Source organism: Nicotiana tomentosiformis, chromosome 12 (assembly GCF_000390325.3).
Source record: "Nicotiana tomentosiformis chromosome 12, ASM39032v3, whole genome shotgun sequence".
Taxonomy (NCBI): Eukaryota; Viridiplantae; Streptophyta; class Magnoliopsida; order Solanales; family Solanaceae; genus Nicotiana; species Nicotiana tomentosiformis.
The window spans coordinates 54,529,777-54,601,865 of record NC_090823.1 but is presented as its reverse complement, the minus strand read 5'-3'; the positions used below and the strand labels follow the sequence as shown (position 1 = coordinate 54,601,865).

Sequence of the window (72,089 nt, the reverse complement as noted above, 5' to 3'; positions counted from 1 at the left end):
CCGTAGCTGCTTTTTATTTTGGTACGATATGCTTGTAAACACATATGGGTATGACGGGGCCTAGTCTCATCCTTGTACAGTTGTATATTCTATTAGAGATCTGTAGACAGTATGTATAGTTCGATAGTATGTGGCCTTGCCGGCTTCCAATTTTGGATATGTAGTTGTCTATAGCAACCTTGTCGGCTCGCTCTACGTATTCCGCACGTATATGTACATATGTCTTTTGGACAGGTTTTTCTTACGTATGTTATTCTCGTAATTCAGCAGATGTTATTCATGTTCATATATTAGTCGCATGCTTAAGGGTGTTCGACAGGTAGGAATCGGGCACCTGTCGCGGCCCATCGGTTTGGGTCGTGACAAAAGTGGTATCAGAGCAGTTCTGTCCTAGGGTTGTCTATAGACCATGTCTAATAGAGTCTTGTTTATGGGTGTGTTGTGCACCACACTTATAGACAGGAGGCTACAGGACATATAGGATGCTATCATCTCTTCTTATCTTAGATCGTGCGATATAAGATTCATTTTCCTAATGATATTTTACGTTTTCAGCAATGCCTCCGAAGACCACAGCCGCCCAGAAGGGCAAGTTCTTGGCTGGTGAGATTACTAGTCGAGCGCCACGAGTTACCAGGGCTTAGGGAGAGTCTCATAGTGAGATTCTATCTCAGATTTCACATACCCCGCCCTCTCCAGAAGAGCTCCGAGGGGCACCAGCTCCAGCGCCCGCCCCTGTACGTCCAGCTCTTCAGCCAGATGCACCAGGTCAGGAGATAAGAGATGTTATTCAGCTATTAACTCGATTAGTAGACGCGTAGGCTCGGCGTTAGGAAGTAGGTATTGGTCATGCAGATAGGTCCATCAGTGCAAGGGTTCATGATTTCATTAATTTGGACCCTCCGGTATTCACTGGGGCAGATCCGAACAACACCCTCAGGTATTTATCGATAGAATGCAGAGGACTTTGAGGGTAATAAAGGCCACTGCGACTAAGTCAGTTGAGCTAGCTTCCTATAAACTTCAGGATATTGCAGTTAATTGGTACGAGTCTTGGGAGTTGTCCAGAGGTGAGGATGCCCCTCCAGCAGTATGGGAGGAGTTTACAGAGGCTTTTCTTCGTCATTATCTGCCACTAGAGCTTAGACAGGCCAGAGTTGATAGGTTCTTGACCCTTTGACAGGGTAATATGAGTGTTCGGGAGTACAGTCTTCAGTTTGATTCATTGTCTAGGTATGCTCCCACTATTGTATCTAATATGGAGGATCGGGTTCACCGGTTCGTGATGGGATTAGAGTCGTACTTGCTTAACGATTGTATATCGGTCTCACTTCTGTCAAACATGGATATTTCTCGTATTCAGGCATATGCTCAGGGTGTAGAGGAGTGTAAGCAGAAACAGAGAGCCGATCGTGATCATGATAGGGCCTAAAATACGAGAGCGAGGTCTTTGGGTCCTTCTGGTGAGTTTCGAGGTGGTCAGAGACAACAATACCCAAGGTATCCAGCCCAACCATCAATTAGAGCACCCCCTCAGTTTGCCGGTAAGAGATTTGATCGTTCCACATATTCAAGGCCTGGTCAGAATTCCAGGGCCTTAAGTTCTCAGTATAGGGGCGAGTCAAGTCAGATAAGGCCAACCTTGTTGCGATATGCTCAGTGTGGTAAGAAACATGCTGGGCAATGCCGTATGGGGTTGGGTGTTTGTTATGCTTGTGGTTATTCGGGCCACGTTATAAGGGATTGTCCGATGATAGGTGATGCAAGCATAGCTCAGCCAACGGGATCTGTAGCTGGTTCGTCATCATCAGTACGCCCCCCTGGGCAAGGTTCACAAGCACCAATGGGTCGTGGTAGAGGCAGGGGCAGAGTATCTAGCTCGAGCGGTCCTCAGAACCGCATTTATGCGTTAGCAGGATGGCAGGATCAAGAATTATCACCCGATGTTGTTACAGGTATACTATCAGTCTCCTCATACGATGATATATGTACTGATTGACCCAGGTTCCACCTTATCATATGTTACTCCGTTAGTTGCTAGTAAGTTTAGAATAAAACCTGAGTTGGTTAAACCTTTTGAGGTATCCACACTTGTTGGGGACCTAGTGATAGCTAGGTGGGTATATAGAGAATGTATAATAGTATTTCATATTTGATCTACAGTAGCGGACCTAATCGAGTTAGATATGGTAGAATTTGATGTTATAATGGGTATAGATTGGTTGGCTTCTTGTCATGCCAACGTTGATTGTTGATCAAAGATGGTCCGATTCCAATTTCCAGGGGAGCCTATTTTGGAGTGGAAAGGTAATACGGCGTCGCCGAGAGGTAGATTTATTTCCTATCTCAAGTCAAGGAAGATGATCAGAAAGGGCTATATTTATCACTTAGTTCGGGTTTAGAATGTGAAAGTAAAGTCACCAACCATTCAGTCCATCCCTGTGGTTAATGAGTTTCCCAATGTTTTTCCCGATGAGCCTCCGGGTCTTCCGCCAGAGCGAGAAATTGAGTTTGCTATTGACCTACTACCAGATACTCAACTAATATCTATTCCTCCCTATAGAATGGCACCCGCAGAGCTGAGAGAGTTGAAGAAACAACTAAAGGACTTGCTTGAAAAAGGCTTTATCAGACCTAGTACGTCACCGTAGGGAGAACCTGTGTTATTTGTGAGGAAGAAAGATGGTTCCTTGCGGATGTGTATAGATTATAGACAGTTGAATAAGGTAACGATCAAGAATAAGTACCCCCTCCCGAGGATTGATGATTTATTTGATCAGTTGCAAGGTGCTAAGTATTTCTCGAAGATATACTTGAGGTCCGGGTACCATCAGGTAAGGGTTAAGGAGAAAGATATTCCGAAGATAGCATTCAGTACTAGATACGGGCACTTTGAGTTTCGTGTTATGTCATTCGATTTGACTAATGCCCCAGCAATATTCATGGATTTGATGAACCGTGTGTTCAGACCCTTTTTAGATATGTTCATAATTGTATTTATTGATGATATATTGGTTTACTCCCGTTCAGAGACTGAGCATGCATATCAGTTGCGTACGGTTCTCAGAGTTCTACAAAAAGAGAAGTTGTACGCCAAACTCTCTAAATGTGAATTCTAGTTAAACTCTGTAGATTTTCTTGGGCATATCATTTCTGGTGAAGGTATCCGGGTTGATACACAAAAGATTGAGGCAGTAAAGACTTGGCCTAGACCCACGACACCAATAGAGGTTCGTATCTTTCTCGGTTTGGTAGGTTATTACAGGAGATTTGTAGAGGGATTCTCTTCTATTTCAGCACCTTTGACAAAGTTGACTCAGAAGAGAGCAAAGTTTCAATGGACTGATGCTTGCGAATGAAGTTTCCAGGCATTGAAGGACAGATTAACTTCAGCACCGGTTCTAACGTTCCTAGAAGGGACCGATGGTTATGTTATCTATTGTGATGCTTCAGGCATTGGATTGGGTTATGTACTGATGCAGCATGGTAAGGTTGTAGCTTATGCTTCTATACAGCTAAGAAAGCACGAGAAGAATTACCCGACCCACGATTTAGAGTTAGTCGCGGTGATTCATGCGCTAAAGATATGGAGGCACTACTTGTATGGCATTCATGTTGATATTTATACGGATCATAAGAGCCTCCAGTATATCTTCAAGCAAAAGGAATTGAATTTAAGTCAAAGGAGATGGTTGGAGCTACTTAAAGACTATGGTGTTGATATTTTATACCATCCGGGGAAGGCAAACATAGTAGCTGATGCTCTCAGCCGTAGATCTATGGGTAGCCTGTCATATTTACAATAGAGAAGAGGGAAATAGCCCATGAGAATTATCAGCTAGCCAGTCTTGGAGTTCTATTATTGGATTCAGGTGATATCGGAATTACTATTCAGGACACGACAACATCCTCTTTAGTAACTGAAGTGAAGGAACGCCAATACGAGGATCCTGTGTTAGCTCATTATAAGGATACAACACCTCAGAAGGAGAAGACACCGTTTGAGATTACAGAAAATAAGGTCCTCAGATATCGGGGACGATTATGTGTCCCTAATGTTGCAGGGTTGTGTCGGCAGGTCATGGGAGAAACTCACTATTCTCATTACTCTATTCATCCAGGAGCAACAAAGATGTATCATGATATCAAGGAAATATATTGGTGGGACGGAATGAGAAAGGATATAGCAGAGTTTGTTGCTCAGTGCCCTAACTGTCAGCATGTCAAGATTGAGCATCAAAAACCCGGTGGATATTATTGCAGGCTATGGAGATTCCGACTTGGAAGTGGGAAGTAATCAATATGGATTTAGTTATAGGCTTACCTTGTACCCAACGTAAGTTCGATTCTATATAGGTGATTGTTGATAGACGTACAAAAGTAGCCTATTTTCTACCCATTAGAACTATATATTCCACAGAGGATTATGCAAGGCTTTACATTAAGGAGATAGTACGACTCATGGTGTCCCCATATCTATTATCTCGGATAGAGGAGCTCAGTTTATAGCTAATTTCTGGAGGTCCTTCCAAAAAGGATTGGGGACTCAGGTAAGTCTTAGTACAGCATTTCATCCCCAGACAGACGGACAGGTTGAGCATACTATTCAGACACTTGAGGATACGTTATGGGCTTGTGTGATAGACATCAAAGGTAGCTGGGATGATCATTTGCCGCTTATTGAGTTCGCGTATAATAATAGCTATCATTCCAGTATTCAGATGGCTCCATACGAAGCTCTTTATGGACGGAAGTGTAGGTCACCTATAGGGTGGTTCGATGTTGGGGAAACTATGTTAGTAGGACCAGAATTAGTACAACAGGAAATCGAGAAAATTAAGCTCATACAAGAAAGTCTATTAGTAGCTCAAAGCCGTCAGAAGTCTTATGCGAATAATCGACGGCGAGACTTGGAATTTCAGGTTGACGATTGGGTATTCCTAAAGGTATCACCGATGAAAGGCGTTATGAGGTTCGGAAAGAAAGGAAAACTCAGCCCTCGGTACATTGGACCATATAAGATCATACGGAAGGTAGGTCAGGTACCATATGAGTTAGACTTGCCTTCTGACTTGGAGTCTGTACATCCAGTCTTTCATGTGTCTATGCTTTGTAAATGTATCGGAGATCCTTCTAGCGTCGTGCCAGTTGACGCTGTTTAGGTCACAGAGCAGCTATCATATAAGGAAACTCCTATTGCTATACTAGACAGACAGGTTCGGAGATTGACAACTAAAGACGTAGCTTCGGTGAAAGTACTTTGGAGAAATAATAATGTGAAAAAAATGACTTGGGAAGCCGAAGAAGACATGAAGTCTAGATATCCTCACTTATCTCCTCTTCCAGAGAAGGATCCGACTGAGACATCACAGCCTTAAGGTAAGTGTATGGATTCTTGTGTTAGTTATTACCATTGGTTGTGTGAAGCCATCGTCGTTATTGATGCTTGTGGTCTTATGTGACATTGAATTATTGGGTTTTCTACAGAAAGTTTTGATAGTAGTACTGTTACAAAGGCGACCCTACCAAATTTATATAGATCCCGGGGAGTTAAACATTCGAGGACGAATGTTTCTAGGGGGGGAAGGATGTTGCGTTTCGCGTTTTCGTACGTTAAGGTTTCGTCGTCAGTTAATCGATGTAGACTAAGGGATGAGATTATCTTGAGGTTATAAGCATTCATGCTATTTATAACATGTAAAGATTAAAGGGTAAGCGAATCAAGGAGAATGAGTTTCATTGAAGGTTGTTGATTTGAGATAAAATACGGTGCGAGCTATAATACCCGGCATTTATGGACTAATGACATACAAAGTACTCCATAACCACGATAGTAGGGTACATAAAGTGTATTAAAAGTGAGTAATATTTTAAGTAATTTGAGATAATTCTTAATTATATTGATTAGTAGTTAATGGGAGAATTAGCAAGTTAATTAAAATTAATGGGTAATTAATTAACAATCTTTGGATAATTAAAGAACCCCAACGTGGCAGCACCCCCATCCTATGTAATGACTCTTACAAGAGAGTGAAAGGTGGCACATTTAAGGGTGTTATGTGACACCAAGCTTGAAATATGGGACCCATACCCATTAAAGCATAAGACCCATCTAAATTCAAGAGAGGTGCATATAATAATAGTAATGAAGCTTCCATTGCTTGAACGAGATTAGCTTCTGAAGTGTTATTTTCTTGAAAGCAAAATCTTGATATCTCCAAATAGCAATATCTAAGTGAAGCCTTGAAATTGTTCACTAGATTTACATGTTTATTGTTTACATTACAAAGGCCTCTAATGTATCTCAAGTAATCATGTACCTAGGTATGAAATATAAGAACGACCAATGAAAATCTAGTTGATCACACATAGGTAACGTGAGATTTCATAGCATCTGCAACAATTCAACAAGAATATCATATGAAGTTTTTCCTACTCTGATCTTGTCGTCACATATTTTATCGCAATTAATGTGTGTTAGAGGGATTATCAAGAGAATCGACTCAGGTATATTAAGGCTATCCTTTCTTTCTTTTTGGCATGGTCCATATGATACAAGCGAAACGAGCAAATGCACAGCTTTCATAAGTAACTCTATTCATAGAAGTATTAGAGGTGCCTATGTTCTTGATTTCCCCATGTGACATATTATTATATCTTTTGTTCATGGGTCACAGAAAAATACGTAGTTGATAAAGTTTATCCGAAAGGTATATTGATCTTATTTACATATTTCTTATGCTTTTTATTCATTTACACATGTACATTGACCCATGATCATATGGCGTTATATACGCGTATATTATATGTATATGGAATATGGAAAAAGGTTACGGCGTTATATACGCACCACCACCTGATCAGCTGGTACGTGTTGATGATTTTGCCCACAGTGGACGAGATGATATGATGGGATGCCCTCAGAGGCTTGATGATGTTATGTACACCTATACATATGCATGACATGACATTTATAAGCACGTGCATGACATTATAAATATTTTAGGATTTACAAAGTGATTTAGACTTATAAGCGGAATTCTTTATTTCATGTTTCATCTATGTCTGTTATGTACTTATTTTTATGCCTTCCATACTGAGTACATTATTCGTACTGATGCCCTATTTCCCAGGGCCTGCGTTTCATGCCCGCATGTGTAGGTAGACAAGTTGACGGTCCCCCTTCTTAGGATCCTTGATCAGCGAGAGTTAGCGTACTCCACTTGATCCGGAGCTGCTTTTGATTTTGGTACGATATGCTTGTATGCACATATGGGTATGACGGGGCCCAGTCCCGTCCTTGTACAGTTGTATATTCTATTAGAGGTCTATAGACCGTATGTATAGTTGGATAGTATGTGGCATTGCCGGCTTCCAATTTTGGATATGTAGTTGTCTATAGCAGCCTTGTCGGCTCGCTCTACGTATTTTTCAAGAATATGTACATGTGTCTTTTGGACAGGTTTTTCTCACGCATGTTATTCTCGTAATTCAGTAGATGTTATTCATCTTCATATATTAGTCGCATTCTTAAGGGTGTTCGACAGGTAGGACTCGGTCACCTGTCGCGGCCCATCGGTTTGGGTCGCGACAATCGCGTAAGGTCCTTGTTGGCAAATAGGAATTTGCTCTTTGCAATCGCATAAATGAGAACGCGTTCCTGGAAGGTTGGGATGTTGTGCACTGCGAACGCGGTTAAGGAATCGCGATCACGTAGATGGAAGGAAAGGCTTTGGGAAGGCACGCGTTCGTGTGACCTTGAGCACGATCGCATAGACTGAAGATCACTGGTCATCGCATTCGCGATCGGATTCTCGCGATCGCGTATGAGGATTTTGTGAGCTGTAGTAATTTGTTCTCCCCGATCGCATTTGTTTTTCTGCGATCGCGTAAGGTAATAAATGGGCAGCAGGTATTTAATTTTCAAATCGAGGGTTTTGTTACATTTTTCATCTTTTGAGTTAGAGACCTCGGTTTTGGGTGATTTTGGAAGAGATTTTCAAGGAATTCATCAGGGTAAGTGATTTTGCCTCGGATTTGATTAGTATACATTAATCCATCATTGTTTTTACCATTTAATTAGTGTTTTTAGTTGAAAAAATTAGGGAAATTTGTGAAAACTTCACAAGCAATATTTTGAGGATTTGAAGGTTGATTTGAGGTCGGAATTGAATAATTTTAGTTTGGTTAGACTCGTTATTGAATGGGTATTCGGGTATTTTACGTTTTGTCGGGTTCCAAGATGCGGGCTCGGGGTTGACTTTTTTATTTTCTTTAAATATTGTAACTTTATTATCCTGAATAGTTTTCTATGGTTTGTATATATGGTATAAAGTTATTTTTGGCTAGATTCGAGCCTTTCGGAGTCGGATATTCGCGGAAAAGGCTTACTAGTGGATTGAGTTAGCGTGTTTGAGGTAAGTATCTTGCCTAACTTTATGTGGGAGAATTACCCTTTAGGATTTGGGTTTATTGTGCTATTTGTGATAAGTGAAAGACGTGTACGCAAGGTGACAAGTGGGTACACGTGCTATATGTAGTATTTGACCGGTTTAGGCTAGTTGGACTCTTTCATGACTTTAATTGAAATGTTATAGCATGTTATAATTTCATTGTTAGTCTACCCTTACATTTATTAATCTACCCTCACATGCCTTATTTGACAATGTTAACACTTGTTCCACCTTTTACTTGTTAATTGCTCTTATATGCCTTAGTTGAAGTTATTGTTTTCTTCATAGTCCATTACTTCTTTAATTGTGGAATTAGTTACTTGAAGTTGTTGTTTTTACGGAATAGCTTCTTGTTGAGTTATTGGTGTTGAAGTTGTAAAAGTAGTGATCACATTGAGGCAAAGTTGTTAATTATTGAAATACCGTTCTTGTTGAGCTATTCCATTTCAGTTTCCTATTATTGAGACTCTTGTACACATTGTGGTTGAGACATGGGCTGTTTGTTGTGGAAACATTGATATTGTTGATTCTTTTAGCAAGTTGTGGTAATTGGGCACTTGAGGTGCGAGTTGTGATATGTTGTGATATTGATACGCATGCGGTGGTATAAGGATAGGGGTTGATACGCATGCGGTGAGATAAGGTGGGCTTGATACGTGTGTTGCTTGTAGGGGAACTACTTAAATCCACGCGGTGTAATAAGGTGGGCTAAAATGCGGGTAGCTATTTTGGGTAAAATAATTTTTAAAACTAAATGTAAGGCTTCCGCGGTGATATAAGGAAAGATTGTGATTGTGATTGTGAAATGAGATTACGAGGCGGTACGTCGATTGTGATTCTTGTTATTATCTCTTATTTACCTCACTTGTATTTGTCTGTACTGTTTCCTTGATGTTCTTATTATGTGTTCCTTCCTTGTTGAATTTATTTTTTTAAATTCAGTTGCAGCCTATCTTGTTGTATTTCCTTATTGCCTCATTTTTCCTCGTTCACATTCTTAGACTGTATTATACTTGTTCAATTTCTTATTCTTATCCTAGTAGGTTTCTTGACTGGGCTCATCACTGCCCTACCTAGGTTAGGCTTGATACTTACTGGGTACCATTGTGGAGTACTCATACTATGCTTCTGCACATCTTTTTGTGTAGATCCAGTTACCTCATACTAGGCTAGGCACCAGTGAGTAGAGCTTCCAGATCGGAGACTTCAAGGTACACCTGCAGGCGTTCGCAGGCCTCGGAGTCACCCTTTGTCCTTGTTTTTCTATTGCATACTCTTTATTAGATTGTGATGTATTAGGGATGTTTCAATATACTCGTGTAGAGCTTATGACACAGTCTCACCAGATTTTGGGAGTTATTGTCAGCTATATTGTGGAGTTCTTTTATGATAGCTGGTTGGTTTAAACTTGAAGTTCTATTATTATTTCCATTATTTTTTCATGTATGTTAGGCTTACCTAGTCTTAGACTAGGTTCACGACATCCTACGGTGGGGGATTGGGGGGGTCATGACAAGTTGGTATCAGAGCTCTACGTTCATAGGTATTACGAGTCATAAGCAGGTTTAGTTGAGTCTTGTGGATCGGTACGGAGATGTCTGTACTTATCTTTGAGAGGCTATGGAACTGTTAGGAAACATAACTTCTTTGGTTCTTTATCGTGCGAATTTGTTGGCTTTATTTTGAATTTTTGTCTTTTTATTCTCTCATAGATGGTGAGGACATGCACCGCTGGATCCAACGATCAGACACCCACCCCCTGCTGGAGCTGCGAGAGGCCGAGGCCTGGGTAGAGGTCGAGGAGGAGCACGTGGTGCAGCTAGAGGACCTGCCCGAGCTGCGACAAAGAAGCCACCAGTAGCTCCAGTTGGGGGGCAGGCACTCGAGGCGCTTGTCGCCACCCCTGCACTTCAAGAGACCCTCGCATAGTTCTTGAGCATGTTTGGTACTCTAGCTTAGGCAGGGTTGACTCCACTTACACCAGCCACATCTCAGGCTGGGGGGAGCTCAGACTCCCACGGCCCGTACCGCAGAGCAACGGGTCCATGTTGACCAACGCCCCAGCAGCATTTATGCACCCGATGAATAGTGTAGTACAGCCATATCTTGATTCATTCATCATGGGTTTATTGACAGCGTCGGGGTGATCATGAGCAGCACCTGAGGATCGTGCTCTAGACCTTGACAGAGAAGAAGTTGTATGCAAAATTCTCAAAGTGTGAATTCTGGCTCGATTCGGCGGTGTTTTTGGGTCATGTGGTGTCGAGTGAGGGGATCAAGGTAGATCCAAAGAAGATTGAAGTTGTTCAGAGTTGGCCCAGACCGTCTTCAGCTACTGAGATTCAGAGTTTCCTTGGTTTGATCGGGTATTATCATCACTTCGTAGAGGGTTTCTCATATATTGCAGCACCTATGACCAGATTGACCCATAGGGTGCTCCTTTCAGACGGTCCAAGGAGTGTAAGGAGAGCTTTCAAAAGCTCAAAACTGCTTTGACTATAGCCCCAGTGTTAGTATTGCCTACGGGTTTTGGGTTGTACAATATGTACTGTGATGCGTCACGTTGGCCCTGGCGCGTTGTTGATACAAAATGGTAGGGTGATTGCTTACGCGTTTCGGTAGTTGAAGACCCATGAGAAGAATTATCCGGTCCACGACTTGGAATTGGCAGCTATTGTTAATGCCTTGAAGATTTGGCGGCACTATTTGTATGGTGTCCCTTGTGAGGTCTATACTGACCACCGGAGTCTACAGCATCTGTTCAAACAGAAAGATCTTAACTTACGGCAGCGGAGATGGTTAGAGTTGCTTGAAGACTATATACCACCATTCTATATCATCCCGGGAAGGCCAATATGGTGGTTGATGCCTTGAGTCGAAAGGCAGAGAGCTTGGGCAGCATAGCATAACTACCAGCAGTGAAGAGGCCATTAACATTGGATGTTCAGGCCTTGGCCAACCAGTTTGTTAGATTGGATGTTTCGTAGCCCAGTAGATATTTTGCTTGCATGGTTTCTCTATCTTCTTTATATGATCGCATCAGAGAGTGTCAGTATGATGACCACCATTTGTTTGTCCTTAAGGACACGGTACAGTGCGGCGATGCCAAATACGTTTCTATCGGAGATGACAGTGTGTTGCGGATGCAGGGCTAGTTATTTGTGCCCAGCATGGATGGGTTACGTGAGTTGATTCTTCAGAAGGCCCACAGTTCATGATTATTCATCCGGGTGCCGCTAAGATGTAGCAGGATTTGAGGCAGCACTATTGGTGGAGGAGAATGAAGATAGACATAGTGGAGTATGTAGCTCGGTGCCTAAATTGTCAGCAGCTGAAGTATGAGCACCAGAGGCCAGGAGGGTTTCTTTAGAGACTTGGGATTCCTGAGTGGAAATGGGAACATGTTACCATGGACTTCGTTATTTCTCCGACGGACTGAGAAGAAATTTGACACTGTATGGGTGATTATGGATAGGTTGACCAAGTCGGCTCACTTCATTCCGGTGGTAACTACTTTATAACAACACGATAGGGGGATTCAAGAATTACTGAAGAAAAATAAGAAAATCAAGAAACGTGCGGAAGCTAAAAGAAAATAGGATAACGAAAAAAGAAGACAAAAATTAAAGATAGATTGAATTCAAGAAAGAGTTTCTTAAATTCAAGAAGTCTATTCATGAAGTTGAATCCTAACAACAATAATTAGCTAACGAAGAACTAATCGCTTTTGATAGAGAATTAAAAACAAGAGATAGATTGTGAAACCCGACCCTTTAGAATAACAAGAACAACAATAAGACTAAACTCATCACCTTTCTTGAATACTTAAGAGTTATCTACGATTTCGAAAAATGTTTAATCTTACCACCTTAAGTTGAGTCTTGAAGGTTGAAGAATAAATCCAAGAATAGCCACACACAAGAGTGCAAGAAAAATCTCATATTTTTTATTGATAATAGTCTATCATAATAATCTAAGTCTAAAAACAAAGAATACATCTCTTATAGGAGGGGTCACGAAATTAAGGCTAAAAATAAGGAAATAAAGTCCTAAACTACTTTGGACAACAAGTCCAACTACCTTAGGAAAAGCAAAATACTAGGAAGCAAAAACCAAGTCAGTCTTGGAAAGTAATTCCAAAACTCATAGGAAAAGAAAAACATAACCTTAACTAACTAGGAAAGCAATAAATATAGTCCCAAAATATATGAAAATAAGTCCCAAACCAATCTTGGATAGAATCTTGGAATGCTTGGAAATCTTGAAAATCTTGAAGGAAATTTGCAAGCAATTTTGCACCAACTTGCACTCAACGTCTAGCACGCCTATTTTACCCTTCTTGGACATCAAGTAAGTCTTTTTTATGTTATAACAATGTGGCTTTATTTAGGACTGCATGGGCTGCAAGTTTGGATACATTTTAGGTGCCAAATTGGTCCAAAAGTGGACTGACTAGGACTTTCTTCAAAGGATGTCTCTTGGGATCCAATCCTCCTCTTCTTGGACATAAATTTGGGCCATAAGAAATTGTAATACCTAGCCAATTCATATCCTTTATCCTTGAGCTCTTCCTCCCAATTAACAACTTTTATATTTGCACTTTTGATGGCCTTGTTTTGCAACTCTTTAGCTTGACATCTTGTTAAAGCCATCTTTGAGATTCCAAAGCTTCATCCTTATCCTTGAATAGAATTGATCTTCCTAGGATTCTATCATTCCCCTCTTCTTGAAGAAAATTCGTCCTCGAATTTCAACCTTGCAGGAAAAAGAAAACAGGCACTAGTAAATGGCATCCACTAATCTGAAAAAATGGTAAGAATAAAACAAGATAGTGACCATGTATCCACTTAACCCAATTAAGCCTAAGAGGTGTAAATACTCCATTAAAAAGCATATGGACATCTTCATCCCAATAAAATTTATACCTACGTAGATTAATACAATAAAAACCTCTTTTAGATGCACTATGCAATGAAACTTGCAATTTGATCTTGTCAATAAGTTAGTCCAATCATGTGCATGCCAAAGAAATTAAAAAAGATTGACCATGCGTCCATTTAACACAAGTATCTCTACCAAATGTATCAAATAAGACACTTTTATGATATAGCCAAGTATCAATTACAAATCCCATGGATTCTTCTACATGTAATTTATTCAAAGAAGCACATAAATTCTCAGAAAGGTCAAAAGAACCCATAAATTCCAAAATAAAAATTTCTATACATTCAAGCTCATGATTATAACTTTCTCCAATAATATTCGCAATATCAATGGATTCTAAATAATTGCTCAAACTGTCACAGAAAGAGTCATAGATATGTTCATGAAAGTGTACTTGATCACAAGCGTCACAATAATCATGTATATCCTCTTTACTAGTAGCAAACACTTTTACAAGCTCACAATCAACATGACTTAAAGAATGACTCCCCATCACACAAAAAAAATTATGTTCTAGCAATTTATCACATGAAAGCTCACTAGACACTTGAATAAGAGAAGAAGAAATATTTAAATCATTCGCAAACCTCTTTTCATAAATTTCATGCCCCTTTCTACCAAGTTGAAATTCATAATTATCTATGTCATACTCAATTTCAAAAGGAAGCAAATTACTCTTGCACTTGAACTTAGATATTACAGTTAATGACTTGATATGCATCAAAATATCATCATCCACAAAAATTATAAAGTCATCAACATAAGACTTAAGAGTATAGTTCATTACCTCCAAAAATACCTTATGTGTTCTAGAAAGGCCAAGAATGTGAATAAACCAGTTATACATACCACACTTGGACTTATTTACTAATGGAACAACATCACCGTGTATACATTTATACAATGAATCCAACTTAGCAATGGCTTTAGGAAACTCCATGTCATAAACATGTAAATAAGAATTATAATAGTCAAAAAGTTCAATAACAAAAAATTTAACCAATCTTTTATCTTCCACCATCCAACAAGAATTGATTTCGCCAAATTTATGTTGGAATCCAATTGGATCCTTTGCCACCATCTCTTGCGCCACACTTCCCCTTTCGAAAGGTATTTCAACATGTGGCTGCACAAAATTACAAGAACTAAAACAAGAAAGAGTTAATGGGTTAGAAAGTAAAGAAACTTTTTTCTTGCTTACACTTTCTTTGGCTTTTATCACAAGACGAACTTTTTCCTCACCCTTAGCCTCTTTTCTCTCACTAAAGTTATTTCTTCATGTATGTTAGGCTTACCTAGTCTTAGACTAGGTGCCATCACGACATCCTACGGTGGGGGATTGGGGGGTCGTGACAAGTTGGTATCAGAGCTCTATGTTCATAGGTATTACGAGTCATAAGTAGGTTTAGTTGAGTCTTGTGGATCGGTACGGAGATGTCTGTACTTATCTTTGAGAGGCTATGGAACTGTTAGGAAACTTAACTTCTTTGGTTCTTTATCGTGCGAATTTGTTGGCTTTATTCTGAATTTTTGTCTTTCTATTCTCTCACAGATGGTGAGGACATGCACCGCTGGATCCAACGATCAGACACCCACTCCCCTGCTGGAGCTGCGAGAGGCTGAGGCCTGGGTAGAGGCCGAGGAGGGGGCACGTGGTGTATCTAGAGAACCTGCCCGAGCTGTGATAGAGGAGCCACCAGTAGCTCCAGTTGGGGGGCAGGCACTCGAGATGCTTGTCACCACCCCTGCACTTCAAGAGACCCTCGCATAGTTCTTGAGCATGTTTGGTACTCTAGCTCAGGCGGGGTTGACTCCACTTACACCAGCCATATCTCAGGCTGGGGGGAAGCTCAGACTCCCACGGCCCGTACCCCAGAGCAACGGGACCATGTTGACCAGGTCCCAGAGGTTATACCAGTGCAGTCGGTTGTTCCAGTTCAGCCTGAGATTAGGGTAGTAGCATCTGAGGAGAAGGATCTTAGACTTGACAGGTACAAGAAGTACCATCCTCCTACTTTTAGCGGCCTATCTACAGAGGATGCACAAGGTTTTCTAGACAAATGCCATTGTATTCTCCACACCATGGGTATTGTGGAGACGAGCGAGGTTGCTTTTACTACATTCCAACTGTTGGGAGTAGCGTATCAGTGGTCGCTAGCTTACGAGGAGGGTATCCCAACTGATGCAGCTTCACTAACAGGGGCTCAGTTTTTAGAGATGTTCTTGAGAGAGTTTATTCCCCAGAGCCTTCGGAATGCATGGCATGCAGAGTTTGAGCAGCTACGCCAGAGTACCATGACAGTGTCAGAGTATGCTGTCAGATTCAGTGAGTTATCTAGACATGCACCTGCCTTGGTTTCTACAATCAGAGAGCGGGTCCGTCGATTTATCGAGGGGCTCAACTATGGTATTAGATTCAGCATGGCTCGAGAGTTGGAGACAGATACCCTATATCAACAGGTGGTAGAGATCGCACGAAGGTTATAGGGTATGCGGGGCCGTGAGAGAGAGGACAGTGAGGCCAAGAGGCCTCGAGAATAGTGGTGCCCGTGCCCCAGTTGCAGCCCATCATGGCACGGGCTATATGAGCTGTCTAGTTCATTCAGCACTTCTAGATTCTAGTGGTACTATGGCTACTTCCAGGTCTCAGGTTGCCCATTATGCACCTGCACGAGGTGCTTTCAGCGGTCAGTCCAGCCGACCAGGCCCGAGCCAATTTCAGTAGGCACGCCCACCGAGAGCTTGTTTTGAGTGTGGTAATACCCATCATATGGTATGGGACTTCCCCGGACTCAGAAGGGGTGCACCTCCACCAACTACTCAGGCTCCACGTATTCCACGGGGTCCCCAGACTTTTCAGGTCGTGGTTACTACTCCAGTTGCCGCCCCACCTGCACAGCCAGCTTCGAGGTGGAGGCCAGGCGGGTAGGAGTCGCCCTAGAGGGGGAGGCCAAGCCAGATGTTATGCTTTTCCGGGTAGGACGGAGGTGGTTGCATCAAACGCAGTTATCACAGATATTGTTCTAGTTTGTCATAGAGATGCATCAGTCTTATTTGATCCAGACTCAACTTACTCATATGTATCATCTTACTTTGCTCTGTATTTGGGTATATCTAATAATTCTTTGAGTTCTCCTATTTATGTGTCCATGCTTGTGGGAGATTCTATTATTGTTGACCGTGTGTATCAGTCGTGTTTAGTTGTTATTGGTGGTTTTGAGACCAGAGTTGATCTATTGTTGCTCAGTATAGTAGAACTTGATGTTATCTTGGGCATGGATTGGTTGTCGCCCTATCATGCTATTCTTGATTGCCACACCAACACGGTAACATTGGCTATTCCAGGTTTATCATAGTTATAGTTAAGGGGTACTTTGGATTACATTCCTAGCAAGGTTGTGTCCTTCCTTAAGGCACAACGGATAGTTGAGAAGGAGTGTGATGCATACCCAGCATTTGTGAGAGATGTCAGTTTGATACTCCTACCGTTGAGTCAATTTCGGTAATGAGAGACTATCCCGATGGATTTCTGGCAGATCTTCCGGGCATGCTGCCTGATAGAGATATCGATTTTGGTATTGACTTGTTGTCGGGCACTCAGCCCATTTCTATTCCACCATATTGTATGGCCCTAGCGGATTTAAAGGAGTTAAAGGAGAAGCTACAAGAGTTGCTTGATAAGGGTTTCATTCGGCCTAGTGTGTCACCTTAAGGTGCTTCGGTTCTGTTTGTGAAGACGAAAGATGGTTCTATGCGTATGTGTATTGATTATCGGCAGTTAAACAAGGTTACAGTGAAGAACAGGTACCCATTACCAAGCATTGATGACTTATTTGATCAGCTACAGGGTGCTAGAGTGTTCCCAAAGATTGATTTGCGGTTAGGGCATCATCAGCTGAAGATTCGGGATCCTGATATTCTAAAGACTGACTTTAGAACTCGGTATGGTGAGAACGAGTTCCTTGTGATATTATTTGGGCTGACCAACACCCCAGCAGCATTTATGCACCCGATGAACAATGTAGTCCAGCCATATCTTGATTCATTCATCATGGGTTGATTGACCGCGTCGGGATGGTCATGAGCAGCACCTGAGGATCGTGCTCTAGACCTTGACAAAGAATAAGTTGTATGCAAAATTCTCAACTTGATTCGGTGGTGTTTTTGGGTCATGTGGTGTCGAGTGAGGGGATCAAGGTAGATCCAAAGAAGATTGAATTTGTTCAGAGTTGGCCCAGACCGTCTTCAGCTACTGAGATTCAGAGTTTCCTTGGTTTGATCGGGTATTATCATCACTTCGTAGAGGGTTTCTCATATATTGCTGCACCTATGACCAGATTGACACATAGGGTGCTCCTTTCAGACGGTCCAAGGAGTGTAAGGAGAGCTTTCAAAAGCTCAAAACTGCTTTGACTATAGCCCCAGTGTTAGTATTGCCTACGGGTTTTGGGTTGTACAATATGTACTGTGATGCGTCACGTTGGCCCTGGCGCGTTGTTGATACAAAACGGTAGGGTGATTGCTTACGCGTTTCGATAGTTGAAGACCCATGAGAAGAATTATCCGGTCCACGACTTGGAATTGGCAGCTATTGTTAATGCCTTGAAGATTTGGCGGCACTATTTGTATGGTGTCCCTTGTGAGGTCTATACTGACCACCGGAGTCTACAGCATCTGTTCAAACAGAAAGATCTTAACTTACGGCAGCGGAGATGGTTAGAGTTGCTTGAAGACTATATACCACCATTCTATATCATCCCGGGAAGGCCAATATGGTGGTTGATGCCTTGAGTCGAAAGGCGGAGAGCTTGGGCAGCTTAGCATAACTACCGGCAGTGAAGAGGCCATTAGCATTGGATGTTCAGGCCTTGGCCAACCAGTTTGTTAGATTGGATGTTTCGTAGCCCAGTAGATTTTTTGCTTGCATGGTTTCTCTATCTTCTTTATATGATCGCATCAGAGAGTGTCAGTATGACGACCACCATTTGTTTGTCCTTAAGGACACGGTACAGTGCGGCGATGCCAAATACATTTCGAGCGGAGATGACGGTGTGTTGCGGATATAGGGCTAATTATTTGTGCCCAGAATGGATGGGTTACGTGAGTTGATTCTTCAGAAGGCCCACAGTTCGTGATAATCTATTCATCCGGGTGCCGCTAAAATGTATCATGATTTGAGGCAGCACTATTGGTGGAGGAGAATGAAGAAAAACATAATGGAGTATGTAGCCCGGTGCCTAAATTGTCAGCAGCTGAAGTATGAGCACCAGAGGCCAGGAGGGTTTCTTTAGAGACTTGGGATTCCTGAGTGGAAATGGGAGCGTGTTACCATGGACTTCGTTGTTGCTCCAACGGACTGAGAAGAAATTTGACACTGTATGGGTGATTATGGATAGGTTGACCAAGTCGGCTCACTTCATTCCGGTGGTAACTACTTTATAACAACACGATAGGGGGATTCAAGAATTACTGAAGAAAAATAAGAAAATCAAGAAACGTGCGGAAGCTAAAAGAAAATAGGATAACGAAAAAAGAAAACAAAAATTAAAGATAGATTGAATTCAAGAAAGAGTTTCTTAAATTCAAGAAGTCTATTCATGAAGTTGAATCCTAACAACAACAATTAGCTAACGAAGAACTAATCGCTTTTGATAGAGAATTAAAAATAAGAGATAGATTGTGAAACCCGACCCTTTAGAATAATAAGAACAACAATAAGCCTAAACTCATCACCTTTCTTGAATACTTAAAAGTTGTCTACGATTTCGAAAAATGTTTAATCTTACCACCTTAAGTTGAGTCTTGAAGGTTGAAGAATAAATCCAAGAATAGCCACACACAAGAGTGCAAGAAAAATCTCACAATTTTTATTGATAATAGTCTGTCATAATAATCTAAGTCTAAAAACAAAGAATACATCCCTTATATAGGTAGGAGGGGTCACGAAATTAAGGCTAAAAATAAGGAAATAAAGTCCTAAACTACTTTGGACAACAAGTCCAACTACCTTAGGTAAAGCAAAATACTAGGAAGCAAAAATCAAGTCATTCTTGGAAAGTAATTCCAAAACTCATAAGAAAAGAAAAACATAACCTTAACTAACAAGGAAAGCAATAAATATAGTCCTGAAATATATGAAAATAAGTCCCAAACCAATCTTGGATAGAATCTTGGAATGCATGGAAATTTTGAAAATCTTGAAGGAAATTTGCAAGCAATTTTGCACCAACTTGCACTCAACGTCTAGCACGCCTATTTTACCCTTCTTGGACATCAAGTAAGTCCTTTTTATTTTATAACAATGTGGCTTTATTTAGGACTGCATGGGCTGCAAGTTTGGACATATTTTAGGTGCCAAATTGGTCCAAAAGTGGACTGACTAGGACTTTCTTCAAAGGATGTCTCTTGGGATCCAATCCTCCTCTTCTTGGACATAAATTTGGGCCATAAGAAATTGTAATACCTAGCCAATTCATATCCTTTATCCTTGAGCTCTTCCTCCCAATTAACAACTTTTATATTTGCACTTTTGATGGCCTTATTTTGCAACTCTTTAGCTTGACATCTTGTTAAAGCCATCTTTGAGATTCCAAAGCTTCATCCTTATCCTTGAATAGAATTGATCTTCCTAGAATTCTATCATTCCCCTCTTCTTGAAGAAAATTCGTCCTCGAATTTCAACCTTGCAAGAAAAAGAAAACAGGCACTAGTAAATGGCATCCACTAATCTAAAAAAATGGTAAGAATAAAATAAGATAGTGACCATGTATCCACTTAACCCAATTAAGCCTAAGAGGTGTAAATACTCCCTTAAAAAGTATATGGACATCTTCATCCCAATAAAATTTATACCTACGTAGATTAGTACAATAAAAACCTCTTTTAGATGCACTATGCAATGAAACTTGCAATTCGATCTTGTCAATAAGTTAGTCCAAACATGTGCATGCCAAAAAAATTAAAAAAGATTGACCATGCGTCCATTTAACACAAGTATCTCTACCAAATGTATCAAATAAGACACTTTTATGATATAGCCAAGTATCAATTACAAATCCCATGGATTCTTCTACATGTAATTTATTCAAAGAAGCACATAAATTCTCAGAAAGGTCAAAAGAACCCATAAATTCCAAAATAAAAATTTCTATACATTCAAGCTCATGATTATAACTTTCTCCAATAATATTCGCAATATCAATGGATTCTAAATAATTGCTCAAACTGTCACAGAAAGAGTCATAGATATGTTCATGAAAGTGTACTTGATCACAAGCGTCACAATAATCATGTATATCCTCTTTACTAGTAGCAAACACTTTTACAAGCTCACAATCAACATGACTTAAAGAATGACTCCCCATCACACAACAAAAATTATGTTCTAGCAATTTATCACATGAAAGCTCACTAGACACTTGAATAAGAGAAGAAGAAATATTTAAATCATTCGCAAACCTCTTTTCATAAATTTCATGCCCCTTTCTACCAAGTTGAAATTCATAATCATCTATGTCATACTCAATTTCAAAAGGAAGCAAATTACTCTTGCACTTGAACTTAGATATTACAGTTAATGACTTGATATGCATCAAAATATCATCATCCACAAAAATTATAAAGTCATCAACATAAGACTTAAGAGTATAGTTCATTACCTCCAAAAATACCTTATGTGTTCTAGAAAGGCCAAGAATGTGAATAAACCAGTTATACATACCACACTTGGACTTATTTACTAATGGAACAACATCACCGTGTATACATTTATACAATGAATCCAACTTAGCAATGGCTTTAGGAAACTCCATGTCATAAACATGTAAATAAGAATTATAATAGTCAAAAAGTTCAATAACAAAGAATTTAACCAAGCTTTTATCTTCCACCATCCAACAAGAATTGATTTCGCCAAATTTATGTTGGAATCCAATTGGATCCTTTGCCACCATCTCTTGCGCCTCACTTCCCCTTTCAAAAGGTATTTCAACATGTGGCTGCACAAAATTACAAGAACTAAAACAAGAAAGAGTTAATGGGTTAGAAAGTAAAGAAATTTTTTTCTTGCTTACACTCTCTTTAGATTTTATCACAAGTCTAACTTTTTCCTCACTCTTAACCTCTTTTCTCTCACTAAAGTTTTTTCTTTTTCTTCACTCAAACCCTCTTATTTTTCTCTCTCTACCTCACAAACTTTTTTTATCTCATTGCCTTCTCCCTTTTCTTTTTTTTCAAGATCACTCTTTACATCACTTGATATCCCACTCTTTTCACTCAACACAACCTCTCCTTTTTTGCTCTCTTGGAATGTCAACATGCACTCCCTTACTCCTCTCATTCTTTTCTCTCATATTTTTCCATATTCTCTTTAACAATCTTTTCATCTTCACAAATTTGTGAGGGAGTCAAAGGCCCAAGAATGAGTTTCTTCCCGTTAACCTCAAAAGAGTATCTATTTTTTTCCATACTACATGTAGCTCTTCTGTAGCCATACCATAGCTTTCCCAACAAGATATAATAATTATTCATGGAAATCACATCACACCAGGTCGCATCCTCATATCTTCCAATAGAGAATAGTAATAACACTCTTCTATCTACCTTTACTCCTTTCAAAATGTAAGGTTCAATATTCTCAACACAAGGCAAGTTCAATTTCTCAATCATATAAGTGTTAATTAAGTTATAGCCAAACTCCTTGTCAATTCTAAGGGCACAAATCGAAGATATCACTTTAGCTCTTCTTTAAAAAATAACTTTACCATCGTCTTCCTTCCATTCAGTGTACTGGAAGTTCTACTTTTTAATTTATTGAGTCACAACTCGCCACCTTTCTTCATAACTACATGTTTGAGACATCTTGAGAAAAAGATTAAAGGCAATATGTATCTCTCAAATTTGAATTTTTTCCTCTAATGCTCTCACCTCTCTTGCCTTTTTCCACTCAAAGCAACTCTTGGTTGTTAATCTTTAGATTTATTGATAAACCTAACAAGTCACAACCCGCAGTGATAAGAATAAGGAGTTAGAAAAAGAAAAGGAACGTGGGAGACCAAACCTAGAAAGAATAGGAATTGGTTAGTGTTAAAAGAAAAAGAAAAAAATTTAAGAAACCCAAAATCCACAAGAATAAGAAAAGAAGTTACTTTAATCTTCAAGAACTAGGATCCCCTCTTCTTGTTTCCTTTCTTAACTTGAAAACTAAATAATACTTTAATTCTAAAAATACTAATGAGCAATAACACATTTTTTGGGCTGATTTTCGTTTTTAAGTTTTTTGGTTTTTTTTCCTCAAGAACCTCCCAAGATTATCAAGATCGACATCTTGATTAGTTTATGCTCTGATACCACTCGATAACAACACGATGGGGGATTCAAGAATTACTAAAAAAAATAAGAAAATCAAGAAACGTGCGGAAGCTAAAAGAAAATAGGGAAACGAAAAAAGAAGATATAAATTAAAGATAGATTGAATTCAACAAAGAGTTTCTTGAATTCAAGAATTCTATTCTTTAAGTTGAATCCTAACAACACCAATTAGCTAACGAAGAACTAATCGCCTTTGATAGAGAATTAAAACCGAGAGATAGATTGTGAAACCCGTCCCTTTAGAATAACAATAACAACAATAAGCCTAAACTTATCCCCTTTCTTGAATACCTAGAAGTGATCTAATATTTTGAAAAGGGTTTAATCTTACCACCTTAAGTTGAGTCTTGAAGGTTGAAGAATAAATTCAAGAGTAGCTACACAAGAGTGCAAGAAAAATCTCACAATTTTTATTGATAATAGTCTGTCATAATAATCTAAGTCTAAAAACATAGAAGACACCCCTTATATAGGTTTGAGGGGTCACGAAATTAAGGCAAAAAAATAAGGAAATAAAGTCCTAAACTACTTTGGACAACAAGTTCAACTACCTTAGGAAAAGAAAACTAATAGAAAGCAAAAACCAAGTCATTCTTGGAAAGTAATTCCAAATATCTTAGGAAAAGGAAAATATAACCTTAACTAACTAGGAAAGCAATTAATATAGTCCCAAAATATATGAAAATAAATCGCTACCCAATCTTGGATAGAATCTTGGAAATCTTGAAGGAGATTTGCGAACAACTTGGCACCAACTTGCACTCAACATCTAGCACGCCTATTGTACCCTTCTCGGACATCAATTAAGTCATTTTTATATTATAAAATCGTGGTTTTATGTTGGACTTCATGGACTACAAGTTTGGATACATTTTAGGTGCTAAATTGGTCCAAAAGTGGACTGAATAGGACCTTCTTCAAAGGATGTCTCTTGGGATCCAATCCTCCTCTTCTTGGACATAAATTTGGGCCATAAAACAATTGCAATACCTAGCCAATTCATATCCTTTATCCTTGAGCTCCTCCTCCCAATTAACAATTTCTTTATTTGCACTTCTAATGGCCTTGTTTTGCAACTATTTAGCTTGACATCTTGTTAAAGCCCTCTTTGAGATTCCAAAGCTTCATCTTTATCCTTGAATAGAGTTGAGCTTCCTAGAATGCTATCAGACAACTCACGTGCTAATAATAATAACTCACACGGACAACTCACGTGCTCAATATCGTAATTCGCCTGACGTGGTCACAGGCTCAATATCACAATTTGTCAGGCGTGGTTACAAGCTCAATATCACAATCCGCCTGGTGTGGTCACAAGCTTAATATCACAATTCGCCCAGCATGGTCACAGGCTCAATATCATAATCCGCACGGTGTGGTCACATGATACTAGTCCAATCTGTATCACACAGAAAGCAAATATATAAGAATACATGTACATGATCAAAAAACATCAAATTTCATACTCCTAGACTGGTGCCTTAGCCGCATTTCTTCCTTGTCTTTGTCAACACTTGTTTCATCTGTGCCATTGCTTGTCTTTTGTCTCACATAGATTTGCCTTAGCTATTGAAACCCTTTGCCATCATTCCGTGCCTCCGCAATTTAACTTAGCTTGTACTTGCCGCTCCCACAACTTGAACTGCCTGTACCTTTGTCTTTGGCACACATGCCGTGCCATGCCGCCCAAACTTGCCCGCACTGCCTCATCAAGCCTTTGCCAAGCTTGTCTTGCCTATCCCAAGACCTTGGCCAATACTTGTTCTCATGAAAATGTTTCTCGTCCATTGTCCCGCATGATCGTTTTGCTCCCGCATAGGCCAATGGCAAGGCCATCACGCCCCAATCCTTGCCACAGCCGCGCCACGTCCGATGTCAAAGATTTGGGTCCTAACAAACCACCCGCATCCTTTGAAATCGACATCCTCATCGAGTCGTCTTAATGGATCTGCACCAAGGAGTTGTTGACAGACAACGCCCCTGTTGCTCCATTCCACAAGAGAGTTTCCCAGGCTTTGACACTTCTTTCTCTCACGAATTGTTCCATCCTTGGCGCAGTTCAGCATTTTTGCCACAAACCATGTTCTCAAACAGCAACATTCAATCTGCTACTGATCGTCTTACCACCGCCACGAATCTTGCTCTGCTCCGATACTCATCTATCCGAGAAGTTCTGCTAAGCTCTCAGCTTCGCTCTGATACCATCTATCACAGGGTCAATTTGAGCCAATTTTTCGCGCCTGATTGACACTGCGCGACAGCAACCTGACACTCAAGTTACTCAGCCTTTCCCAACACTTAGCCAACTTTTGATCAAGTTTAGCTTCCAACAAGATTCGGCAGCAACATAAAGAGAACACCATCAATTACGTGAAAAACCCAACCTTTGTATTAATCACAAAATATACAAAGGACCCCTCTTTGCTATGAACACAATCCGTTCACAGCCCACTTCAACCCGCCAAGATCACAAATAGATCTTGTCACACTAAGACCTGCCAACGCTCCAGCCTTAGCCCACTTTCGAAAACACTTAGAAACCCTCACGTTTCTCTCTTGGTTCCCACTTTGATATGAACACAAGTCGTTCATAGCTACTAAGACCTGTATACGCCCAGCCTTAGCCCACTTTTGAAACACTCAAAAACCCTCATGTTTCTTTCTTGTTTCCCACTTTGCAAAGATCACAAGTCGATCTTTGCTCACTAAGACCTGCCCATGCCTAGCCTTAGCCCTCATTTTGAAACACTTAGAAAGAATCACCTTCCTAACTTGTTTCCGTTTCTTTGCTATGAACACAAGTCTTTCATAGCCCACTTAGTCAAGATCACAAGCCGATCTTGACACACTAAGACCTGCCTATGCCCAGCCTTAGTACCACTTCGTCTTGGAGACCCTCTTCTTCATTCGAAGACTCTCTCCTTCTGCTCGGAGACCCTCTTCTTCTTGAAGACCCTCTCCTTCTGTTCGGAGACCCTCTTCTTCTTTGAAGACCCTCTCCTTCTGTTCGGAGACCCTCTTCTTCTTTGAATACCCTCTCCTTCTTTGGAAGCCCTCACAGGTGATCTTCCTTTTTTTCCTGGAAGGATCACATTTTGAACTCCCTATCAGATCTTGAAGACCATCTTCTCTGTGGAAGACCCTCTTTTTCTATCTGAACTCTCATGCAAGAGTACTCTTAGCCTTGATCTAAGACTTAGCATTCATGCCTCTTCTTCACGAAATGCCCCCATATATATAGATATAGGGGCTGCCACTGGCAGATTTGAAGGGACAACTTACAATAGGGCAATTCCGTCATTGTGCTTTGCCCAGTCAAAGCGCTAAATAAGCACTTAACCATTTAATGGGGCACTCACCCACAAAATGGCCCTCTTCAGCACTTACTCTGTTTTGTGGAGCACTCAGCCTTCTAGGTGGAGCACTTAGCTCTCTGGTGGAGCACTTAGCCCTCTGGTGGAGCACTGGTCCCATCTCCCACTGAACCAAGCCTTTTACACAGCTTTGCTAAATCTGATCTTATCTAGTAGTTGACATCCCCCAACTAAATAGGCCATTATCTTACACAAAATGACATCACATACAAGCATTAAACAGACATGGATACAAGTCATTACAAAAATACAACGGCCCACTGCTTTGGCATGTGCACTACATGTGCCCTTTTACTTGGTCAGCTATTACACGCCCCAAGTCTGGCATTGTGCCCAGCCTTGGCTGATTTTGACATTGCTCCGCGCCAATGTCTTGTCCGCAACCTGCTGTCCATGATTTTACCGCACACACCCGACGCATGTCGCCCGCATATTGCCTTAGCCGCATTTCTGCCTTGTCTTTGTCAACACTTGTTTCATCCGTGCCATTGCTTGTCTTTTGTCTCACATAGCTTTGCCTTAGCTATTGAAACCCTTTGCCATTATTCTGTGCCTCCGCAATTTAGCTTAGCTTGTACTTGGCGCTCCCACAACTTGAACTGCCCGTACCTTTGTCTTTGGCGCGCATGTCGTGCCATGCCGCCCAAACTTGCCTGCACTGCCTCATCAAGCCTTTGCCAAACTTATCTTGCCTATCCCAAGACCTTGGCCAATACTTGTTCTCATGACAATGTTTCTCGTCCATTGTCCCGCATGATCGTTTTACTCCCGCATAGGCCAATGGCAAGGCCATCACGCCCCAATCCTTGCCACATCCGATGTCAAAGATTTGGGTCCTAACAAACCACCGGCACCCTTTGAAATCGACATGCTAAGGTGTATGCATGTGCAAAGTGTGCTATCATAGCTCAAATCAGGCTAAGACATCGCAAAAGTAGCAATTATAAGGTTCAATTAGGAGATTAACCTCTATATAACCTCAAATATGAAGCTTAGCAATCAATCCAACGCATATTATAGCCTAAACACTACCCCAAGCATGAAAAATACTCTGGTGCAGGCCCATAGGCTCAACCCCACACAGGTGCGCCACCCATAGCACGTAGCTATTACAAATAACTCAAGCAACAAGTGCATCAACCGAGTTTAGGTAAGATGTTTACCTCAAGCAAGCAAAATCAATACTCCAGAAGCATCATCCCGCACGAACCGACCTCTGAATAGCTCGAAACTAGGCAAAAACAACTCAAAAACATCAAATAATGCCAAAGGAATCAAACCCAAACGATAAAGGTCAAATTTTTAATCAAATACTCAAAGTCAACCAAAATGTCAACCCGAGTCCGCACCTCAGAACCCGACAAAACTCAAAAATCCCGATAACTCATTCAAATACGAGTCTAAACATATAAGTTTCATCCAAATCCGATCTCAATTTTGTGTTCAAAATCTAAAAATTCATTCTCTTAAGATCAAGTCAAAAAAACTCCCAATCTCTTCTTTTAAAATCCTTGATTTAGGTGTAATAATCCATGGAAAAATAAAATATATAATCAAAACAAAGATAAAATTACTTACCCTCAAGATTTGGGTGTTTATCTCCTCCAAAATCGCCTTACTTATGCTCCAAGAACTCAAAAAGTGAAGACAATGAACTCAAAATCCCAAAATTAAATGTTTTAATGTACTGCCAGTCGTCATTCTTTGTGATCGCGGTCACAAACCTCGCGATCGGGTTTCCAAAAATGTCCAGCACAGTTTTACCCTCTGCGATCGCGGCCATGAATCCCCGCGATCACGATGAACAATCTCTATTAAACCTTCCTAAACTCTTTCCAGATAGCCTGTAGTATAACGGCCATAACTTTTTGTACAAACCTCCAAATGACAAACGTTTGATTTTCTTAAAAATAGACATAAAGGGCTACAACTTTTATTTTTGGATCACCTCAAAATTCCTTATAGATTGAGAGATATAAGCTCCCAAAGTGAGCTCAGTGACAGCAGAAATTTCTTCTTCGCGAACGCGAACTTTACCTCCACGAACGCGATTCATAGCTCCAATATTGCATTTTCCTCTTTGCGATTGCGGCCCAGAGCTCCGCGATCACGATGTACACCCCTGTAGCCAAAAACCAGTAGTTAAAAAGGGCCTAAAAATGTTTGAAACCACCCAGTTCACTTGAGCCTCTCAGGACCCCCTCCAATTATACCAACAAGTCCATATACCTAATCCAAACTTATCCAAAAGCTCGAAACATCACAAATAACATCAAAACCAAGAATCGAAGATCAAGATCATTATCTTATCAAACCTTTAAAGTTCGCCGAAAGTGTCTGAATCCTACAAAATCAACTCGGAATGAAACCAAACTTGAACAAATTTCCAAATGACAAAACGAACCTATTCCAGCTCCCGGAATGACAATCTGAACCTGATAACATAAAAGTCAACTCCTGCTCAAATCTATGAACTTTCCAAACCTTCCAATTTTTAACTTTTGCCAATTTGAGCCAAAACCCTAGAGAAATATCTAAATGCAAATCTGGGCATACGCTCATATCCAAAATCAACATCCGGAACTAACGGAGCAATCAAAACTCCGATCTGAGTTCAAATGCACAAAAGTCAAACTTGATCAACTCTTCTAACTTAAAGTTGAAGTTAAGAATCATTATTCCAAATCAATCTCAAACCACTCGAAAACTAAAATCGATGATATATAAAAGTTATAATACACCATATGAAGCTACTCATGATCTACAACCACCAAACCGAATGCAAATGCTCAAAACGACCGGTCGAGTCATTACATTCTCCCCCACTTAAACATATATTCGTCCGCGAACGTGCCAAGAGTCGTTCCAAAGCCATGGAGTTGGAACGTGCTAGCTATCGTTCCAACCACAATAGCTGCTTAATAACAAATGTGGCACCAGTAGCAATCCTCATATTAAATAAAACCTTGTTCTAACCCTTCATACACTACCAATGATGAAAGAAATACACAGAAACTCATAACCACTCATCAGATCAACAAGTCGTGGAGTTCTCTCGCCCAACAAGAACCATAGCCAAATTCTAAGCTAACTAGTGGTGTTATTCTTACAAACATATCTTAATCAAATCTGATAGCACTTATTCCAGGTCCAATAACCTTATCTCATCTAGTGCAAGATGCTCGACCGACATGCCACACCAGCACCACCTCGAGCAACATATCATGCAATGCGTGCAACAAACAAGCAACAACTCGAATGTACCCAATAATGGAAAGAGAATCAAATGAGAGAACGGCCTGCAAGCTCAACAGATGCCATCACAAAGCACAATGCTATGAACCCATCGCATGAAGGAGAAACAAAACACACAAAATAAGCACGAAGGATCATATCCCAACATAACTTTGGTGCAATGCGTGACCCAATCCATACACCGGTCCACATGGAATACCTCGAGCCATGATTATCATAATCAGCAACCATGTGCATATCAACAACAACCATGCGAAGTGCATGACCATAACCATGGAGAAGCGGATAGTATAATATACCACAAACAGGAAGACCATAACCAAGGCGCAATCAACCATTCAACACCCCAAGAGCCATCTCGCTCGAATTCCGCCACAAGGCCCAAACAAAACTGCATCATGTGTGTAAATAGTCAGCATCTCACAACCCATCATATCATAGGAGAGTAACGCATGAAACATATCATAAACGAATAAGATCAACTCTAACTGATGACACACCCTTCAACAATAGTTGTGCTGAGTAACAAATTCGACCTGATGTAGAATACACATTTTTATTAGGCCTACCAGTGTCCTCTAAATCAATTCTGATCCTCCCGAAATAGGTAAATAACCTTCCAAAAATCGACAGTAACTTATCCATGACACGTACAACCAGCCGTCAAACTCTTAGCACACCTTCACAGTCTGCAACCAAGGAATAGTCTGCCTCGGAGAACGTCCGGTCCCTAAACCTCAAGAATACAGGAATCTCCATATCCGATCCCTACTCCACCACTCAAAAGACTGACAATCCTTCATACACAATCATCTCACGAGAAATACCTCCATAATTCTTCTGTGCCACATAGCAAAATCTGAACATCAGCAGTCAATCAACCAGGCGATTACGGTAATACCAGTCAAGCATCCGCAAGTCAAAACATAGTGCGCCTTCTGAAATGCGCATTCTTCTCAGGTAATAACAGATAGTGCCAACATCCTTCTAAACATCTGAAACCGTCCATTCTGTCTAGAACTCGTGACCCTCCCTTCAAAACTGAACCACAAAATTGTACATACAATTCTCAATCCCACACGTCGCGCCACATCTATCATGCCATCATATAAAAGCATGAGAATCTCATTATTAACCCTGAAGCACAAGCAGAATACACATTCCGTCAACCAGAAACCTTCCACCCCATCCAAGAGAAAATCGCAACATACCCCTAATGCATGTCGAAATTATCTGTCCCAAGACGTGGTCTACCCCATCGAGAACTCTTCGAAACCCATTTACACATAACCAAGACATCGGAACTAAATCGCTCTAACTCAACTGAGTCACGTAGATTGTCAAGCCCAATAGCATTGCCACAACACACCTACGAAGCCTCGCCACAACAAAAGAACCCAAAGAACCGATCACTTCTATTACCATGTAGATCCAAACCACTACCAAGCTGACCTATTTCTTCGATTCCCTCTCGACTTGCCTTCAAGATATCACTTCTCTCTGCCAGTACACTATGATCCTTAACCCCAAGCTCACCACAAGAGATCCTAGAATGAAACCGCGTCGTCTTAAGACCCATAAGAAATTTTATTTCCTATTAAGCACCCAATAGTACCTCAACCGAAATGCCCACTCTAAAGAGACCTTCTGTGAGTTTGAATTTGTTTCTTTAACCTCTCTGATACTGAAATATAGCATCACTAATGATACAAAATAATGCAAGTCTCGGCACTAAGCAAATGCAAATCTCAGATCTTAGCCATATACAAACCCGGAGAATCCTCATATACCACATATGAATCATGAACTCATTAGAACCTTCTCGAGAATCATCCACTCTGCTCAAATCTCCAATGCACCGCCCAAACGAGCCTTACGACTTGTATTCCATTAGCACACAAACACCTCAAGAAGTAACCCCCACCTTGAACAACCCACTTAATCCCTACTCCATGTATACTACATCCACCACGAATAATAAACCTGAATCGTTCTAAGTTTTCCATATGCCCCTAAAGTGTAATACATCATGCATCTAGAAGTTTTCTTACTCGAGTCATCCTTGAAATCCACCTCTTCAAGTCATAACTGATCCACAAGTATGCCTCAGACCAAGACTAACTTAACACATGACCATGCAATCTGATCGCCGCTAACACACTCCCCCACTTGGCTCGAAGCCATAGAATATTACATCCGATAACCCAAAATACCCTTACTCTATAACGGCCATAATCCCGCATTGTAATTCACTAAGTCCTTCATCCGCTCATGCTTCTCTAATCATAAAATATCTCAAATCACCTGTTAAGTGCATACCCATCCTCGTGACAGTCGTGCAAACTTCTTTAAGCGATCCGAACTCAAATTGCGGCACACACGCATCCCATTGGTAGAAAGAAAGCTCTTCTCATAAACATCATAGGGATCACACGGCCTCAGAACCTTCCGCAGAAGATAACCCACCTACTTAGCCTCAAACTGGCATCTCTCTATGACCCCATCATGGTCGCAACCACTATGCAATCGATAAATCCTCCTGATTCTGAACTCGTCATCAAGACATAAGAATCTACTTCATTCCACAAATGAGCAATAGAAAGATCCCTCAACACACTCATAACTCGAGATTTTGCAACACATCAAGACAGAAATCAAGCACCCATAGTCCTTTTCACATCCAAAACAAACTCTTCTCATCACATACAAATCATCTAAGCCTAGTTCTCAATCACATAGTACTCATCATATAGATATCCAACCACTCACTGACCCATCAATCCCACTCCTAGGGACACTACCGGACATATAAGTCCAAAAGCACATACTCGTGCAACTGAAACTACCGAGCCAAAGCTGCGGTCAAAACCTGGCCTCAAGTCCTCTAGACTGGCTCCACAATACAGAAAACACATCTCGCACTTCATCCATGACATCACAAGTCATCGATGCACAATTGATACCGAGTGCTCAACATAACGTACGAGTGTATAGAAGGAATTCAAAGAGACATGCTTCAAGCTGAATCAATGTCGCATGGTAAAAAAGGAAAGATTGGAAGTTTCCTAGATGCCCAGTAGCCTCTCGAAGATAGGTATGGACGTCATCATAATGATCCTCAAGACTCTACTAGACACTTGCTCATGACTCGTAAAACCTATGAACCTAGGACTCTGATACCAACTTGTCACGACCCGAAATCTACCTAGTCGTGATGGCACCTAACTCGACCCGCTAGGTAAGACAAATAAAAGTCAACACACTCAAATGAGAATAATAAGAATCAATAAGTGAAATAACTGAATTTCTATACAATATCTCAAGGATTGGTAGTACAAGTCATGAGCCACTAAGACTTGGATTTACAAAGCTAGTATGAAAATAAATACAACTTCTATTTGAAATATACATAAATAGAATTCGAATCATAAACTACCAAGGATAAGGAGTAGCTATAACCGAAAAGCAAGTACATCTTCAGTGCCAGCTCCCATCATCCACATCATCTCAGCTCCAAGATGTGCATGTAAGGTGCAGAAGTGTAGTATGAGTATAGCGACATCATGTACTCAGCAAGTATCATAACTAACCTCGGTGAGGTAATAGAAGCAAGAATTATAAATAATACCTGCTAATCACCTGTACAGTTCATAAAATCAACAAGTACAGAACAAAAATATGATCAAGTCATGAATCACAGAAGGAACCACCTTGGTGCACACAACTTTCTTAACGTACTCTGCTCAGTCAACAATGCAGCATATACGGGAAATATGCAAATAATCAGGTAAATAGCCAAGGAAATTGCAAGTAAGGATGAAATGCAATAACTAAATATCAATATATTGCAGCGTGCAACCCGATCCAAATAGAAATCACAATACAGCTCTAAGGCCCGCAGCAGAATCTCAATAAGCGAATCAAGCCACTGATCAGCCTTCCTAAGGCCCACATCAATCAGAAACCTGTCAGTTTCTCACAATCCGCATGTACACCATCAAGAAGGAACATGAGAGGGTGACCCTAGGGGGATAGATCCATATCCACACTCTACACAGATAACTCACGTGCTGCACGAACAACTCACGAGTTAATAATATTAACCGCACGGACAACTCACGTGCTAATAATAACAACCTGCACGGAAAAGTCACGTGCTCAATATCACAATCCTCCCGGCGTGGTCACAAGATCAATATCACAATCCACTCGGCGTGGTCATAGGATCAATATCACAATCCGCACGGCATGGTCAGATGCTACCAGTCCAATCCGTATCACACAGAAAGCAGATATACAAGAATACTTGTACATGATCAAAGAACATCAAATTTCATAGAATACTTGTACATGATCAAAGAACATCAAATTTCATACTCCTGGACTGGTATAAGAGACATGCTAAGGTGTATGCATGTGCAAAATGTGATATCATAGCTCAAATCAGGCAAATACATCACAAAAGTAGCAACTATCAGGTTCAATTAGGAGATTAACCTCTGTGTAACCTCAAATATGAAGCTTAGCAATCAATCCAAGGCATATTATAGCCTAACGACTACCCTGAGCATGAACAATACCTCGGCGCACGCACATGGGCTCAACCCCACACAAGTGCGCCACCCATAGCACGTAGCTATCATAAATAACTCAGGCAATTAGTACCTCAACCAAGTTTAGATAAGATACTTACCTCAAGCAAGCAAAATCAATACTCTAGAAGCGCCATCCCGTACGAACTGATCTCCAAACGGCTCCAAACTAGTCAGAAGCAACTCAAAATTATCAAATAATGCCATAGGAATCAAACCCAAACGATAAAGGTCAAATCTTAAATCAAATACTCAAAGTCAACCAAAAAGTAAACCTAGGCCCGCATCTCGGAACCCGACAAAACTCAAAAATTTTGATAACCCATTCGAATACGAGTCTAACCATATAAGTTTCATCCAAATTCGGCCTCAAATTTGTGTTCAAAACCCCAAAATTCATTCTCTTAAGCTCAAGTCAAAAACCCCTAATTTCTTCTCTTCAAATCCTTGATTTAGGTGTATTAATCCATGAAAAAATAAAATATATAAGAAAAACGAAGATAAAACTACTTACCCTCAAGATTTGAGTGTTTATCTCCTCTAAAATTGCCTTACTTGTGCTCCAAAAACTCAAAAAGTAAAGAATATTAACTCAAAATTGGATATTTTAATGCACTATCAGTCGTCCTTTTTCGCGATCGCGGTCACAAACCTCGCGATCGTGATTCCAAAAATGTCCAGCACAGCATTACCCTCCATGATCGCGACCACGAATGATAACAACACGATACGGGATTCAAGAATTACTAAAGAAAAAAAAAGTCAAGAAACGTGCGGAAGCTAAAGGAAAATAGGAAAACGAAAAAGAAGATAGAAATTAAAGATAGATAGAATTCAATAAAGAGTTTCTTGAATTCAAGAAGTCTATTCATGAAGTTGAATCCTAACAACAAACGAAGAACTAATCGACTTTGATAGAGAATTAAAAATAAGAGATAGATTGTGAAACCCGACCCTTTAAAATAACAAGAACAACAATAAGCCTAAAATTATCACCTTTCTTGAATACCTAGAAGTGATCTAAGATTTCGAATAGGGTTTAATCTTACCACTTTAAGTTGAGTCTTGAAGGTTGAAGAATAAATCCAAGAGTAGCCACACACAAGAGTGAAAGAAAAATCTCACAATTTTTATTGATAATAGTCTATAATAATCTATATCTAAAAACAAAGAAGTCACCCCTTTATATAGGCAAGGGGTCACGAAATTGAGCCTAAAAAATAAGGAAATAAAGCCCTAAACTACTTTGGACAACAAGTTCAACTACCTTAGGAAAAAGAAAATACTAGAAAACAAAAACCAAGTCATTCTTGGAAAGTAATTTCAAAAAATCTTAGAAAAAGGAAAATATAACCTTAACTAATTAGGAAAGCAATAAATATAGTCCCAAAATATATGGAAATAAGTCTCAAACCAATCTTGGATAGAATCTTGGAAATCTTGAAAATCTTAAAAGAAATTTGCAAGCAACTTGGCACCAACTTGCACTGAACATCTAGCACGCCTATTGTACCCTTCTTGGACATCAAGTAAGTTCTTTTTATGTTATAAAAATGTGACTTTATGTAGGACTTCATGGGCTGCAAGTTTGGACACATTTTAGGTGTCAAATTGGTCCAAAAATGGACTGACTAGGACCTTCTTCAAAGGATGTCTCTTGGGATCCAATCCTTCTCTTCTTGAACATAAATTTGGGCCATAAAACAATTATAATACCTAGCCAATTCATATCCTTTATCCTTGAGCTCTTCCTCCCAATTAACAACTTCTTTATTTGCACTTCTAATGGCCTTGTTTTGCAACTCTTTAGCTTGACATCTTGTTAAAGCCCTCTTTGAGATTTCAACGTTTCATCCTTATCCTTGAATAGAGTTGAGTTTCCTAGGATGCTATCAACGAATCCCCGCGATCGCGATGAACAATCTCCATTAAACCTTCATAAATCCTTTCTAGACAGCCTGAAGTATAACAGCCATAACCTTTTGTACAAAATTCCAAAACGGTTTAATTTTCTGAAAATTAGACACAAAGGGCTACAATTTTCATTTTTGAATCACCTCTAAATTCCTTATCGATTGCAAGATATAAACTCCCAAAATCAGCTAAGTGACAGCAGAAATTTCTTCTTCGGGAACGTGAACCTTACCTCTGCGAACGCGATTCACAGGTCCAATATTGCATTTTCCTCTTGGCGGTCGCGCCCAGAGCTTCGTGATCGCAATGTACACCCCAGTAGCCAAAAATCAGCAGTTAAAAAGGCCTAAAATGGTCTGAAACTCACCCGAGCCCCTCGGGACCCTGTCCAATCATACCAACAAGTCCATATACCTAACTTAAACTTATCCAAAATCTCAAAACATCACAAATAACATCACAAAACCAAGCATCGAAGATCAAAATCATACTCTTAACTTTCAAACCTTCAAACTTCGTCGAACGCGTCTGAATCCTACCAAATCAACTCGGAATGAAACCAAACTTTGCATACAAGTTTCAAATGACAAAACTTACATATTCCAACTCCCGAAACGACAATCTAAACCTGATAACATCAAATTCAACTCCCGGTCAAACCTATGAATATTCCAAACTTTCAAATTGTCAACTTTCGCCAATTTGAGCCAAAACCTTCTAGAAATATCCAAATGCAAATCCAGACATACGCCCAAGTCTAAAATCACCATCCGGACTTAATGGAACAATCAAAACTTCGAGCCGAGGTCAAATGCACAAAAGTCAAACTTGATCAACTCCTCCAACTTAAAACTTCATGGTTAAGAATCATTCTTCCAAATCAATCTCGAACCACTCGAAAACCAAAACTGACGATACACTCAAGTTATAATACACTATATGAAGCTACTGATGACCTCAAACCACTGAATGTAAATGCAAATGCTCAAAACGACCGGTCGAGTCGTTACAACATTACAATGTGTTCCCATGGTTTGAAGATCAAGAATTGAGGCAAGAGGATGGACTTGGAGTAGATTCTACCCAAAGTGGCTAATTTACATTTTAAGTCACTCTTTGGGGCTATTTTGGGAATTCCTTGTACCTAAATTAGCACTGTTATAAATATCTAAGCATTAGTGCCTTTAGATTTAAACTTTGATGAATGATAAACTTGAAGACATGAAAGTCTCTCACTCTTTACTTATTTCTTAATTAATGCATTAATGTGTTTATGCCTTTAATTCCTTTATTGCTTTGTTTATGCTTTCGTCAGTGTTAAATTAGTCTTAGCTGGTGAGCAATTAGTAGTAAATTTTTAATTGCTTAATTACTTTATTCGAATTTTTAAGAGTTGCTAATCTCTCAATGGTTCTCTTAGCTTAGGGTTACAATTGATTGAATTCATATAGGTAATTAGGCTTCATAGTGGTTCTTATTTTTCCAATCAATTGTAGGTCTAACTCTATTTTTGATTCGGCGTATTTGCTATATTCGTGTTTTCGTTCATAGTTCGTATCACTTGTTAAAGCTAACTCTATGTTCTTTCTGGATGTTAAAACACAATAACATAGGAGATAAAGAAATCATAAACAAAATTGTGGATATTAATTATACTAAGAAGTCACTATAGTAGCGACAGTATCTAAATCCCGAGACTTGGAACTAAGCAAATCAATCCAGAACAACAAGCATAGCCAAATCCTCCCTTCTAAATACAGTTCACTTCAGAATTTATGTACGGTCATCCTCAAGATACTCATGTTTGTACTAAACAAAAACCTGTGTAACCTTAACTGGACCTGGACCCCTTCCCTTCCTGTTGGGTCTAAAAAGAAAAGATTGGGACTTCGTATTACATGACTCTTGAGAAGAATACTGTTGTAAGTGGAAAAGGAGAGTAAGAGACTCTTCTATGCAGTGGGTAAAATAGAGAGCGAGCAGTAATATTAGACTGCAGGGAAGATTTCTCTCCAGTAACAGGAGAATCTCAACCAATGCCCAATTTATCTCCGAGATGATTCCCATAGTTTTTGTTCAATGCCCAATTTCCTTAGCTCCATCAGACCTTGCTCAACTAAAATATAAAGTGTGAACTATTAGAAAATGAATCAGTATTTATATGTATAAGAGTTTAGAAGCACAAGGAAGGGATCATAACTTCTAAGACAATTCAAACTAAAATATTTCAAACTCCAAAACAATGTATATACTACATATTTTGCAATTTATATTTTGAGTGTATCATCTACATGCACAGACAACCTTATTTGTGGGAGGCATATATGTACCACTTAATAGTAAAATCTTACAGACAAAGGCAATATTTGCCCCTTTACTATCGAAAATAAGCTACATCTACCCCGCTTCAGTTTCTTAGTATAACTACCTCATATGTTGCTCGGACTCTCCGAAAATATCGTTGGATGCGTGTCGGATCCTCCAAAAGTTGTGCATTTTTTAAGGATCCAATACGGGTGCAGCAACATTTTGGAGATACACGTTGGCAAGCCTACAATGACTTGAAGAGACTTGCCTTTAAATTAAAACCCACATATAATATCCCATATCATTAAAAAGGGGTAAGTAATTAACTAAACAAAATAAAAAAGAGAAAAAGGTCAGAAAGGTGCCGAAGCCCAAAGGCTTAGGCAGAAATGCATCAAATTAAGTTTGAAAAAGGGTGAAAATATGAGATTCTTTGCAAAATCTCAAAGAAGCAAGATCTGGGAGGGGAGGCGGCGCATTACAGCTGCTGCACGTAACAACAGGAGCTATCACCAAGCCTTAATGAAATAAAGAGGAGGAAACTTTAGAGTCCATTAATTTAAGTTGAAGCCCCAGTACCGTGATTCTTGATTCTAAGGGATTTTCTGTCTATCTTGGGTTTCTTTTTGTGGAGAAGAACAAGGTAAATTGAATTTACTCAATACCTAATTTATTATTAGCTATTGTTCCGCTAACTAAAGGTATAAACTGGAACTTAAGGTATTTTGGTACATGAACTTTCTACTAAATAATAAAGATTTCTATAAGTTTAAAGCAAGCACTCTACTGTAGAGAGTATAGGTGCTTATTAAGCACTACGTGTGGACAAGAGTACGGTTAATTTGTATGTGAAACAAATCAGATTCTTTTTGAGTATATTAGTTGGTTAGCAGAAGATAAAGTCATATCCCCGAGGAATGAAAACAGGGGAATGAATTAAGTTTAACAGAATTTAACCAGACTATAGTGGTACTCATGGAGTATACATAAATTGGTTTTGTAACGATATAGGTAGTTGAAGTCAAACGAAGTACTCGCAGCGACAAGTTCAATATTTCGATACGAGTACGGTGAGTAGTAACTTTACCGCAATTTGTGTTTTCATAACTTGTCTAGTGATAAGCACCCTCCACTTCCAATCAAGGTTGTGAGTTCGAGTCACCCCAAGAGCAAGGTGGGGAGTTCTTGGAAGGAGGGAGCCGAGTAAGGCCTGCGTACACCTACCCTCCCCAGACCCCACTAGTGAGATTATACTGGATTGTTGTTGTTGTTGTTGTTGCATGCAGTGTTTAAAAAAGCGCTCGCTTCCTCGCTTTAAGCGAGAAGCGAAGCGAAGCGAGAAGGGGCACGCTTCAGCAGGGTGAAGCGACTCAGGTGTAGAAAAGCGACCGCTTCCCACTAAAAAGCGAGAAGCGGGAAAGCGAAGCGAAGCGAGAGAAGCGCCCGCTTCTGTGTTTTAAAACAGACCTAGCCTTATTTTATTAAAAACGAGATTTTGTGATTAAACACTGGTCTTTCATTAATCGAACAGCAACGACTAGGGTTTTAAAGCAGAGACACTGGTCGACTTCTTCTTCTTCATCGACATCTGATTTCTGAAAGCATCATCTAGGGTTCTTCTTCTTCAACTTCAAGTTAAGTCTTCAACAGCAACAGGTATGTTCTATTTTACCTTCTTCTTTCACTGTTTAAACGTCCAAAAAGCAGCGAAATGCTGGCGAATTTTTTTTTTAACCTTCGGTTCTTTCTCAGAAAATTATTGCCATTAACAGAGAATTCCTCTAATTTTTATATCCTTTATTCTTAGTTCTTATTGCCTTTCTTATGTGTTATGTAGTTGTTCTTTTAATGGCACCAAAAGAAGATAGGAAAGACCCGGCTTGGGCTTACTCTGCAAGAGTTAGCGAGACCAACAAAATGGCAATTAGATGTCTTATTTGTGATAAGATTTCAAATGGGGGAATCTATCGTCAAAAAGCGCATCTAATCGGTAGTGATCCAAATGTCGCATCTTGTCCTAAAGTTCCGTCGCATGTGAAGGAAGAATTGAAAGCATTCCTTCAACAAAAAAAAAAAAGCCTCAAATGATTCATGAACAAGAAATGTACAATCTTGATGATGACGATGATGAAATAGAAGAAGGTGTTGATGTTTCCTCGCTTCCATCAAAATCACAAAAGCGAGGAAGGATGCAAACAGTGTCTCTAGTTGTGGATCTACTGGCAAGATCAAAGGTCCTATGGATTGTTACTTCCCGCAAAAATCCGGAGATAAGGGAGAAAAAAGTGGTAATCCTCAAATTGATGCCAAAGCGATTTTGAGGGATCGTGCAGTTACAATGTTTGCGCGGTGGATGTATGATGCAGGTCTTCCTTTTAATTGTGTTAATTATACTGACACTTTTTCTGCTTTTATTGAGGTCGTAGGCCAATATGGTCCAGGAATGAAGCCTCCAACTTATCATGAAGTTAGAGGTCCATATCTAAAAAAAGAGGTGGAAGAGGTGAACAAAATCGTGGAGGAGCACAAAGTAGAATGGAACAAGTTTGGTTGTTCCATTATGATGGATAAGTGGACGGCAAGAAATGGAAAAATGATCATCAATATCTTGGTGAATTCTCCTAAGGGAAGCCTGTTTCTAGAGTCCGTTGATGCAAGCGACTCTTCGACTGATTCAACCAAAATGTACTCCTTGTTCAAGAGTACAATAGACTCTATTGGAGCAGAAAATGTTGTTCAAGTTGTCACGGACAACGCCAGTGAAAATGTTAAAGCTGGTGATTTGTTTGATGTCTGTTGGGTACCCGCATATTTATTGGACTCCGTGTGCAGCACATTGCATTAATTTGATCTTCGGTGGCATTTTCAAGGAAAGACCCTTCAGTTCAATCTTTAATCAGGCAATTAGAGTGTATTCCTACATTGTTCAAAGGCCTTTGTTATTGAATATGATGAAGAGATTCACTAAACAAAGAAGCATGGTGAAACCTGCAAAGACAAGATCTGCTACCGCTTTCTTGACTTGGCATAGTATGTGTGAGCAAAAAAGCAATTTGAAGAAGTTGTTTGTTTCAGATGAGTACACTAACAGTGCCTATGGAAGGGAAGCTCGAGGGAGAGAATCTGCAAATATTATACTTTCTCCTTCATTCTGGAACAATGTGGTTCATGCATGGAAGATTGGTGGTCCTTCAGTTAAAGTGCTTCGTTTGGTGGATGGGGAGCAAAGGCCACCAATGGGCTACCTGTACGAAGCAATGGATAGGGCAAAGGAAGCTATTCAAGCCTCTTTTAGTGATCACAGAAAATACAAAAGAATCTTTGAGATCATAGATAAAAGGTGGGATGGTCAGCTTCATCGCCCTTTGCATGCAACTGGACTTGTTTTGAACTCGGAATTGTTTTATGACAATGAAGAGAGGATTCTAGGAGATGAACCTTTGTGGAATGGATACATTGAATGTATTGAGAAGTTGATACCTGATTTATCCGTGCAAGATAAAATAACAGAGCAATTTAGTGTACTTCTAGAAATGCTGAGTAACTTTTTGGAAAAAACATGGCGATTAGACAAAGAAAGATGAAGTCACCAGGTGAGCGAGTGCTTATATGTTGCTTTATAGTTAATAAGTTATTTCTTTATCAATATTATGCTTTGAAAATGTGTTCTACTTCTACAGTTGAATGGTGGAAGTAATATGGCCATTCCACTCCAGATTTACAAAAGTTTGCCATCAAGGTTCTAAGTCTTAACATGTAGCTCATCCGGGTGTGAAAGGAATTTGAGCGTGTTTGAACATGTAAGAACTAAGAAGAAAGATTTAGTATATTGAGATAATTAAATTATATCTCAATTGTCCTAATCTTACTAATTACTTATTATTTGCAGATTCATACCAGAAAGAGGAACAAACTAACCTTGAAGCGTCTCAATGATCTAGTCTTCATTAAGTACAATAGAACATTGAGGCGTCGTTACAACGTTCACAATATAATTGATCCAATTAGTTTGGACAACATCGATGATGCTAATGAATGGCTAACTGGAGTCCCGGAAGATCATGCAGATGAAGAAGTATTTGAGGATACTTCTTATTTCACTTGGGGTGATGTTGCGGAGGCGCGTGGAATTGGGGAGAGGATTTATGGTTTGAGGGGGAGTACCTCAACTTCAAGTTCACAGAGGAAGGGAAAAGAGGCAGCTACTTTGTCCCTAGTTGATGAAGAAGAAGTTGAAGAAGATGATGAGCAATATAATAATGATAGTGGAATATAAGAATTTGACAATCTTGTAGAAGAATAGGATGCTCGTTTTGTGCTTTAATTGATGCTCCTCTTTAGTTTTTTAATTGAAATATTGAACATTTGCTTACAATTACATGTGTTGTCTATGCAGTATTTATTTTAATTTTTCTTTTTTTAAATTCCGCTTCACTTCAAAAAAGCGAGCGCTTCGCTTCTCGCTTTAAGCGAAATGGGGGTTGTCGCTTTTCCTCGCTTCACGCTCTTCACAACACTGCTTGCATGATTACACATGATTGTAAATATGAATATGTTACCGACTGGTTTGAATTTGCACGTGGGACAAGTCCTTTACTTGATATATTAGAGAAATGTTTATTTAAGATGATTACTGGTATCTTAAATGTTCTCACTCTACTAGACATATTTTAGCGTTACTTGAGATATGATTATTGTTACCGATTGAAATTACATGATTTAAATAAGAATTGAAATGTCATGTACTGCTTAAGAAAGAAATTCACACGAGTATCGACTGATTACAAAGACAAGCGTAAGTGGGAGGAGACTTTGAAGGATCCCGTAGCTAACGGCATGTTCCTTAGACCGGGTGCACCTTGTGTAAATTATGGATTACCAATTACTGTTATAGCCCTCGCTAGATAGTTAATAATCCTCAAAAGTCATAACATATTAAGCAAATGCAAAACCAAATCACAAAAGGAGCAACATCCTATTCTTCAACAACCAAAAAAAAAAAGAACTGTTAAAACAGGGCAGAACAGTGAACAGCAGAAAAACAGAGCAGAAGCATAGTGAACAGCTGAAATTAAAAAAAAAACAGAGCACTCGCTTTTAATAGAAAACATGGCAGAACAAAGAACTGAAAAAATTAGAAAAGAAGAAGAGAAAGAGAAGAAGAAGAAAGAGGAGAGGAGTCGAACAGTGAACAGCAGAAATTAAATTAAAAAAAACAGAGCAGTTCCCTAAAATAGAAAACAAGGCAGGATAGAAAAGAAGAACTGACAAAAATAGAAAGGAAGAAGAGAAAGAGAAGAAGAGAAAAGATGAGAGGAGTCGAACAGTAGCAGAGAAAATCAAAAGAGGAAGAGAAGAGAAAGAGAAGAAGCAGAAGAAGAGAAGAGAAGAAGAGAAACTTAGCTTAGAGAAGACAAGAACTCGAAGGCTTGCAGCAGTTGAGAGAAGAAGAGAGTCGTCGCAGCTGAGAAGCAGATGTGTTTGGAAGAAATGTGCGCAAGTGTATTTGAATTTTTTTTTAAAAAAAAACCCTCGGCAGCCGCCGGACCTCGCTTAAGCGAGCTTTTCTCGCTTTTTTCCATCGCCTCGCTTCTCACTTTTTTGCCTGAAGCGTGCGCTTATTTACAGATGCTGCGCTTCAGGGCAGAAAAGCGTAGACCCCTAGGCTCGCCTCGCTTCTACGCTTAAAGAGAGAAGCGCTCGCTTTTAATAACACTGGTATTACCGCGAGGGGTCGTCGTACCACCACGAGGATTGCAAGAAAGCCCCATCCTGAAATGAGTGCTAGCCCACCTCCAGAATCATAGGATAGTGTTACTGCTGAGGCACTTTCTTAATGCAGAAAGTCATAGAAAGCTAGGTGGACAGAATGGATAGGCACAAGATGGTTGGGCAAGATAAACCTATGCCAATACATGCACCTGCACAATCTCAGGCACCTGCACAGACTCAGCCTTTTGGGAATAAAGAGGTATCTTTGCAAGAGTTCCTAAAGTTGAAATCACCAAAATTCACAGGTTCTGATAGTTCAGCTGATCCTCAAAGTTTCTTGGATGGGAGGCATTACGTGCTCTAGGATGTTCTAGAGAGAGGGCGGTGGAGCTCGCAACATACAAACTAGAGAACATAGCTAATATTTATTGTTGTCTTTTGACTTATTGCGGGAGGGATATACGTCTTTTGAAAGAAATAACCATATTTATTTACATATAAGTACATCAAATTATTCTGTTTATTCAACATATATTAGAAAGCTCGCATAACAACTTCACTTTACTAAGTAAAGATTTATTCTGCCTCTTTAGTAATTTATTGTACTATTTACTTTACCTTTTTGGCTAATTCATCGTGGAACTTTTTATTTCAAGAAAAAGTAATATTGTAGGAGTCCAACTTTTCAAAAGTCTCAGAAGCATAACTAAGTAATTTCAGCTCCTGCACACTAAGCTTGTATCCACTTCTATGTTAACATTTCTCTCATCTTGTCGTCCATGCATATTTGCAACAAATATAGAAAAATAACTTAGAGATTAATCTACTGTGACATTAAAAATTCGAAGCATCACATAATTTGAAACTAATGGAGTAGTACCTTGTTTATTTTACCAACTTAAGTTTTCACAACACATTTAAATAATTATTTTGTGCAATATAATAGAGATCACATGGTGGTCTAACAAATTAAGTACTTCTAGACATGGTTTATCAAAAAAAAACCTAGAAAACAGGCTTTATAGGTGTGGAGTGTACCATCAACAGCATCATGAGAAGTTGGTGCATGCCCACTGCGACTACTCCAAAATTGAAGTCTTTTATTGGCTTTATCCTCCTGTATACCATGGGCTTTGGCTCTCCTCCAAAAGTAAGTTAGCCATGCCTAAGCAAGTGAAATTTTGAAGGCAAGCTTAGCGTAGAGAAAAGGAGCAGAGCAGTGTGAACTGAAAGATGTAATTCATCTCAATGTTGTCCAGATAAGAACAAAGTATGCTGAATTTTCGGAACTCTCGTATTATAGTGTGATAAGATACAGATTCCTATTTAAGTGAAGAAAATTGTTATTTTGCAAATTGGTAATTTAAATTAAGACGTAGAATAGAACTGTTTTTACATTTATCGCACTTAGTTTTGGAGAGAAGTAAGCAGACTTGTGGAAAAAAAAAGAAAAAAAGGAAGTACTCAATGACAAGATGATTAAGGATCCTAGCTCGCTGGATATGTGGTATATAACTAGGAATCAGAAAGGTAAATGTAACTACAAGATGGATTATATACCTCCTTGAAAAGGACATCTTCAGACTCCTCGGGGCTGAGTTCTGAAAATAATGAAAATTTTACATAATATTCTCTCCAAAAAGGATTCCAAAAAGCTGTTACAAGATCAAGGCATTGGAAAACTTATTCAAATCAGACAAGACCAGGGATTTGCCAAAACAAGCTCAAGATAGGCACACCGTTCTTTTGCCATGTCTAAGCCGATGACAAGTATGTAAAAAAATAGACAAGTTTGGATGAGCACCTCACTGTTTTCCATATTTAAGCTAAAATCAAAGTATAAAACATAAAAAATTTAAAAAAAAATTAAAAATCCAAAGGAAAGAAAGTTATAAATTTTAACAGAATGAGTTGCTTGTTTATTTCAGCTAGTTAAGTAGGATTCTGTGAGAGGGGCAATACTTTGATAAAGGAATCTAAAGACCTAAATGCAAAAATTGTGTCCTCACTAGAATGACAAATCAGATGGACTTACCAAATGCCTCCATATACTTCGGATCAATTGGTGATTTGATGTCTGCAATAATTAATTCAGATAATAAAACACAATCAATCTAGAAGGATCATACTTTTGTAGTTAAAAGAGAAGATGACTTTTAGAATTGTAGAACAGATGGAAGGAATTAACAAAAGAAAATATATCAACGAGCATCTGCATTTAAAATCAGCTGACAGATTTGCATATGCCACAACATAGAAGATCTTATTATTGAGAAGGTGTAAACCTAGATGTACTAAAATATCATTTCAATCAAGCGATTAAACTAAGATGCTTACTACTCCAGTTGACTTTTAAGTCGGTGGTCTTCTCCAACTGACCAGCAGAGAAAACGTTTGTCAGTCAATCTATGAGAAGTGCATAGTTGCAGGAGAGCTCTACAGTACATTTTACATGGTCATTAACAGTGTGTCAAAAGGACAGGAGACCAGGTGGTGCATTAACTTCAAGGCACAATGCGCGGTGAGTATTTAAATAATAAAAAAAATAAGAAATACATATAGATATAAAAAAAAATAACTTTAAAAAAGTACATTAAATCGTATATAAATAAAAAAAATAAAATGTACATGTTAATCTAAATATCTAGGTGCAATAAAATGTGTACATCACAAACTTTTTTTTTTTTTGATAAGGTAAATTGTATTAATCAAAAGGGAGAAAAGCCTCCCGTATACAAGAAGTATACCAAAAAGTAGAGAATTTACATCAAAGTGTACATCACAAACATTAAGTCAACAAATAATCATTTTAGGAAAGAAGGGCAAATACTTAAGATGCTACATATGTTCTATGGTGTACATTGCAAAGAAACCAAAACATGAAAGTCAAATCCACAAACAAACATACTTCGTTGCTATTAGGCTGCCTCATTGACTTGCACACGTGGAACACAACTTTTTCATCGCCCACCCGGAAGGTGAGCTCATGAAAGTCAAAGATGCAACAACAACTACTACGCTTCAATTCCAAACAAGTTGGGATCCACTATGTGAATCCTTACTTCTCCATTTTAGCTCAACTCATGTCATCATCATACTAAATAAAAATAAAAGTGAAAGATAAGTTAAGAAGTTTTCTAACTAGACTAAAACCTATTCCCGACTAGTTGATATCACCTATATGCATCTTTTCTTCCATTGTGCCCTATTTTTAGCCAAGTCTATGTTAGATAGTTATGTAAATAACGTAAATTAGTCCAAGTCCCACATAAAATAGGAGTAGGATATGTATTTTATAAATAGGGCTCATTGTATTATAATTGAATAGAATATCAAAAATATATTTCTCCCGTGTTTTCTCATATGGTATTAGAGCAATCGTGAGAGATTTATTGTTGTGCATAAATTTCAGCGATTTCGGGAAGAGAAATCAGTCAACCGGAAGTCTTTTTCCGGCAAACACAGGTATGCCACTAGTAAAAAAAAACACTATTCGTCAATGTTATGCAAAAACTAACACCACCACGAAGTAGATCGGCCTCCGGTGACCAACCCATAAAAAAATCTCCGTCAGAAGACCCTCCACGCGCCCTCACGCGCTGCCGGAAGAAAATTTTCCGACGAAGTTCCGACGTCACGCGCCAACGCATGGGGCACCTTCCGGCGATTTTTTGGCGACCGCTTTTCAGGACAGCTTGTTTCCCTTGCAATTCCGAGCCTACCCATCCAATTTAAACCAAATTCCGACCACTTTTATATTTTTGCGACGTGAACAATGATTTTTCCGGCGTGGACAATAACTTCCAGAAAATTTTCTGATTTTTTCGGAATGAACATTATAATGTCATTCGTATCAGAAGTCTTTGACTCACAATCCGTTGGATCCAATGCATTGAATCCAATCCAGATGATTTCTTTACCGGATTATATTGAGTTCATTCAGTACAAAGCATGTAAACAGACATCTTCAGGGATAGTTTCCGTTGTTCAAACAGGTAGTAGCATGACTTGTGTCTCCCAATCTTCAACCTCCGAGTCTTGGGTTATTGATTCAGGTGCATCTGATCATATTTCTGGTAACAAATCTCTTTTCACTACTATTTCATATTCTCAATCTCAATCTCTTCCAACAGTCACAATGGCCAACGGGTCTCAAGCCATGGCAAATGGAATAGGTCAAGCAAGTCCAGTTCCTTCCTTACCTTTAGATTCAGTTCTTTATATTCCCGGTAGTCCTTTTAATCTCATAGTCGTTAGTCACTTAGCCAAATCACTCTTGTTTTTATACAGGAATGCAGTACGGGGCGGATCATTGGTACTGGACGTGAATCAAATGGACTTTATTATCTTATCCTTGCTAAATCACATGAACTCACATCTTGTCTTTCTTCAACAACTTGTCATGTTACTGATTCACCAGAATTATTACATAAACGGTTGGGACATCCCACTTTGTCAAAACTTCAGAAAATGGTATCTGGATTGTCTCACTTGTCCACTCTGGAGTGCGAGTCATGTCAGCTCGGGAAGCATACTCGCTCCCATTTTCCTCGACGTCCTGATAATCGAGCAGAGTCACCTTTCACTTTAGTCTATTCAGATGTTTGGAGTCCTAGTCGGGTCAGTTCTACCTTGGGATTCCACTACTTTGTCAGTTTCATTGATGATTATTCCCGGTGCACTTGGATATTTTTGATGAAATATCGATCTAAGTTGTTTTCTACTTTCCAGACCTTCTACACTGAAATTCAAAACCAATTTGCGGATTTCTCGTAGCGATATTGCCCTGGGTATTTGTCAACCCCATTTCAACAGTTTATGAACGCTCATGGAATCATTCATCAAACATCATGTCCGTACACATCTCAACAAAATAGGGTAACTGAAAGAAAAAATAGACATCTCATTGAAATTGCTCGTACCCTACCCATACAGTCTTATCTTCCGTTGCGTTTTTGGGGATGCAGTTCTCACATCTTGTTATCTTATTAATCGTATGCCGTCCTAAGCTATCCAGAATCAAGTTCCATTCTCTGTCTTGTTTCCCCACTCACCTTTGTTCTCTCTTCCACCACGTAACTTTGGGAGCACGTGTTTTGTTTATAACCTCACTCTAGGAAAAGATAAGTTAGCTCCTTGTGCTCTTAAGTGCGTATTTCTGAGTTACTCGAGAACGCAAAACGGATATCGATGTTATTCACCTGACCTCCAGCGGTACCTTATGTCCGCTGATGTTACCTTCTTTGAAACCCAGTCATACTTCATATGTCCAGCTGATCACTGAGATATTTCTGAGGTGCTACCAGTTCCATCTTTTGGGGATTCAATTACTATTTCCCGTTCATCTTCCTCTACAATTCCAGCTCCACCACCTACAGCTCCACCACTCCTGACTTATCATCGTCGTCCGCGCCCAGCATCAGGCCCAGCTGATTCACGTCCTGCACCTGACCCTGCTCCTACTGCAGTTGTCTCCTCTTAGTCAACCAATTACAACAACAACAACAACAACAAACCCAGTATGTTCCCACCAGGTGGGGTCTGGGAAGGGTAGTCTGTACGCAGACCTTACCCCTACCTAAAAGGTAGAGAGGTTGTTTCCAATAGACCCTCGGCTCAGGAAGGTAATAAGAAGAAGTGGATAGCAAGAAAGGAAGAAAGAGGGAAGAGAAAAGAAAAAGGGAGATATAAAGGATAATTAGTACCAAATACTAGCAACAAGGGATACAATACCTGAAGCGAACAAAACCACATAACGTAATAAAAATCTAAGAATATGAAAGGACATGCGTACTACTAAGACTATCGGTGAGCAACTAAAAACTACCCACTAACCTTCTACCTTAATCCTCAACCTCCACACCCTCCTATCAAGAGTCATGTCCTCGGTAAGCAGAAGCAGCACAATGTCCTGTCTAATCACCTCTCCCCAGTACTTCTTAGGCCTACCTCGACCTCCTCAAACTCGCCATGGCCAACCTCTCACACCTCCTAACCGGGGCATCAATGCTTCTTCTCTTAACATGTCCGAACCATCTCAACCTCGACTCCTACATCTTGTCCTCCACGGAGGCTACTCCCACTTTGTCTCGGATAACTTCATTCTTAATCTTATCTCTCCTGGTATGCCCACACATCCATCTCAACATCCTCATCTCTGCTACTTTCATCTTCTGGTTGTAGGAGTTCTTGACTTGCCAACACTCAGCTCCATACAGCATAACCGGTCGAACCACCACTCTATAAAAGGTATACGGTCCACACTTAATCCTAATCTCCACTATATCCGTTTAAGTTATCATCGTCTGTCATCACCCCATTATGCGTTTGTATCATCTTTGTCCTCTGTTTCCATCCCTAAGTCTACAGGTGAAGCATTGTCTCATCCAGGGTAACGACATGATATGATTGATGAGATGCATGCTTTACATATGAGTGGTACTTAGGAGATTGTTCCTCTTCCTTCAGTTAAATCTAATGTTGGTTGTCGTTGGGTGTATGTAGTCAAAGTTGGTTCAGATGGCCAAGTTGATCGACTTAAGGCACGTCTTGTTGCCAAAGGGTATACTCGGATATTTGGGCTCGATTATAGTGATACTTTCTCTCCCGTGGCTAAAATAGCACCAGTCCGCCTTTTTCTATCCCTAGTTGTTGTTCGCCACAGGCATCTCTATCAGTTGGACATTAAGAATGTTTTTCTTCATGGTGATCTTGAGGATGAGGCTTATATGGAGCAACCACCTGGTTTAGTTGCTCAAGGGGAGTCTAGTGGTCTTGTATGCGGATTGCGCAGGTCACTCTATGATCTGAAACAGTTTCCTCGAGCTTGATTTGGTAAGTTCAGCACAGTAACTCAGGAGTTTGGCATGACTCGTAGTGAAATTGATCACTCTGTATATGATCAGCATTCTGCTTCAAATCTCTGTATTTATCTGGTGGTTTATGTTGACGATATTGTTATTACCGGCAATGATCAGGATGGTATTACTAGTATGGAAAACTATCTCTTTCAGCACTTTCAGACTAAGGATCTGCGCAGATTAAAGTATTTTCTGGGTATTGAGGTCGCTCAGTCTAGCTCAGGTATTGCGATCTCACAAAGGAAGTATGCCTTGGACATTCTTGAGTAGACAGGAATGACAGGTTGTAGACCTGTTGACACTCCTATGGATTTGAATTCTAAACTTCTGCCAGGACAGTGGGAGCCGCTTAGTGATCCTGCAAGATATAGGCGGCTAGTTGGTAAATTAAATTACCTCACAGTGACCAGACCTGACATTTTCTTTCCTATGAGTGTTGTGAGTAAGTTTATGGATTCTCCATTTGATAGTCATTGGGATGCAGTTGTATTCTTCGATATATAAAATCAGCTCCGGGCAAAGGATTATTGTTTAAGGATCGACGCCATGAGCAGATCGTTGGATACTCAGTGTTGATTGGGCAGGATCACCTTCTGATAGATGTTGTGTCTGGATATTGTGTTTTAGTAAGGTAATTTGGTATCTTGGAAGAGCAAGAAACAGAATGTGGTTGCTCGGTCTAGTGCAGAAGCAGAGTATCGAGCAATGGCTATGGCAACATGTGAGCTAGTTTGGATCAAACAGTTGCTCAGGAGTTGAAATTTGGTGAGATCAGCAAGATGGAACTTGTGTGTGATAATCAAGTTGCCCTTCATATTGCATCAAATCTGGTTTTCCATGAGAGAGCTAAACACATTGAGATTGATTGTCACTTCGTTAGAAAAAGATACTCTCAGGAGATATTACTACAAAGTTTGTGAAGTCGAATGATCAGCTTACAAATATTTTCACCAAGTACCTTACCGGTCCTCGTATTAGTTACATATATAACAAGCTTGGTGATAACAACACGATAGGGGTCCAAGAATTACTAAAGAAAATCAAGAAACGTGCGGAAGCTAAAAGAAAAAAAAGAAACAAAAATAGACAGAAAATTAAAGATAGATTGAATTCAAGAAAGAGTTTCTTGAATTCAAGAAGTCTATTCTTGAAGTTGAATCCTAACAACAACAATTAGCTAACAAAGAACTAATCGCCTTTGGTAGAGAATTAAAAACAAAAGATAGATTGTGAAATCCGACCCTTTAGAATAACAAGAACAACAATAAGCCTAAACTTATCACATTTCTTGAATACCTAGAAGTGATATAAGATTTCGAAAGAGTTTAATCTTACCACCTTAAGTTGAGTCTTGAAGGTTGAAGAACAAATCCAAGAGTAGCCACACACAAAAGTGCAAGAAAATCTCACAATTTTTATTGATAATAGTCTCGGTCTAAAAGCAAAGAAGATACCCTTTTATATAGGGAGGGGGTCACGAAATTCTACCTAAAAATTAAGGAAATAAAGTCCTAAACTACTTTGGACAACAAGTCCAACTACCATAGGAAAAGGTAAAACTCTAGGAAATAAAAACTAAGTCAATCTTGAAAAGTAATTCCAATAATCTTAGGAAAATAAAAACAAAACCTTAACTACCTAGGAAAGCATCAAATATGTCCTAACAAACTAGGAAACAAAATAAGGAACTTGACTCCTTCTCCTATGTCTTGGCCGCCCCTCCTTGAGCTGACTTGGGCGCCAAGTTAGCTCCTTTGTAGATTGATTTAGGTGCCTAATTTAGGCCCTCCTTGGTTGGTGCTTGGACCCCAATCTCTACCTCCTCTTGGACTTGGACTTGGACCATGAAATGAGTGTAGCACTTAGCTAAATCCTCTCTATAATTCTTGAGCTCTTCTTCCACCATTAGCGCCTTCTTGATCTCCCGTTGAAGCCCAACAACCTTGTCTTGCTTATCCTGAGCTTGAGACCTTGTGAATGGCTTTCTTGGTGCTTCTAAAGCTTTATCCTTATCCGTGGAGCTATCACTTGATACATATGATTTGTATGCACCGACTTGAGGGGGAGTATTAGATAGTTATGTAAATAACGTAAATTAGTCTGAGTCCCCACATAGAATAGGAGTATGATATGTATTGTATAAATAAGGCTCATTGTATTATAATTGAATAGAATATCAATAATATTTTTCTCTCGTGCTCTCTCACAGTCTGCATTGATTCCAAGAATTTGCAGGTTTTTTGGGAACAACTTACTTCCATGTGATTTTAGGTCTACCCGTCCCCTTTTAAAACTTTCATTCACCATATTTTTACACCTACAGACCGAACCTGTAGGTCGACGTAGGATATGACCAAACCATCGTAAGCGACCTTCTCTCATTTATCCTCAGTGCGTGCTACTTGCACCTTCTGGCGAAAGTCAAAGATGCAACCCCCAATTTTTTTTAAGAGAAGCTTGCAACACTAAAAGTATTGGGGTATTAACCCCATGAGATTCTTGTCCTCGTGACCGTCGAAGTGCATTTAGAGTCTGCCTCCCACAGGGTGAGCCATGAGGCGAGTCCCAGCATGTGATTCCCAATTTTGCCTTGAAAATTACTGGTTATTAGTATGAGAGCTCAATTTATTCTTCAATTTTTTCATGAGAACATGTGGAGGTAGGCAACCAATTACCATTTTATTTGTTAACAAACAACAACAACAACAACATACACAGTATTATCCCACACCGTGGGGTCTGGGGAGGGTAGTGTGTACGCAGACCTTACCCCTACCTTGTGAGGATAGAGAGGTTGTTTCCAATATGCCCTCGGCTCAGAATAGTATAAGTACCACATTAATGAAAATATAGGCAAGGGACAATATCAAAAAGTCATATAAAAGCAGAATAAAACAAGACAGTAAAGTGATCAACAATGAAAGAAAACAACGATTAATCATAAAAACCTACTACCAACAGAAAACAAGACTGCGTGCCAATACTAATGTTATAAATACTCTACACTATCTACTCTACTACCCTAATTCTCGACCTCCATACCTTCCTATCAAGGGTCATGTCCTCGGTCACCTGAAGTTGCGACATCTCTTGCTTAATCACCTCTCCCCACCTCTTCTTTGGCCTACCTCTACCTCTCCGTAGGCCCTCCAATGTCAACCTCTCACACCTCCCCAACGGGGCGTCTGTGCTCCTCCTCTTCACATGACCAAACCACTTAAGCCGCACTTCCCGCATCTTGTCCTCAATAGAGGCCACACCCATCTTATCGCGAATAACTGCATTTCTAATCCTATCTAACCTAGTGTGCCCGTACATCCATCCCAACATCCTCATCTCTGCTACCTTCATCTTCTGGACATGAGCAATCTTGACTGGCCAACACCCAGCCTCATACAACATCGTTGGTCTGACCACCACTCTGTAGAACTTACCCTTAAGTTTCAGTGGCACCTTCTTGTCACACAAAACACCGGAAGCGAGTCTCCATTTCATCCATCCTGCCCCAATATGATGTGTGACATCTTTATCAATCTCCCCATCCCCCAGAATAATAGACCCGAGATACTTAAAACTCGATGACCTGCGAGTCCAGCCTCACCTCCCCTTCCCCTCCTAGAGTCTCGCCACTAAACTAACACTTCAAGTATTATGTCTTGGTCCTGCTCAACTTGAAACCTTTACATTTCAGGGTCTGCCTCCATACCTCTAATTGCGCATTCATACCGTCTCGCGTCTCGTCAATCAATGCAATATCATCTGCAAATAGCATGCACCACGGCACCTCCCCTTGGATGTGGCGCGTCAGTACGTCCATACCAAAGCAAACAAAAACGGACTGAGTGCTGACCCCTGATGCAATAACCGGGAAATGGTCCGATTCGAGTCCCCCCACCGTCCTCACTCGAGTCTTTACTCCATCATACATGTCCTTAATCAACCTAACGTAGACAACAGGTACACCTCTAGCCTCCAAACATCTCCACAAAACCTCCCTCAGAACTTTATCGTATGCCTTTTCTAAGTCGATGAACACCATATGCAAGTCCTTCTTTCTCTCCCTATACTGCTCCATCAATCTCCTAACAAGATGGATGGCTTTTGTAGTCGAACGCCCCGGCATAAACCCAAATTGGTTCTCGAAAATAGTCACGCTCCTTCTCACCCTTAGCTCTACCACTCTCTCCCAGACTTTCATAGTATGGCTAAGCAACTTGATACCCCGATAATTATTGCAATTTTGGATATCACCCTTGTTCTTGTATACAGGAACCATCGTGCTCCACCTCCACTCTTCGGGCATCTTCTTCGTTCTAAAAATGACAATAAATAACCTAGTGAGCCACTCCACACCACTCTTCCAAAACTCCACCGAGATTTCATCTGACCCGGTCGCTTTGCCCCTGCTCATCTTACGCATAGCACCCTCAACTTCATCAACTCTAATCCGCCTACAATACCCAAAGTCACAACGACTCCCGGAGAGTTCCAAATCACCTAGTACAATGCTCTTGTCCCCCTCCTCGTTCAAGAGACTATATAAGTAGGTCTGCCATCTCCGACGGATAAGCCCCTCATCCAACAAAACTCTACCTTCTTCGTCCTTGATGCACTTCACTTGGTCTAAGTCACGCGCCTTCCTTTCTCGCGCCTTGGCTAACCTGAACAACCTCTTATCCCCACCTCGGCCCTCGAGTTCCTTATACATACGACTAAAAGCTGCATTCTTGGCCGCCGTAACTGCTAGCTTAGCCTTTCTTAGCCAACTTATAATGCTCCCTATTCGCCATCTTCTCCTCCTCGTCTACACTTTCCACTAGCTTCAGATACGATGCTTTCTTGGTATCCACTTTTCCTTGCACCTCTTCATTCCACCACCAGTCTCCCTTGTGACAACCAGAGTAACCCTTTGAAACCCCTAATACCTCTCGCAGCTTCCCTAATGCACTGCGCAGTCATGGTCCACATAGCGCTTGCGTCCCCGCTACTCCTCCAAGCCCCCATAGTCACCAGCTTGACCCCCAACTCCTGCGCTTTAGCTTCCGTCAAGGCTCCACACTTTATCCTATGTTGGCTATACATCGCCCTCTTCCTCCTCTTCCTCGTGATCTCAAGGTCCATGACCAGGAAGCCTATGAAGGGTCGAGAGGTTCTCACTCGGGTCGACCTAGCAATCCGTGCAAAGACCTCTATCGGACTTCCTACAGAGTACATATTCAATCTGAGTCGTGGCCACCGAACTCCGGAAGGTGACCAAGTGCTCCCTCTTCTTCGGAAAACTCGAGTTTGCTATCACCACATCAAATGCTCTAGCAAAGTCCAGCAGAGACGTTCCTCCTTCGTTTCTATCTCCAAAACCAAAGTCACCATGCACATCATCGTACCCCCCAGACATCGCTCCAATGTGGCCGTTGAAATCTCCTCCTATGAAAAGCTTCTAGGTGTGCGGGATACCACGCACCATCTCATCTAAGTCCTCCCAGAAATGCCTCTTGACTTTCTCATCCAAGCTTGCTTGGGGTGCGTACTCACTGATTATGTTCAAAGTAAAACCTCCAACAACTAGCTTAATCGTCATCAACTTGTCATTCACCCTCCTAACCTCCAACACTAGTTCACGGAGGTCGTTATCAACCAAGATACCTACCCTGTTCCTGCCCCCCACCCTCCCAGAATACCAAAGTTTGAAACTGCCCACATCCCGCGCCCTAAATTTGAAGTTGTCATGTAAAGTTTCTGCATTACATAACAATGATGTACCATTTGCTTCCTACCATATAGAAGTCTATAATTTGAAAAGACATAACGGTACGGGTGGATATCTACATTAGGAAAGAGGGTATAAACAGCCCTAAAAATTTTAATATTTCAATTTATGAGGCAGAGCATTTCAAGCAGCAAACCACAATCCTTGACCTTAAGAGTCTCCATTGACAGATTTATAAATGCGCAAACCATGACAGCTGATTAGAGCATGCAACACATACATTTATTTGCAAGCAGGGCTTAAGGAAGTTCAGAGATCTGTACAGAAGCATCTGAACATATCAATAGTTAATTACATGTTTAAGAAACAGAGAAGAGAAAAACCTGAAATTGATGTTCGAGTGGAGTTTGGACGTCGTTGATGAGCCAGTGCAAGCACTATGGCATCCTCAACCTGGATCAAGGATATCATTAAATGGTAATGCAATGCTCTATTCTTCCACCTAGAAAAGAGAATAAAATAATACTAAACCCTGGTGGACAATGTTTCTACTTGCAAGCGATTATTTAGCCTATTCTAGAAAAAAGTAGCAAAGAATTGAATGGAGTAGATTTCATCCCTATCAATATGCACTTGGTGTTCCAAATCCTGGGACTGGCCTGATGTTGGCCCGTGCCTTTATCCCTCGGCTGAACACCATAACTATCATATTCCACCCATCCTAGTATAAAAGCAATGATTTTCACTTTCTGTAATAACTACGTGTGACCAATATGGTACATATTCAGTAGGTCTTTTCTTATTTTACCAATTCTTTTTATTAATCTCAACTTATGATTTAACAAATTCATAATACCAATCTATATTGATCATATTCTTCTTAAACTGCATATGTGGAAATTTTAAAGTTTAAATTGATCATTGACTTGGTGATCAATTAGTACTGGAAGCCAAAGTTTAGAAACAGGGCAACGAATGCAGAAGCAAGAACTAAATAATGACTCTAGTTATTAGAGTAACCTTCAAGGAAACAAGTTCATTCAAGCCCATTTCAACAGAAAGCATGCTTTCTATATTTCCTTCTCCAGTGAGATCATTCAAATCCTGAACAAGATTACCCCTCTCTGGATTGTCATAACCTGCAAAAGAGAACACTGATTAAGAACTCATGCCCATTGAAAAATTCTACCATTTACACAGACAAGTAGCTAGGTTTAATCATGCTTACCTTTTTCCAAAAATTCTTCCTTTGCCTTTTGTCCAGCAGAGATAACCAATTCAAAAGGAAGAGGTGCGAAGGATGACCAGTACTCATGTTTTGAAGCAGCAATATCTGCACAAATGCCTGGAAGAGAAAAAAGAGCAACATTAACTTTACACTCAAAACTGGTAACACTTCTTATATACACAGCACTAAAACAAGAACAGAGGGGTACACGGGGTCAACGCTTACAAAAAATAAAACATTGAGTGGACACAAATGCAATTAGAACCTAGCAGCAGACAGAGCATTCATGTGCGGCAAAATAGCAAAAGAAGTATTCAATTGATGCAATCCATTACAAAAAGTCAATCTCCTTTTGTATAGTTGTAAAACAATGTAATGATAGTTAATTTGCATTAAGTTTTCTAAGTGAGGTTACTGGCACTGATATCACTTATTATATGTTCCCTCTTTGCATTGTCACATTTGGAGTAAAAAGCGCTTCCTTACAATCTAACAATATTCAAATGCGCTATTGTAGTTTTTGCGTCTCATTTATTGATTCTCTATCTCTTATGTACTTTTTTGCCTCTTTTTTCGTAATTGACGTGACTTGGGGGACTTCATAAAACCATTTCAAGTCTATAACTGATGATCAAAGGTTGGTATGAGCAGCATAGACAGGAAATGTCAAAGGAAAAAGGAAAGGGTAGAAGTCAGGAAAAAATGTTTTTCTACTTCAGAAAATAGAGATCTTGTGTAACTAGGAAAAAGACAAATCTCTGATGCATTACTTACCAAACTGAGCTGCTAAACCCCAATAACGTGCAAGCCAGCATCTTTTAAGAACAACATCTTCCTGCAATATGAATATGCCAGGAAGTTAAAGTATTGTAATGAAAAATTATAATTATGAAAGCAGTATCAAAAAGTGCAGCTAGATACCATCTCATTCTGGGTTAAAACCATCCTTTGTGTCATAAAGCGTAGAGTTTTAACCTCAGATTCAGTCCCTCGAAGTTGATATACAGCAGCAGCTGCGTCATCTTTTGCTTTCTAGGTCAAACATGGTATTAAAAAATTAGATAAAACAAACCAGACCTTCAGTAGCATTACATGGTGGTGATGTTCACCTGAACATTAGAACAGAGGTTTGCAAGTTCCACATCTATCCCATTCTTGGCTTGTTTTGCGTCTTTCAGTGCAGCCTGCATCAATTAATCTTCCACAATGATTGAAATTGTAGTACACTTGAAAGCAGTTACACAGACGGAACAATGCTGATGTAACATGTGGGCATGGTATTCTGAAGGAAGACTCAGACAGATTAACTTATAAAGAATAACATAAACTTCTACTTAAAAGTTTATTGAGAATAAGGAAATGAATATAATCTACCATGTGTCCATACTAAAAGTAATCGAATGGCCCGTGCTACTCTGACCCTGTGTTTGTGTCTGTATTTTCCTAAATATGTGGAGTAATGTCTAGCCATACAGGCCAAGGTAAACTTTTTCTTCTGTATTCGGCTATTCATTCGATGATGAATGATTTTTAATATTTTATGCTTTTTAAATAAACTTTCTCTCAACAAAAAGCCAGAGACAAGAATCAGCCTGACAAATTAATCTGCAATTAACTCAATATCCCAACTGACCTCCCTTTGGCGCAAAGAGGCTTCCTTCCTGCAAATGATAAAAAGTCTTATCATGATATATACATATCCACCAAAAACGATTCTTATCATGGTATTAACACAAAATTCAGTGCAAAGATGAATACGCGGAAGACTTTTACCTGCTTAACAACTTTGCTTCTAAGGATACTCCTTCTCCAAGTGCTGCAACCTGATGCATAAGAAATGCCTTTCAACTGTCAGATGAAGTTTAAATTGAAGATGCCCATGGTGCATAAGTCATAAAATAAGAATCAATAACGTTTATCCAGCAAAATTTCCAAATAAGGTGTTTATAATCATTTTCATCTCTTTTCTTTTTTTGTGATAAAGGAGGTGTTCATACTAGAATGACACGCTGACTATGTTTAAGGTTTTCGCTTCTTACTTATCAAAATACAAAGACAAAACATAAGTTTATTGCTTTCATTCTCTTTCAGGTAAACAAGTAAAATTCCACTAATGAAGCAATGAGGCTCTTATACACTGGAGGGGAAAAACAAATGAATATTACAAGTTTTTAAGACAAAGGATTTGTACACAATTTGGCATAACAATGGCATAACCTGTTTCTCAAGCTCCTTCACTCTAGCTTCTGCTTCATCGTAACTCATTTCAGCACCTCTAAGCTGCACAAAAGAATTCGCAACTTCAGTATAAACACATGCAGAGATGCATGGCTTAATGCAAGTAAAGCAGAGGAAAAGAACTGCTGAAACATGCACCTTTCCAAGCAGATTTTCATTTTCTTCTTGTAGCATATCAAGCTGCCAAAAAAGTAAAGATTAGAGCAGAAAGAAGGCACTGAAGTCAAGTGGTATATCCAAGTGTTTACATGCATAAAGAGACACAGCAGGTACTTTACGTGTCTGATGACTGAATACTATGCATGTAAGAATAGAGAGGTATCAATTTGATAGCAAAATGAACATACTTCATCATGAAGCGCAGAAGCAACACGGTTATCTCCTGTATCTTTCAAGTTAACTTGTCTTAAATCTGGCGAGAATCTGCATTACAAGTTAGATGATGAGTGCAGAGAAAAGGAACTGAATCTTGCTAAAGCATCTTCTGCATATATATGGAGGAAGCTCATGCGCCTTAAGACACTTGCACTGCTTCAGTGTTGCCATTAACAGAACTACACAGATGAACAGAAGGTTTAAGCCAGTCCAACGTCCTTTTGAACTGTCATAGCAATAGCATACAATCAAACGGCAAATATTTTTAGACTTAAAAAGTTTATTAATGACACAATTGCAAGAACTTGGCAAACTATGGAATATGTAACAAGTAGAAGATACAACCCACAAAAGAAAAGAAAAAACACATGTTTTAGACCCTTTGCTCCAGCTGCTTGTTCGTGGGAATGTTAGACTGAAAAGAAAAAAAAGGAAAAACAGAAAAAGAAGCTCATTATACCTTTTCTCTCTCAGCTTGTTGGTTGGAGGCTCGATTGGGGGTATAGGTGAAGGAGTCTTCACAGGCTGTCGGGTACTTGGTATTGATGATGGAGGACGAGTTGGCACTTTTGCTCTTCCTGCTGATGTTGAACGAAGAGACGACGGGGTTTCCTCGACAAAATTCCTAGCTAGCTAACATACAGAGGAAACAATTATCATACAGAGGTAATTACAACTCAAACTAACATGCCACTGCTTATGCTCATCTAGATTAAATTTGTTTAACTGTATCCCCTCCGTACTTTATATCACAATTTTTACGACAAACCCAGAATTATCCAAAGAGATTTAACAACTAGCCAGTCTCTTGAGCTAGAACCACTTTCTGAAGAGAACCAACACAAAGATTTTCAGAGCTTTTTTGCTATACGGTTGAAGAACAGAACTTATATAACTGAAATCAGTTACAAATGCAGTTCAATATGAATGTGAAGAACAGAACTTATATAACTGAAATCAGTTACAAATGCAGTTCAATTTGAACACATTCATACTGGATTATACTTCATTATCTATGTAGAAGTGAAACGCTGTCAATATTTCAGAACTCTCCATCAACACAACAGTAAGCTAAATCTCATAAAGTAACACACACACACACACACACAAGGAAATGTAAATCAAGACTGAATAAACAGATCGAGGTCTTGATATTACCAGAGGGGAAGATGATCTATTATTATTGAGCTTAGCGGACTGAATAGCCGCAGCATTAGTGTTGTAGGTAGCATTAGTGTTGTCGGTAGCACTAGTGCCGTTGGACCGGGAAAAAGAGGGAGGTGCAAATCGGAATCCAAGATCATCATCATCGTCATTACCAGCAGAAGCAGCTTGTGAGGCCATGACTTGAGCGAGGCGCTGGGCAGCAGCTTTTGCAGCAACATTCTGAGTGCGCTTAATGTTGGACATCATGACGCCGGAGACTGAGGAAGACCGGCCATGATGATGTGGACGTCCAGGTGATGAAGACCCGGAAGTCAGAGTCGGAGCTGCTCCGGATTCGCTGCTCCATTTCCTTAACTGCCTCGGACTTGCTGTTCTCGCCCGATCCATTTTAATACTAGTTGTTGATGAGTTCAGTACAAAAGTATTTAGGTTACGAAAAGATGAGGGAGAATGTAGGTCGAAACTGGCTAGATTTGGGGGTTCGTTGTTACAGAAGCTTCTCTTCTCCGCCGGAGAGATTGACGGAGACAGATATTAGCCTAGCCCGGAAAACTTGCTTGGTTGGGCGTGTCTTCTTTTTCTTTAGGGGGAAAAGGTCCAAATTTATCCCCCGTCTGAATATTGTCTAACATATAATACCTATAGTATTCCGTCAAATTTATTTCCTTTATATCTAATCTCCAATAAACTTTTAAAATAACCGTTACTCCGACTCAAAATCTCTAAAATCATTTTACTTAAATCTCTTTTTCTTCTTCTTGATCCACTATTTTCAAAATAATTAGCAAAAATAAGAGAAAAAAATATTAAAATAATATAACAATTAGTAAATAAAATATAATAAATTAAAGAATCTAAATTAAATAGTTTGTCTAAATTTTAAAAGTATTTACAACACCCCAACTTTAATGAAAGTATAAAAACTTTACAAGTATTAGTGATAGAAGTTGAAGTTCCTTGGAGATTTTATATTGTCGAATTCAATTTTGCCTTAATCAAATACATATGCATTGTACACTCTTAAGTTAATGGACTGAACTCTATACTAACTAGATAATTACAAAATATATTACATACATGATGTGCAGACACATATAATACATAACAAATAGACCCACAAAATTACACAATGTGTATATGGTTGAAAATTTATAAAAAAATTTAAACCAATTCTAAAGTGGGTGCAATGGTAATTAAAATTTTCAAGAATAATTTGTATAGTTTAGTACCTTTAGCGTTCACATTAATAATAATTTCTAAAAATAGTGGATCAAGAAAAAGAATAATTGATTTAAATAAAAGGAATTTTGGAGATTTTTGGTTACCTAACGGAATGAGGCGTAATTTTTAAAAGTTTACTGATGGTAGGAATAATTTGGCCGAATAATATGATGGTAGGGGTAAATTTAGCCAATAGTATGACTGTAGGGATAAATTTGGATGAATAGTATAATGGAGGTTAAATCTAAATAATATACGAAAGTAGAATGATAAATTTGGACATTTTCCCTTTTCTTTATGTTTTCTTGAACTTTTCTTTCAAACTCCTAATACTTGGCCTTTTATTTTTATTTTCTTTTTCGGGAACGTGAGTTTGATGAGTGGCGTAGCTTGTCGGTGAGTATTTTAATTAGAGCATTTATCCAAAGACGCGTGTCGTATCAAAATCAAACAGTGAATGTTCATAATCGAAAAGAAATGGATACATCAACCCATCTCCTTTCTTGGGAAGATATGAAAAGTAGATCATTTTACATAGTAACTAATTTACCACGACACATCCAAAAATACTTGACAACAGTGACAAAGTCATAATTTTCAATGAGAAGATTTAAAATATAAAAAAAAATTTACAAAAAAAGATAAAAAAATTCAACTAGCCCGGAACCAAAATAGCAACTTTTTGGACTTAAGATACAAAAATAGATGCATAAAAAAATTTGGTACCATTTTATATACGCTATACGTTAACGATCAGTTATCCCGTTAACATATAGCGCAATATAATACATGCGCTATACACTTCATTTTGATACTTCAATAGTATAGCGCATGTAATAAATGCGATATGCGTATAGCGCATCTAATACATGCGTTATAGAGGCGTTTTTCCTGACTTTTTGAATGATAACTCTAATAATTGTATGGTAATGCACTTATTTGTATCCATACTTTTCAGGTGCCACTTAAAGTTGCTTACTTAAGGCCGAATGTTCATTCTTGCAAAAAGTAATTCTTGAGTGAATTTGAACCAATTTGCCTTTGTTCTTCAACATTCTTTATACATCTCTTCATCTTCATTAATCTATACAAAGTTCTTTTGAATCTTTCTACGAAGTTTAATGAGCGAAGAGTTAGGGTTGCATTATATTGGGGCGGCGAGAATGTGGTGGAAATAACTTGGTGCACTGTAGTTGTTCTCCACAATGTATTATTAAGTTTCCACTCACATTGGAGTACCACACATTGTATTTTTGATTTGTAAAAGAATACGTGTGAGTAAACGTTCGATTAATTTTAAAGTAACCGAAAGATATCTGTATTCGCTTACTCTACAAGGTGTGGCATGCTATGACGAGTTTAACATCGATGGCGATGAAACTCTACGTGATTTTTTGAGGACTTCATATGAAGACAGGGATGTTCTTGCGATAAGCATGTTGGAAATGTACGTAAAGTCTGAAGACGTCAACAAGGATGATATTCCGCATACTACGACTCAACCATCTGGAGGTGTTTTCGGAGCTGTTTTATCTGAACAGGTTCTGTGTGAAAGAGTCTGGCCTGATATAAACTTATCTCCACGGGTTAACGAGGAGTGAGGACACAACTTCTCGCCAATGCATCAGCATGGAGGGTCGCCAAGTTTACAGAATTCACAAACCGAGTGGTAATTTGCAACTTATATTGTTGTAATATAACTATTTGTTTTATGTGTATAGTAATTCTAACTCGTATTTCTTCCATATGGGGTACCGGCCAGATATAAATTTTACTTGTTATAAACCAACCAACATTGAAAATTTACCTACTTTTGGAGGGATGGATCACATTGGTCCATCCTTGAGGCATCAACAATTTGATAATATGCATCATGGGCTATCTACAACTTATGAATGGTATGTTTAAGCGTTAAAGTTAATTATGTTAAGATGTAAAAAATATTAATTATTTGATTGGTTGTGCAAAGAAATGAGCAACATGACAGTCTTGTCCTAATTCAGTTGGGCATTGACGATATTTTGAATCAGGACATGGCAGATGCACAGAGCAAGGAAGATGACAGTGACTATGACAACAATGCTGATGAGTTAGGCGATGAAGCACCCTTCTCAGATGAGAGCGACAATAAGGAACCACACTTCATAGATGAGAGTGACAACGAGCAATCAGATTTGATGATGGAGCATAATGCCACCACTCAGCATGCTCTATATATGCAGACTCCACCTACCGTTAGACAAGCGGTGTATGAGTCACATGTGCTATTTCATTCAAGGGAGATTCCTTACCTTGATCATTTGTCAGGTATGACCAATGTGGATGCCCTCATAAGGGATCTTGATGAAATTTGTACATCAATGTGGGATCAAAGTAGACCAATGGAGCTCTACAAAAATATGCTTTTCAATGACAAAGCTCGTCTCAGTAAGGCGATGCGAATTTACAGCATAAAAAACTACCATGAGATCGAGGTTGCTGAGTCATCTAAAAAACATATAAGGTGGTTTATCGTAGATGGGACCAAGGTTGTAAGTGGATGTTGCTTGAGAGAAAGTTGAAAACTAATATATGGGTGGTAGAGAAATACATTAGCAAGCATACTTGTAATATGGACACATTCAATAGGAGTCATTTTAACTTGAATGTTGATTTGATTTTCTTTTTCTTGATTCCACATATTGAATCGTCCATAAGATATAAAGTGAAGGAGTACATAACTGTCATGACCCAAACCGATGGGCCGTGATGAGTGTCGAGTTCTATCTATCGAACACTCCTAAGCATATGTCTAAGATATAAACATGAAATAAGTGTAGGTCATGCATAACGTCTGGAAATAAACTACTGATTCATATGAACAACATACGCGGAAAAACATGCCCAAAAGACATATATACATATATGTATATGAAATATAGTATAGCGAGCCGACAATGCCACATACTATCCAACTATACATGACTGTCTACAGACCTCTAACAGAGCGTACAACTGTATAAAGGATGGGACTGGGCCCTGTCATACCCATATGTATACAAAAGTATCGTACCAAAACTCAATAGTAGCTCCAGATCAAATGGAGCACACCAACTCTCGCTGAGCAAGGATCCTAAGATGGGGGACCGTAAGCCTGTCTACCTGCACCTGCGGGCATGAAACGCAGGCCCCCAGGCAATAGGGGTGTCAGTACGAATAATGTACCGAGTATGTAAGGTATAAAAATTAGTACTCCCTCCGTTTCAAATTAGATGAGGTACTTTCCTTCTTAGTCTGTTCCAAAATAAATGACACATTTCTAAATTTGAAAATAATTCAACTTTAAGCTCTTTATTTTACCCATTTTACCCTTAATGAGAAGCTTTTATAACCACATAAATGTCATGGCCCCACAAAGCTTTTACCCCTTAAGCATTTAAGACCACAAGTTTTTTCTTCTTTTTCTTAAATTCCGTGTCGAGTCAAACTACCTCATCTAAATTGAAACGGATGAAGTATATAAAAGACATGGGAGAAACATGGAGTAAAGGACTCAACCTGTAAGTCTGAATAGCTATGTGAATCATGAAACAATTATAATATCATGTATATGCGTATAAATATCATATCATGCATAGGTATATACGTACATAACATCATTAAGCCTCTGAGGGCATCCCATCATATCATCTCAGTCTTTGTGGGTGAAATCATAAACGTATACCAGCTGATCAAGTGGTGGTGCATATATAACACCATAACCTTTCCCCATACCCCATATACATATACTATACACGTATATAATGCCATGTGATCATAGGTTAGTATACATGTATAAATGGATACAATGCATAGTGAAGTAAGTCAATAAGATCTCTCGGAATGTCATGAGACCCATGAACAGACGATATGATAGTAGGACATATGGGAAATCCAGAACATAGGCAACCCTAGTACTTCTAAGAATATAATCATTTATGAAAGCTGTGTGCTTGCTCGTTTCGTTTGTATCATATGGATCATGCCAAAAAGAAATAAGGAATAGCTTTAACATACCTCAAGTCGTCAATGCAACTCAACAACAAGCTTATGACAACTAGCGCTCCAACCCTATAACAAAGAAATACATGTACAACTTAAATGGCGCTAGTATATCACGTATCTCAAACGATAACTCGATTTTAAAATAAAACGAGCAGTATTTCCCCTGATTTTATTGCTCCCTCAAGCCTAATATAGGCGAGATAAAAACATAATACAATCAACAACTCAAAAACAACCCAACTACAATTCGGGACCTTCAATACAACAAAAATCCCAAATATACCATAACACACCCAATCAACAAATTATCAATTAGCCTTAAATTGCAACGACGAGCGACCATCCTACTACCCTACCACATGTGGCATTTCTCCACACCCTTTTATCCTTCCAAACTCTATAAATCAATAGCATAATATGCCAACACGAGTGGACTACAAAACAATTCACTAAAAGTAAAATAAATTGAACTCACGGCTTCCGATCATCGTCTATTAGGAAATGAATTTATCAACCTTCCTTGATATTTGAAGCTTGAATACAGAAAGTAAACATTTTCTTAAGTATGAAGTACCTTCCAAAACTCAAACTACAAAGAAAGAGAGAGGCAATATAGCGCTACTTACGTCGTAGGGATCGTTCTAATGTTATCGCTTCTTGATTTCGTACTCGGGATGTTAATCTTCTTTGAAACCCTAGAAGAGAGCTTATGAATATGTTTATGGATGTTCTAAGGTCGTGTTCTATGGAAAAATGAAGATAAAGATGGCCTAAGACCTATATATATTAAGTTTGGAAAAGTCAAAGAGGTGCTAGCTTGGCACCCTAGCATTGACCCATCTTCCGATGCTTATATCTTTTTATCCGGATGTCGTATGAACAAACGGTTAAGAGCATTGGAAACTACATTCCAAGACCTTTAATTTGGTATATAATATGTTTTAAAAAGACCCCATATAGCACACAAAATTTATTTCTAAAAAAAAGCTTTGTTACAAGGCAAATCCTTAGTCGGTTTTTCTGTAACTTAATATCCGACTTTTCCCAAACTTTATATTTTCTATCCAAATATCATATATAGTCATATTATAACCTTAAACTTATTTAAATCATGATTAACTAGTTTTATATTCATTATACGTCACCTTGGGACGCATAGGGTGTAACAATCTTCCCCCCCCCCCCTGAGACAATCGCCCTCGAATGTTAAACTCCCAGATATCTATAGAAATTCTGGCAGAGTCTCCTCTGTAACGGTACCACTACCAACCTGTCAGACAGAAAACCTAACATTACAAAGCCACACAGGGCCACAATGATCAAAAACACCAATGGTCTCGCACGACCAATGACAATATCTAACATAAGAATTAAGTACCATATACGTACCTAAAGGTTGTGATGTCTAAGTCCGATCCTCCTCCAAAAACGGAAACAAGTGAGGATACCTAGACTTCATGTCTTCTTCAGCTTCCCAAGTCATCTCCTCCACATTCTTGTTCCTCCTAAGTACTTTAACCGAAAATACGTCTTTAGTTCTCAATCTCCGAACATGTCTATCTAATATAGCAATGGGAGCTTCCTCATATGATATCTGCTCTGTGACCTGAACATCGTCAACTGGAATGAATCTAGAGGGATCTCTGATACACTTACGGAGTATAGACACATGAAAAACTGGATGTACTGACTCAAAGTTGGAAGGCAAGTCTAACTCATATGCTACCTGGCCTACTCTGTGTATAATCTTATAAGGTACAATGTACCGAGGGCTAAGCTTTCCTTTCTTACCGAATCTCATAACGCCTTTCATCGGCGATACCTTTAGGAATACCCAGTTATCTACCTAAAACTCCAAGTCTCATCGTCGATTATCTGCATAGGACTTCTGACGACTTTGAGCTGCTGATAGCCTTTCCCGTATAAGCCTTATCTTCTCAAATGCCTGTTGTACCAACTCTGGTCCTATTAACTTAGTTTCCCCAACCTCGAACCATCCGATAGGTGACCTACACTTCCGTCCGTAAAGAGCTTTGTATGGAGCCATCTGAATGCTGGAATGATAGCTATTATTATATGCCAACTCAATAAGTGGAAGATGATCATCCCAGCTACCCCTGAAGTCTATCACACAAGCCCATATCATATCCTCTAGTGTCTGAATAGTACGCTTAGCCTGACCATCTGTCTGGGGATGAAATGATGTACTAAGACTTACTTGAGTCCCCAATCCTTTTTGGAAGGACCTCCAGAAATTAGCTGTAAACTGAGCACCTCTATCTGAGATAATAGATATAGGGACACCATGAAGTCGTATTATCTCCTTAATGTAAAGCCTTGCACAATCCTCTGCTGAATACATAGTCCTGACAGGCAGAAAATGGGTTGATTTTATAAGTCTATCAACAATAACCCATATAGAATCGAATGTACGCTAGGTACGAGGTAAGCCTATGATGAAATCCATATTAATTACTTTCCATTTCCAAGTCAGAATCTCTATAGCCTGCAATAATCCACCGGTTTTCTGATACTCAATCTTAACCTACTGACAATTAGGGCACTGAGCAACAAACTCTGCTATAGCCTTCTTCATTTTATCCCACCAGTATATTTCCCTGACATCATGATACATTTTCGTCACTACTGGATGAACAGAATAACGAGAATAGTGAGTTTCTCCCATAACCTGCTGGCGCAGCCCTGCCATATTAGGAACACATAATCGACCTCGATATCTGAGGACTCTATTTCCTGTAATCTCAAATGATGTCTTCTCCTTTTGAGTGGATGTATCTCTGTAATGAGCTAGCACATGATCCTCATACTGGCATTCCTTCACTTCAGTTACTAAAGAGGATGTTGCCGTGTCCTGAATTGTAACTCCAGTATCACCTGAATCTAGTAATCGAACTCCAAGATTAGCTAATTGATGAATCTCATAGGCTATCTCACTCTTCTCTGGCTGTAAATATGATAGGCTACCCATAGATCTACGGTTGTGGGCGTCGGCTACTACATTCGCTGTTACACCCCATATTTTCGTACGTGAAAGTACATCATAAGTAAATTGATAAAAGCACGGAAATAAGCATTTATGCTAGTTATAACAGGCGATAAGTAAGTGCCGTGAAGGTTAGAGGGTAAACGAATCGAAGAAAATGAATTTCGTCGAAGTTTGTCATTTTGAGATAAAATACGGTCCGAGCTATAATACCCCATATTTATGGACTAGTACCATACAAGGTACCACATGACCATAATAGTAAGGTGTATAAACTGTGTTAAATGTAATTAGTATTTTAAGTAATTTGAGATAATTCTTAATTATGTGGGTAATTGGTTAATTATTGGGTAATGAGATATTACCTGATTAATTAAGATATTTGGTGGATAAGATTAAGGGGGGGCATCACCACTTAACGTGGCAGCCCACAAGTCTTGATCAAATCACAAAATATGAGTCTTATTTCATAAATCAAGATGGCACATTAAGAGAGATTGGTGTCTTAGTCATCACATATGTGGGGCCCCCACAAATCTCAAAGATAAGAGATTATTATACATAAGTTAAGAGGGAAAATACATAATCTTGCTAAGCTTACAGATGAAGCTCACAATTTCAAGGATCTCTTTACTTCACTAAGGTATAAGACCTTTAATTCACAAAGAGAGCAACGAGAGTTCTTGGATTTGCAAAGGAAGAATTCACCTTATATCAAATTCACCTTATATCAAATTCACAAGTAACGATCTTCAACAAAGGAATTCATACGAAGCTATACTACGCAATAGCAACGGGATTTGTAATTATAAGGGAGCCCGGTATAATCTTTCTCAAGAACATCATACGAATTTTTCCCTACTTCGATCCGATGTTACGTGTTTTCACAAAAGACGTGTGTTAGAGAGGTTGTTAAGAGAATCGGCTCAGGTATGTTAAGGCTATCCCTTCTTTCCTTTTGGCATGATCCATATGATACAACGAAATGAGTAAATGCACAACTTTCATAAATGACTCTATGTTATTGATTCCCCATGTGTCCTATTATTCTATCATCTGTTCATGGGTCCAAGAAAATACGTTAGTTTGATAAAGTTTATTTCCTGATATTAATCAGAGGCATAATGGTATTATGATGTTCCGAGAGATTTTAATGACGTATTTCTCATGCATTGCATTCATTTACATTGACCCATGACCAGATGGCATTATATACGCCTATATATGTATATTATATATATATATATGGGATATGGGAAAAGGTTACGGCATTATATATGCACCACCACCTGATCAGCTGGTATACGTTGATGATTTTGCCCACAGTGGCCGAGATGATATGATGAGATGCCCTCAGAGACTTGATGATGTTATGAACGCATATACCTATGCATGGTATGCCATTTATATGCATATGCATGACATTATAATATTAATGATTCACAGAGTTATTCAGACTTACATGTTGAGTCTTTTACTCCATGTTTCTCTCATGTCTATTACTTATTGATTTTCATTTCTTACATACTCGGTACATTATTTGTACTGACATCCCTTTGCCTGGGAACGCTGCGTTTCATGCCCGCAGTCTCGATATACAGGTTTAGAGCCCTCCAAGTAAGCTATCAGCTCAGCGGAAGGTGTTGGTGCGCTCCATTTGCTCTGGAGTTGCCTATTTGGTCATTATGCATTGGACACGTATTGATTGGTATGTCGGGGCCGTGTCCCGGCCTTATGAAGCTTATGTACTCTTAGAGGCTTGTAGATATATGTCATGTAATGAAAGATTGTATGGCTTTGTCGGCCAATGTTCAGTGTATGAATGATCATTTTGGCCTTATGGGCCCGTATGTCAAATGTATAAGTTTTTATATATCAGATTGGGTCACCTTATATTGAGTAATTCCTTATGTTTATTCTGGTTAGCCCATGAGCCCGTTTGGCCCATTTGCCAATGACAGTACAATAAGAAGGATATGTGATGTTGGTACTCGGTTGAGTAAGGCACCAGGTGCCCATCGCGGCCTATCAGTTTGGGTCGTGACAAAAGTGGTATCAGAGCAGTTCTGTCCTAGGAAGTCTACAAGCCGTATCTAGTAGAGTCTTGTTTATGGGTGTGTTGTGCACCACACTTATAAGCAGGAGGATACAGGGTATTTAGGACCGTTACTCTTTCTTCTTACTCTAGATCGTGTGGTAGAGCTCAGTTGTAAGAACTCAATTTCCTAAACTCTATCTTATTCATAATACGACGATGCCAACATCTAGAAAGACAGTTGGTAAGGGATTGAATGTAGTTGTGGAAGAATTGAGTCAGAGGAACTCGATTTTGCATGATGCTCATGA

General features: G+C 39.4%; 3 protein-coding genes across 10 annotated transcripts; 1 reads left to right on the top strand and 2 right to left on the bottom strand.

Annotated features, from left to right (window-relative positions):
• The first annotated feature begins 1,690 nt into the window (after nt 1–1,690).
• Nucleotides 1,691–5,378, top strand: LOC138902662 (uncharacterized). The gene is made up of 5 exons (XM_070190550.1): nt 1,691–1,955; nt 3,133–3,251; nt 3,369–3,486; nt 3,873–4,078; nt 5,163–5,378. Exons 1-5 carry the CDS (start codon nt 1,691–1,693, stop codon nt 5,376–5,378), a joined length of 924 nt encoding a protein of 307 aa, XP_070046651.1.
• A 27,308-nt stretch (nt 5,379–32,686) lies between these two features.
• Nucleotides 32,687–62,117, bottom strand: LOC104093670 (coiled-coil domain-containing protein SCD2-like). 8 transcript variants are annotated; one of them, XM_070191895.1, is made up of 18 exons: nt 61,487–62,116; nt 60,789–60,961; nt 60,301–60,376; nt 60,092–60,133; nt 59,933–59,995; nt 59,489–59,538; nt 59,349–59,376; nt 58,825–58,899; nt 58,637–58,747; nt 58,490–58,550; nt 57,716–57,832; nt 57,508–57,626; nt 56,871–56,940; nt 45,956–45,997; nt 45,481–45,575; nt 44,959–45,085; nt 34,089–34,156; nt 32,687–33,034 (listed from the first exon to the last, which is right to left on the bottom strand). In XM_070191895.1, exons 1-17 carry the CDS (start codon nt 61,880–61,882, stop codon nt 34,104–34,106), a joined length of 1,698 nt encoding a protein of 565 aa, XP_070047996.1. In that variant the 5' UTR covers nt 61,883–62,116; the 3' UTR covers nt 32,687–33,034; nt 34,089–34,103. The 8 variants fall into 8 exon arrangements, 5 of the variants coding, with proteins under 5 accessions (XP_070047996.1, XP_033511360.1, XP_033511361.1 ...); XM_033655469.2 differs by lacking the exons at nt 32,687–33,034; nt 34,089–34,156 and adding exons at nt 37,527–38,017; nt 38,330–38,461 and having other exon boundaries at nt 61,487–62,117; XM_033655470.2 differs by lacking the exons at nt 32,687–33,034; nt 34,089–34,156 and adding exons at nt 37,527–38,017; nt 38,330–38,461 and having other exon boundaries at nt 45,481–45,521.
• A 5,895-nt stretch (nt 62,118–68,012) lies between these two features.
• On the bottom strand, nt 68,013–68,552 carry LOC138902661 (uncharacterized). The gene is made up of 2 exons (XM_070190549.1): nt 68,188–68,552; nt 68,013–68,025 (listed from the first exon to the last, which is right to left on the bottom strand). Exons 1-2 carry the CDS (start codon nt 68,550–68,552, stop codon nt 68,013–68,015), a joined length of 378 nt encoding a protein of 125 aa, XP_070046650.1.
• Nucleotides 68,553–72,089: the final 3,537 nt, after the last annotated feature.

Coding starts and splice junctions, on each gene's coding strand:
- LOC138902662 (XM_070190550.1), top strand. CDS start 1,691: ATGGGGTTGGGTGTTTGTTATGCTTGTGGTTATTCGGGCCACGTTATA. Junction 1,956..3,132: donor ATCACCCGATGTTGTTACAG/GTATACTATCAG, acceptor TAAACTCTGTAG/ATTTTCTTGGGCATATCATT. Junction 4,079..5,162: donor TTGCAGGGTTGTGTCGGCAG/GTCATGGGAGAA, acceptor GACGCTGTTTAG/GTCACAGAGCAGCTATCATA.
- LOC104093670 (XM_033655469.2), bottom strand. CDS start 61,882: ATGGATCGGGCGAGAACAGCAAGTCCGAGGCAGTTAAGGAAATGGAGC. Junction 58,551..58,636: donor TTTTAACCCAGAATGAGATG/GTATCTAGCTGC, acceptor TTCATATTGCAG/GAAGATGTTGTTCTTAAAAG. Junction 57,627..57,715: donor GGAAGAATTTTTGGAAAAAG/GTAAGCATGATT, acceptor TCTCTTTTGCAG/GTTATGACAATCCAGAGAGG.
- LOC138902661 (XM_070190549.1), bottom strand. CDS start 68,552: ATGAAAGGCGTTATGAGATTCGGTAAGAAAGGAAAGCTTAGCCCTCGG.